This window comes from Gadus morhua, unplaced genomic scaffold (assembly GCF_902167405.1).
Source record: "Gadus morhua unplaced genomic scaffold, gadMor3.0, whole genome shotgun sequence".
In the NCBI taxonomy this organism is placed as follows: domain Eukaryota; kingdom Metazoa; phylum Chordata; class Actinopteri; order Gadiformes; family Gadidae; genus Gadus; species Gadus morhua.
This window is the reverse complement of record NW_021963966.1, coordinates 43783-113580: the sequence shown is the minus strand read 5'-3', so window position 1 is coordinate 113580 and position 69798 is coordinate 43783. Positions and strand designations below refer to the sequence as shown.

Sequence of the window (69798 nt, the reverse complement as noted above, 5' to 3'; positions counted from 1 at the left end):
CTCTCAATTAAGTCTGGCAGGATGTCCTTAAGTCTATTTGCTATGATAGAAGTTAATATTTTTTGGTCTGTGTTTAATAATGATATTGGTCTATAAGAGGATGTATCCATTTTTTCTTTCCCGTCTTTATAAATAACTGTGATCACAGATGAGTTCCATGTTGATGCCCACACACCTGATTCTAAGGCAAAGTTATAGGCGTTTAGTAATAGAGGTACCAATAATTCTCTGAACTCTTTATAAAATTCATTGGTGTACCCATCGTCTCCTGGAGCCTTCTCTGTTTTTAGTTTCTTAATTTGTTGTGATATTTCCTCTTCCGTTATTCTTATTATGAGATTAGTGTTTTGCAGTGATGAGACTTGTTTTAAATTTAGTTTCTCAAGATATAATTCAGTTCTTGTTGAGTTTGTTTTGTCCGTTTCATCTTTGTACAGTTTTTCATAGTATGTTGCAAATGTTTCTGCAATTTCATTTTTGTCTGTTATAACTTTAGATGTGTCATCCTTTAATTGAGTTATATAAGATTTACTTTTTTGATTCTTAAGTCTAAAAGCTAACATTTTGATTGATTTTGGTCCTCCATCATAGTGTTTCTGTTTCGTAAGAAGTATTGATTTCTCTACATCCTGTGTCAACAATTTGTCTAATTCACCACGTTTCTTCTTTAGCAGTTTGTTTAATTTCATATCAAGTGATTTTTTATGTTTATCTTCAAGAGCTTTTATTTGTATTTCAAGTTCTGTTTTAAGTTGTTCTCTTTGTTTTTTCTTTAAAGAGGAGTATCGTATTAGTTCACCCCTTAAAACGGCTTTTGCTCCTTCCCATAGAATTATACTGTTAATGTCTTCCGTGTCATTAAATTCCAAATATTCCTTTAAGGTTTTTTTGACTGTATCTTTTAGGTCTCCATTTTGTAGGAGCGAGTTATTCATTCTCCATAAGTATTTCCCTTTGTTTGAATTCAAGTTCACTTTTAAGGTGAGCTTTGCATGATCTGATAGTGTAATTGTGCCAATAGTGCATTTAGTGATATTTATCATATCTTTTTTAAACATGAGGAAATAGTCCAGTCTATTATATGTAGAGTGTCTATTAGAGTAGTACGTATAATCCTTTGTTCTTGGATGAAGAGTTCTCCAAACATCTATCATTCCCAACTCTTTACAAGCTCTTCTCAAAATATTTGCATTTTTCTCAGATTTATGTTTAATTCCTGCTGTTGAGTCCACGTTAGGATTTAACACAAGATTCAAGTCACCTCCAATAATAACCATGCCTTTGCCTTGGGTTACTATTAAATCAATCATTTCATTCATAAATTGAGCTTTCTCATCTGGTGGGTAATAAATATTTATAAGAGTTATTTCAACGTTTTCTATCTTGCCCAACACCAAAACAAATCGTCCTTCTTTATCCACTATGGTTTTTGTCTGCTGAAATGGTACATGGTTTTTTATAATTGTTGCTACACCTCTCCTTGATGACGTATATGAGGATGAATAAATTTGTGCATTTGCAATTCTGCCCAGTTTCTTATGTTCCTCTTGCGTTAAATGAGTTTCTTGAAGAAACAATATATCTCCTTTTTCTTTTTCCAGCTGTTGAAGGATCTTCCTCCTCTTTATATAATTATTAAGACCATTTACGTTTTGAGAAATAATATTCAGATCAGTCATATCTTTCATAGATATTGTACACGTAGTTGGGTTTTAAATTTTCACTTTTAGTTAAGTTTGGGCAGGATTGCAACATTTCCATGCAATAATTCAGTCGTGAAGAGCTGGAAAAAAACAAACAATGAAAAGGAAGAGAAAAACAAAATGCTGAGTAGATTTTACCTTGAAAAACATTTGGGGTATATATACAACCAATATATTCAAACATACAAAAACATAACAAACAAAAAAAGGAAAAAGCACCCACAGTCAAAACCATTGTGGATGTCGTGAGTCTGAGAAATAGCTCACAGTCAATGAGAGCGTTCCAGCTGCTGTTTACAATTCCTCCTCGAGTGAACGCAGCTATCGACGCTCCCTTACTCCCATCAAAAACCTCAAAAAAAAAAGATCGTATCATATCGCTTTTGTTCATGTAAGTTAGTTTAAAGTTCACGTTACCTACTACGGCACCAGTGTAATTGTCTCCACAACCCTCCGTGCTTCATCGGCGGTGTTGAAAGAGTATTCCTTCTTGTTGATGGAGAATCGGAGAGTGGCTGGGAACTGCATCCTGAATCGGATATTTTTTTCGATCAGCTGTTGGCATACTATGTTGAAACTCCTGCGTTGCTGCACAACACTTGGGGGTATATCCTGACGAATAGATATTTTAGCTCCGTCAAGTTCCAGCGATTTGGTCTTGCTGTAAGACGTAAGAATTTTCATCTTGTCGCTCGGGTTGTGGAGTTTAATGATGACAACGCGGGGTGAATCAGCTTTGGGTCGGCCGAGGCCTCTGTGTCCCAATTCCTAGGACGCATCCTTCGTAGACCGCGTCCTTCGAAGGATACGGCCTTCGTAGACCGCGAAGGACACTCCGAAGGCCGAAGAAATGGGACGGTCTAGCCAGAGCCCGTCTACGAAGAGCCTGGGCACTTCCTATACGCCCCATTGTACCGATCTTGGTTGTAGTTCCATTAGACATCCACTGGGTGTGATCGCGGGCGAGTCCAGAATGAATGGGAGTCTATGGGGCTGGACGGCTAAATATGTCTCTTTCACATGCTTGTCGTTGAAATATCGCAAATGTTATTGTAGATTCCGCAAGTTCAATATAGATTATAGTTCAAAAGTGGAATGAATGAGTACTTTTGTCCTTTCGATTTCTTAGAGTTTGGGCCGTTGTTGGCCGTACACGCTAGCATTTTGCTAATGAATGCTGATTGGTCAGGGACGGACTTGCGACTGATTACGACCAGAGACCCCTCTTGACGGCATCTGAAGCTGAAGCACGATCAGAAACATTCCGTCGAAGTAAATCTTTTGCGTACTGTATTTATATTTTCCTGCAGGCCCTTTTATTTTTTATATAGTTATGTATGGTGAAAGTACATGGGCATAATGGAATTTCTTCCATTTCTTGTGTTCAGTGTTCAATGTGTTATATACATGGTAGGTACGGTATGACCACCTTAAATAATACAGTCAATGTCCCGCTCAATATCATTTCATCTGTTAAAAAATAAATGCCTCATAAATGTGCAATGATAAACTGCTCTAACAGTGGAAACGGATTGTCCGTCTGTTCGTTTCCCAAGGACAGAAAAGGGTACGTTCTTGTTTGCTCCTGTATGAATGGTCCTAGGCTACCTGAGGCTGCACCTGGTAGGGAAAGTTGCGCTGGAGCCCGGGTAAAATCTCGAGTGTCGAGACTCAAGCACTTAACTTACCTTAACCGATTGTTCCATACAAATTGTTTGTTAACGACTGTTATTTAACAACTTCAACATCTGTTATTAGTAGTTCTTTTTTTGTAGGACTTACTTGGGCTAATGACCTTGCACAGAGCGAAAACCATCTACACCACTGGTCATTGATTGCTATGCATTCACTGATCTTTACAGATGGGTTTGTTTTAAGCCATTGAATATAATTGCTCTTCCCTGCTACACATTATAAGCTACGCATGTTTGTTAAATGAGAAATATAGTCTGGGTCACATTGAAACAGTAACAGTGGTATAACAGTAATTATACAAACATTATACCAACATTGCAACAGGCAAGTTTATTCAAACATCACAATAACAAGAACACAATAGTAAATAATAAAAAAAAAGATAAATGATTCAACAACACTGAACATACAGAACAGAGGCAGGGAAAAAGGACAGAGGAAGAAGACTTGTCCGTTGTCACAGCATCAATGTCCAACTGTAAAGATCAAGAAAGGAAGAGGCATGAGGAGGAGTACAACAGAACACTGCTCTCTAGGAAATTGTTTACTGATGTAAATTTAGTTGATGCAGTCTTAAAATTATGATTCTAATCCAGGTTTCTATTTCAGGAGAAAGAAATGGCTCATAATCGTTACTAAAAAAAAAGCTTTATCATCGGCACTAGTGAGGATTAAAAAACAACACTCTGTAAGTTACATACATATGTAAAACATTTGCGCATTTCATTTTACATTAGCTCACTAAAACTGTAACTAGTAAGCAAGAAAAAGCCTTACCTCCAACAGCTGGTATTATCGTTGCGGGAAGTGCTTCAGAAACTGCCGTAAAGCAGTACCTCTGACAGTATGACAATGTGTGACGTCATCGTATTTTTTGAACACCTTTTTAGAACAGATACGTGACCTTAAAAAATGCAATATTCAGCTGAGTTTATTATTTTAGCCCCACCTTTTGAACGCAACTTTCAAATTACTTCGCCTACGAGCGCCCCACGTGGACAGAGATTATTACTGCAACCATTCCAGAAAACCGGAACCAACCAGCGAGTGCCCATTCTCCTCATATTAGACATTCTCTGACTAGGCCACGTGTCTTGGCCCCATAACGCGGAAGCAAATCGCTCCTGTATGTTACCCTGCGCCACTGAGCAGTTTGTATAGGAATGAATGGGCGGCCATTTTCCAGTCTGTGGTCCATCCTTTATTATGGCCGTTTCTCAATTCGCGTACTTGTGCGTGCTTGTGTGCTCGTCGACTCGTGAAACGTCATCAGTCGTTGCCCGAGCACTGTTCCAATTCGAAGGCCGTGGCTGTTTCCCAATGTCAAGGAAGCATGCTCAACGGCCGCCCTTTTAAGGACGCTACGTCATAGAACGCCGACAAGCACTGTTCCAATGTTGAGGACACTCGAAAGCCGCGCCATTTTCGCGTCCTTTGTTTTTGAGAATTCCCAAGTAGGTCTATCTGCAGCCGGAGCCACTTGCCAAACACGCCCATTGCTCTGCCAGACACGCCCATTGCTCTGCCAAACACGCCCACACTGTAAAAAATGATTTTTTGCCTTTGTAAATACAATGAGGACAATTCAAGTAATTTTTACATGAATGTATCAATTCTGAGAATTACTCAAACATGTCATGTGAAATTCAGTGTAATGCTTGGAGTTTCTGTGTAATTGAGTGTCCTCACATTCAGTTAAATAAATTCAGTAAATTTAACCGTAATAACTGTTGTGAAAATTACTGCAATTTTGTGATCATGACATTAACTACAGAAATTCAAGTAAAATTTGCCAACAGAACGATGGCGTGACGTCACATTCTAGACATGCCCCAACGCTTGACTTTCTAAATTGATGACTTTGGTGCGATGTGAGATTTTGTCATTGTGGTCGCGGATTAAACTCCAGGTGCATTCAATTCTGTTACTGTTGGTCGTCGGAGCTTCCCTTTCTCAGGCTTTTGAAAGTGTGGACATTCACCACGGTTAAGGTAAGCACAAATCAATTCAATTTTCGGGCTTCGCAACTTCATTTGAACGCGTTTTGGACTAATGAAATATTACAGCATCTAGAAAAGGCTAGGCTAGGCTAGGCTACATGGCTACATGGATAATAGGATGGTATCTGGGTTTTCGTGGTATTGATGCGGCGATTTGTCATCACTGTTGCATTAAAAGTAGGACAGTAATACTAACTACGACGTGATTTTGGGTGGAATCATTATTATTTTAACAATAACGGAATCAGGTGAGCTGTTTTGCGGGTGGTTAGTTAGCTGGTGGATTTGCTAGCAAGCCAAGTGTGTGCTATCAGTTAATTACATAGAGCCGTAGCCGTTTATGAAATGGCAACCATATCGCAAGGCTAGCTAATATCTGGTGGTCAGAGTTATTATCAATTTCAAGTCAGTTCAAAGTAAACATTTACCGTTCACCTATTTAAGCTGGGGTTTACGGGAAAGACTATGCCTAGACTTTGTTTTAACATTGGGCAAAGTGTCTGAAGTGGAGCCGTCTGAAGTGAACAGTGAGCAGAGCACGGCTCTGATTGAGGATATATTAAACAACTTGGGTTTGTATAAATAGCAGGTGTTAGTCGTTAAATTGATATGGAGTTAGGGTTGAAGAAGTAGAATTATCTGAGCCATGAATACGCTGCTTTAGAAACCGATTTTATATATTTTTTTAACCGTTGTGATCATAGCAAGATGGCGCTGGCCTCGTGGCTATGTGTCTTCACAAACATCGATATTGTGATTTTAGTAGGCTAAGTCCATGCCGAGTTTGACATTTTGTGTGCTGTACATGTTTACTGAATTAAAAACATACAGCATGCAATATTAAGCTTAAAGAATAAAGAAATACCACAAGTATTCATAAAATATCTTAATATTTAATTTAACAAACACAATGCATTGATTGAACTCTGGGTGGTTATTGTGCAAATTATTAATTCATGGTACATTGTTTTAATTATTTCATAGGAAGAGCTGGAGGACATTTTTACCCCTCATCAGGCACCCTATTAAGGGTAAGTTGAGCACACAGTCATTCACAATACAGCATGATTTGTGTGTGTGTGTGTGTGTGTGTGTGTGTGTGTGTGTGTGTGTGTGTGTGTGTGTGTGTGTGTGTGTGTGTGTGTGTGTGGTTGTGTGTGTGTGTGTGTGTGTGTGTGTGTGTGTGTGTGTGTGTGTGTGTGTGTGTGTGTGTGTGTGCGTGTGTGTGCGTGCATGCATGCATGTGCACCAGAAATGTAATTTTACAAATTGTTTCTATTTATTTTTTTGCCCTAGGTGTCCCACCATGAGGTGGCTGTGTAAAAGTTGTAGCTTTGCCTCAAATAGAAGGGTTGATCTTTTCAAGCACTACAGACTCAAACATGGAAACAGTGGCCGTACTCAATCCATACCTTGCCTATATGCGAATTGTCCTTGTTCATTTAAGACGTTTAATGCTCTCAAGATCCATCTATCCCGTCATCATGTGGAATCAGTTGCACCAAACGTGGTTGTTTCGTTCAGTTGTCAGCGCTGCAATTTAGCGGCCTTCTCTTCAGAGAAACAGTATTTTGAACATTTACACAGTCATTTGAAGAGGTTTGAAGTTGTGCAGTGTGTATTCAAAGACTGTAGCTTCAGTACAAACATCTATTCAACCTTTTGTTCTCATAAGCACAGGAAACATGGTCAGCACTCACATGAAGACTTTAAACCTGAGGTTTTGAAAACGCTTTCAGATACTCCTGTCTTCCAGCATGATCCAGTGTTTTCTGAACAGGATCCAGAGGTTTTTGTTGAACCATGTGAGGATTTGTCTGAGGTTATAAAGGATAGACTTGGACTGCTGTTTCTAAAGTTGGAGAGTTGTTACAATGTGCCGAACAAGTGCATTGATGAAATTGTAGATGAGTTACAGTTCTTATCCTGCTCCTCATCTGGACCAGTTTTGAGACATGTTGTTGAGTCCACCTTCAAGAAACACAACTATGACTTTGATTCAGCTCTTTTAAGCGATTTGGTGAGCAACTTATGTGAGTCACATCCTATTAGTTCAGCTGTAGGGAAAGATGGTCCTTTTACTACATCATATAGGAGGAGGCAATATATCAAGTCACATTTTTCAGTTGTGGAACCAAAAGAGTACATTCTGAAGAAGAGGGAGAATAAAACATTCCAATATATTCCTATACTGCAGTCTTTGTCACAGGTACTTAAGAATTCTCCAGAAAAGCACCTAGTTGCTACAAGGAACTCAGACAGGGCATCAAAATATCAGTCATTTCAAGATGGGTCTCATTTTCAGAAAAATATTTTTTTCTCTTCAGATGAGGATAGATTAAGTCTTATCCTGTACATTGACGACTTTGAAGTCTGCAACCCCCTTGGAACATCCCGGAAGATACACAAAGTTACTGCTGTGTATTGGGTCTTAGGCAACATCCCAGCACATGCAAGATCGGCATTGACGAGTATATACTTAGCCATTCTCTGTAAGGCCAGTGACACCAAACAGTTTGGATTTCAGACAGTGCTAGAGCCACTATTGCGGGATCTTCAAAGCTTAGAGAAAGATGGTCTTTTCATTCCAAGTTTTGGGAAAGTGATCAAAGGCACTGTGGTGAGCGTAGTGGCTGACAATTTGGGTGCTCATGCTGTGGCAGGACTTGTTGAAAGTTTCTCAGGACCTCATGTCTGTCGATTGTGTCTGGGAGAGCGCTCTATGTTTCAGACAACAGAGGTAAGATCAGGAGTTTTTCAGCGAAGAAGGGAAGAGCAGCACACCGATGCCCTCAGCCAACAGAGTATGCGTCCTGTGGCTGAGGGCATCCCTGGGGGGAGCTCCTCTGATCCCCCCCACCCCCCAGGATAGAAGTGCCTTTACAGTATAAGGGGTTGGTTATTCAAAATAATTAAATATGTACACGCAACCCAGCGCGTTGCAAATTAGATGGGGCAATATTCTGGCTCAATAATTGCACTGTCTAATCATCTTCTTCCAGTTACTGATAGCGCCCTACTTGAACCAGATGCCCTCACCAACCTCCATGCAATTGTAACAATTCAAAAGATGCAAAAGGATGCTTTGGAGATCCAAATTTTGGAACATAAGTTATTGGTGGGTGAGGTGCAAACGGGGATACTGTTCCCTGCTCTAAAAACATACCCAATATAAATGACTTTTTTTTTTTGTGCTTTCAGGAAATAAAAAAATCCTCATAATAAGTAGATTGTCTTTATTAGAACACGGGCCGTGGTGGGACAAGTTATTTTGTTGAACAGTTTACTCAACGGGTTTTACTTCAGTGAACAATGCAGACGATTATGCTGAGCATGTGCATGTAGAGAAGAACAGCATCTGGTTAAAAGCAGCACCAGGGTCTTTTCTGCCTTGCATTCTTAAAATGAGTTTCTTGACTTGCAGCAGTTATAGGTCCGGGGTTAGTCAGCTACTCTGATCATGGGAAAGCCACAACGTTGAAGTGACTGTAGTACAGAGCGGGTGGGATGCACGGGGCGGATCATTCTGCACATGCGTTAATTGCGCTAAAAAATAAAAAAATAAACTTAAAGCATGCCCCCGGTGCGTTTGACAGTTAACATGGGGGCTGAGAAGGTGGTCTAAATAAATGATAGATTGCGCCGAACGATAGCGCTCGTGAAGAAAATTATCAGGAAAATAAAGTAGGCTATATCCAACCGGGGTCTTAATAATCGTTCCTCACGGAGATTCCTTCTGAGGATCGCAGCCTCTACGTCCACAGGCTCTCGTAGAAAAGGACATGCCATTTCTAACACTTCCTTCTGTCGGAGAGCTGCCTTCAGCCTTATAGACAACAAACTCAGAGTAGGTCTAACCACCTCCCGAGCAGGTTAGGTCCACGGCGTATGTTGCCGCAGCAACTAAAGGCGGCTGCATGCTTCAGCGTTGGTGTTACGTTGTTGCGCAAAATTTACTCAAAGCAATTCATGCTCCCTTTAAGGTTGCGCGTGTTGCGCGTGTTGCCAAGCAATTTACCGCCAGAACAGTAGGTGGAGTAAGATGTGGAGTAAAGTTTTTCGTTGAAGACGACCTCGAGAATGACGTCTTTGTCTGTGGGAGTTGTTGGTTTGTTTATGTGCCAAAGTTTGATGATCTCCTTTCGCGAGTCATCCGATATCTTCCCGACTCTCACCAAAACCGGCCCTTGTCAGGGAGCAGCTGGCAGATTATTTTTTGTCAGATGCTGGCGTGTTTCCCCACCAGTACAATGTGCTACGATTGGGTATGCGCACTGACCAATAAATATATATACATTGGTCAGCATGACTTTTGATTCATTAGTTATGTTACACAAGTTACCTAATTTGGTTTACGTCAAACTCATTAATTCATATCCATATCAAATGTTTATATAACAGCTACTGCCTTGACAGATGAATGAATTATTTAAGTGTAGGCCTATAGCCAAAGGCTTTAAGCTATAGCGCATAATGTCCACATAAATTATATGGTAGGCAGCATTATTAGAGAAAAGGGGTTTATTTATCAAATACAGAAAATAGTCCCACCATACACGCACACATTTTTCATTCACTACACAGTACTCACGCTTTCAAATTTCATTCACTCAAAGAGGCTACTGAACTTATGTTTCACACAGAACATGAACACTTATGTTTCACATAGAACACAAAACATTACGTAATTAATTCAAATAGGCTAACACTAAAACAAATAAGGCCAGTAGGCCTAATAGAACGAATATCGGGTGACAAGATCATTAAAATGGCTCACAATCCCGCATCAGCTGTTTGATGTCGCGCATCAAAATAGCACTTTGCCCCTGTGGAAGGGTTCGCATAAAGGGTTCGCATAATTATGTGCCAGATAGGGTGGAAGGTGGCGGTATGAAAACAGGAAATGTGATACTCCAGACAGGAAGTAGTAACCAGACGAGCAGACCAATCACAGCCTTGCAGGCTGCGCGGCTCACGTAAAAGCTTACGTAAAAAATGACGCAAGTCTAGAAAGATCGCCCGACGCACGCAAGACGTGAGAAGTCGCGCAAGGGGTGGGCAAGGGCGCGCAAGGGCCTCTTGCGCTTGCGCTTACGCTTACGTAACTGAGCATAAATCGGCCTTAAAGGCCTATTTAGGGTCGTTTTAGACGCAGAGACGTAAGCACGTAATTTACACAAGGGACTTGTTTTAGACAAGTTTTGATTTACGGTTCCCGTAAGGTTCCTTAAGGATTGCGCGTGTTGCAAGGGGATTCTCCGCCAGAACAGTAGGGGGAGCAACGAACGAATCTGTGGGCGTGGAAGTGGAAATCGCTGGCTTGTTTATATTTATAATCATAGCCGCGGAAACGTATTCTCAGCAGGGGGTGCTGGAAAAAAAAACTCAGTCTGGACTAGACTCGCAACTCGCTACATTGATAAAAAAGATATATAGCAGCGCAGCTCAATTACACCAGTGCATGCGCGCACAGTCGAAAATCGATCGTTGTGTTCACACCATGGTTCACATCCAGCTGCTCACAGAACAAGTTTAGCGAGCCACCGCTCCCCTCACACTTTTTCATATAACTTTTTTTCAGCACTAGGTCATATGAGCATTAAATAAATGCTGCGTCTCAAAATGCCTTGGACAGCAGCGACGATGACCCGCTTTGCCACGGGCCGAAACAGTGCGGAGCGACCACAGCCAGAGCGAACACAGCGGGGCAGAGGAGTGTCAGGAATAGTCTTTTGTGTACACATCAGTACGGCCTATTTGCACTACTGTTTAGTGGCAATGCAGTGTTTTATTCTATGCCTTTTAATTTTCGCATATTATTTCAATGAATACAATTTATTTATTTATAAAAACAAGATCTGATCTTCAAATCTTTTTTCCAAACATAGGTCGGGTTTGTGTTTATATTCGGACCAATATGGTACAGCGGGCGCTCACATGACGTTAAGCATTTCCTGGTGCATAATGTGACGCTTCAGAACCTAAAATCCCGTTTCTCCCCGTTGACACAACACATAACCGGCGTTTTCAGAAATCTCCACTTTGGCCGGAGTTTTTAGAAATAATCGTTTTCTGTGATAAGACAGGGCCTCAGACAGGGGGTGCGGCAGCACCCCTACTTCCCGCGGTACTGTTTATAATTATCATAATTCGTTCTTGTGTTTTCTTCTTCTCCTTCTTCAAAATTCTTCATTCGCTTCTGTCACAGCCTTTTAAAAATGCCGCTATTATGCTGTAAAACCGGAAATGTGAGACTCCTGAAAGGATGTGGTTAGCCGGCCAATCACAGTCTTTGCGAGCTGCGTAGGGCCGTAGTGTTTTAGTCGCATAGTCAGGAATTTGGGCCGACGAACTTAAGCACGTAAGGGGGGATATTTTACCGCGCAAGGGGGGGTTATGTATCTTACGTGCTTACGCGTTACGTCTAAAACAGAGCATATATCGGCCTTAACTCTCGGTTGCGCTGAACCTGCTACCTGAAACGGAAAACCCAGAGTTTCCACTAACTCAGAGCGAACAAACTCGGGGTTGCCTCAAAACCAGCTACCTGAAACAGGGCTCTGGTCACCCTACAAAAGGGCGAGACGTATGGCAAGCCGAATTGTCATTTATTAACTAAGTTGACTATCCGGAATTTACATTGTAGATATCAACAACTTAATTCAAGATATCTGCAATGTAGTTGTGACTAGTCGAAACGACGGTTAGAGATATCTGTAATGTAGTTTTGACTAGTCGAAACGACAGTTAGAGATATCTGTAATTCAGTTTTGACTAGGCGAAACTGAATTACAGATATCTGCAATGACTTCACGGAAAACGACATTCAAATCGTCACACATCTTAAATGATAATTGCAGATATCTGTAATTCAGTTTCGCCTAGGCAGAATGAAACTTAAAGATATCTCAAACGTCATTTGAGTGTTGGGCATTACGTTTTAGATATCCAGAAATACGTAATTTCCCCTTGCCGCCATAATCAAAGAAGAAGTGGGTTCATTTCCGAATGGAATAAGAAAGGAGCAGTCATGCGTTGGCTGTGATCGAAAAGATCACGAGAAAATGCCATGAAATTGAACATGCCCACACACAGGGGATGTGTGGAGAGAGAGAACGTTGTTCTATTGAAAGCTGTCAAAGAAATCTCGGAAGAATTGAATATTTGATATCACCGGAGACCAACAACAAACTCAAGATATCTGAAACGTCATTACAGATATCTGAAACGTCATTACAGATATCTGAAACGTCATTTCGCCTAGTCAAAACTCGAATTCAAGATATCTTTAATTCAGTTTCTCCTAGGCAGAATGAAACTTAAAGATATCTAGATATCTCTAATCAAAATTCCTTTCAAGATATCTATAACTTGATATTAGATATCTACAACGTCATTTTGACTAGTCGTAACTCCAGTTAGAGATATCTACAACTTCATTTTGACTAGTCGTAACTCCAGTTAGAGATATCTACAACTTCATTTCGCCTAGTCAAAATTTAATTTAAGATATCTGAAAAGGGACATGTAGATATCTTGAATTTAGGTGAATTAAAGATATCTTGAACTGGAATTATGACTGGTCAGAATCAAATTGTAGATATCTCAAACTGGAATTACAGATATCTACAATTCAGTTGCAGATATCCGTAATTCACAAAGTGGATACCCGCAACTGAATTGTAGATATCCGCGATGAGAAACCCAATAGACATGAATGGCGAAAATGACGTCATTTCGCCTAGGAGGAATGTCTTTGTGGATATCTGAAATGACAATTGCGGATAGGAGGAATGTAGTTGCGAATATCCGAAATGTTAGTTTTGACTAGGCGAAACTGAATTGCAGATATCTGCAATGTAAATTCCGGATAGTCAAACTCAGTTAATAAATGACAATTCGGCTTGCCATAGTATAGAGACGGGGAAAGTAGTCGGGGACAGGCAGGGTCGGGAAGCCGGGACAGGAGACAGGCGAACGAGGATCCAGAAGGACGAGGCGGGGAACGTAGTCGAGGACAGGCAGGATCGGGAAACCGGGAACAGGAGATAGGCGAATAGCTGGAGAGACTTGCATGAACCTAACAGCGAAGACAATCTGGCAACAGGTGAACAGTGTTCAGCCAACTTAAAGGCTCCACTAACCACCTGACGCAGCCCAGCTGCGAGGGTGAAGGGGGCGTGACGGACAGACCGTGACACAGTTAAATAATATATCAAAATAAATACATGTTTATCATCTCTTTCTTTGTCTTTTTCCCCCTGCATAATAGTAATCAACCGTACTGTAAATGTGATGGATGAATTAAGTTCTCAGACAATTTCACTTAGTTTTATAAAAATGTTATGGATTTTCCTTCTAATAAAGACGATTCGATCAACCGCAACAAAGCTTTTGTGACTTCCCCAAAGAGGCTCCATGCGAAGGAGACATGACCGCATTCATAACAGACAAAAGTCAAATAAATATCGATCAGCTTGATTGCTGCCATGTTTTATTCATAAGCGCACATGCGTTTACAAGCGGACACGCAGTATTAAAAAGCGGAAGCGGAAGCGCTTCCACACTACCAAGCATAAGATGTCTCATCATCTCATTTTCGTCCGCTTATCCGGGGTCGGGTCGCGGGGGGAGCAGCTCAAGCAGGGGGCCCCAGACTTCCCTTTCCCGGGCCACATTAACCAACTCTGACGGGGGGATCCCGAGGCGTTCCCAGGCCAGTGTTGAGATATAATCTCTCCACCTAGTCCTGGGTCTTCCCCGAGGCCTCCTCCCCACTGGACGTGCCTGAAACACCTCCCAAGGAAGGCGCCCAGTGGGCATCCTTACCAGATGCCCGAACCACCTCAGCTGACTCCTTTCTAAGTAAAGGAGCAGTGGCTCTAATCCGAGTTCCTCACGGATGGCTGAGCTTCTCACCCTATCCCTAAGGGAGACGCCAGCCACCCTTCTGAGAAAACTCATCTCGGCCGCTTGTACCCGCGATCTCGTCCTTTCGGTCATCACCCAGCCCTCATGACCATAGGTGAGGATAGGAACGAAGATCGACCGGTAGATCGAGAGCTTTGCCTTGCGGCTCAGCTCTCTTTTCGTTACAACGGTGCGGTAAAGCGAACGCAATACCGCCCCCGCTGCTCCGATTCTCCGGCCAATCTCACGCTCCATAGTACCCTCACTCGCGAACAAGACCCCGAGGTACTTAAACTCCTTCACTTGGGCTAAGGACTCGTTTCCTACCCGGAGTAAGCAATCCATCGGTTTCCTGCTAAGAGTCATGGCCTCAGATTTAGCGGTGCTGATCCTCATCCCAGCCGCTTCACACTCGGCCGCCAGCCGATCCAGTGAGTGCTGAAGGTCACAGGCCGATGATCCCATGAGGACCACATCATCTGCAAAAAGCAGTGACGAGATCCTCAGACCACCGAACTGCAACCCCTCCCCACCACGACTACGCCTCGATATCCTGTCCATGTATATCACAAACAGGATTGGTGACAAGGCGCAGCCCTGGCGGAGACCAGCACCCACTGAGAACGAAACTGACTGGCTGCCGAGGACACGAACACAGCTCTCGCTTTGGAAGTACAGGGATTGGATGGCCCTGAGGATAGACCCCCTTACCCCAGACTCCCGCAGCACCTCCCACAGTTTCTCCCAGGGGACCCGGTCATACGCCTTCTCCAGATCCACAAAACACATGTAGACCGGATGGGCATACTCCCAGGCCCCCTCCAGGATCCTTGCGAGAGTGAAGAGCTGGTCCGTAGTTCCACGTCCGGGGCGAAAACCGCATTGTTCCTCTTCAATCTGAGGTTCGACGATCGGCCGAACCCTCCTTTCCAGCACCTTGGAGTAGACTTTACCAGGGAGGCTGAGAAGTGTGATACCCCGGTAATTGGCACACACTCTCTGGTCCCCCTTTTTGAACAGGGGAACCACCACCCCGGTTTGCCACTCCTTTGGCACTGTACCCGACTCCCACGCGATGTTGAATAGGCGTGTCAACCATGACAGCCCCTCAACACCCAGAGCCTTTAGCATTTCTGGCTGGATCTCATCAATCCCTGGGGCTTTGCCACTGCGGAGATGTTTGACTACCTCAGTGACCTCCACCAGGGAAATTGACGACGAAACACCATCAACCTCGAGCTCTGCCTCCAACATAGAGGGCGTGTTATTCGGATTCAGGAGTTCCTCAAAGTGTTCCTTCCAACGTCCGACGACCTCCTCAGTTGAGGTCAACAGAGTCCCAACCTTACTGTACACAGCTTGGATGGTTCCCCGTTTCCCCCTCCTGAGGTGCCGGATAGTCTTCCAGAAACACTTTGGTGCCAACCGAAAGTCCTTCTCCATGGCCTCTCCGAACTTCTCCCACACCCGCTGCTTAGCCTCCGACACGGCAGCCGCTGCAGCCCTTCGGGCCTGTCGGTACCCTGCAACCGAGTCAGGAGTCCTCCAGGATATCATATCCCGGAAGGCCTCCTTCTTCAATCGGACGGCTTCCCTGACCACCGGTGTCCACCACAGTGTCCGAGGGTTACCGCCCCTTGAGGAGCCTAAGACCCTGAGGCCACAGCTAGCCGCCGCAGCTTCAGCAATGGAGGCTTTGAACACCGCCCACTCCGGCTCAATGCCCCCAACCTCCACAGGAATGCCAGAAAAACTCCGAGAGCATAAGATGTCTGTGCTACCAAGTCGTTCCAAAGCCAGGCCCCCAGGATAGGCGCTTACTTCCGCAATCCACCAGTGCTCAGAGGCCAAGCCTGGTATTGCAGCTGTTTAAGCTGGCAGTGGACGGGGGTCCGTCATTTCATGTGGCCCAGAAGTAGATATCGCCGTCCACTCCAATACAAGCGGGGAACAGGATTGTGTCTCCGCAAAAAATGTCTTGATATCAATCAAAGGCTCATAATTATATTTCTACCCTGTTCTAAAAAAATGTAAGTTTTTTCTTTTCAAAACGCCTCCTCAAGCGTTTTATTAGCAGTTTATGTTGGGTGGGCAGCTGAAAGGAGTCGTACTGAAACAAACGGCTCCTTGCTATGGACCTATTTTGAAGTGCACGGCTCCATTAACTTCCGAATTAAATTAAATTCCGAATTAACTTCCATTAACTCCATTAACTTCCAAAGTCTGAGATTTGTCCTTTTACTTAACATGAATGGCGTTGAACACGGATATATAACACACATATCATTGAAATAGCTGTAACAGGCACGGACGTATTGATTACCTGAATGATTATGGGAGACCTACGTAATTTTTTAAATATTGTTAATTGTCTAATATTAACATTTCAGTTGCGTTGGTAGGTATTTCATTTTAATTTTCTTGTTTAGCTATGTATGACAGGGTTATGGTTAGCTATGTATGACAGTTGACAATGTTGGTGTAGGCTATTACAATTCATTATTTGGGTAGGCTACTCCAACTTCGTTGCTGGTAGATATGTAAACATTTACTTTTATATAAATTATTGATTGCATTTTTCGTAAATAGTTAGTTGGAAGGAATCTGTTTCTTAAGCAATAACATTGAACTGAATTTTTTAGGCCTATTTACTATGTTACTATGGTATTATATGGAGCAATCTTACATATTTATGAAGTTTCCAGATCAATAAAGGTCTATCTCTTTTTATTTGAACTGCCTGTATGTCCTCTTGATTATAGTATTACAGTGTGTACCTTGGTTATCAGCTATCATAGAATGGTGTCCAAATGGCTGCATGTGTAAGAAATAGGATTTGAACCAAGTGTTACAATAAAAAAAGAGCTAGATATAGAGTGGGTGAGTACTCTATCAGTATACTCAATCGAGATGGCCACAATAATAACCGCTCTTAGATGGGTTGTAGATACTAATTTTTATTACAGATAATTCAATACGTGAAGATTTGGTGATAGAGGTAAAGCATCTTCTCTTAAATATTATAAGCCTTGGTTTAGTTATTCAGTTCTGTTGGATTCCAGCCCACCATGGAATATATGGCAATGAAATTGCTGATAAATTAGCTAAAAGATACTAACCTAATTAGAAGAATTTAACCTTAAGTATATATATATATATATTTTTTTATTCATTTATTTTGTTAGTTTGTTTTATTTTGTTTATTTTGTTTCGTTTTTGGGTTTTTTTCTTTGAATTTATTTTTATGATTCAAAGTATCATTTCCTACGTCCTTGTCACAAACTCCTGTGTAGTAGTCCAGTAGGTGGCGGTATATGGGGAAAAACTATGATCCCCCACTAAACTAGAAGAAGAAGAAGATCTCTGCATCCGGTACGTCACGGAATGGGTCACGTGTCTTGGCCCCATAACGCGGAAGCAAATCGCTCCTGTATGTTACCCTGCGCCACTGAGCAGTTTGCATAGGAATGAATGGGCGGCCATTTTCCAGTCTGTGGTCCATCCATGTTCCAAAGGCCGTTTCTCAATTCGCGTACTTGTGCGTGCTCGTGTGCTCGTGGACTCGTGAAACGTCATCAGTCGTTGCCCGAGCACTGTTCCAATTCGAAGCACGCATCAAGCGAGTACTGTCGTAAAACCCGGAAGTGTTCTTGATGCGTGCTCGATCTCGCCGTTTCACCAAGCATGCATCGGATTCCTAGCACGCGTACTACGGACTCGATGACTTGCAAGCACGTACTTGGCAAGTCTGTACTTCAAGCACATACTTGCGAGCACGCGAGTACGTACCTGCGATTGGAACAGCAGCGGACTCGATGACGTCACCACCTCTGCTCGTCCGTTAACTGTGCTACGGCCTCATTTAGGCATATACTACTGAACAATATAAACAAATGATATTAAACAAAATCCCAGCCTCTTTCATTTTCAAATAGTATGTAAATATTCTGAATAAATAAAAATTTAAAAGATATGCGTGTCCTGTCATGTGTATAAGCTATACACACACGACTTTATATATATTTATATATTATCTTATATTATTATTATTATATTATATAAATATATATATAAGTTAAGAGTAACTTAAGCTACAGTTGTGCGTCCTCTCCATATTGTCCGCCATCGTACTTCTGCGAGTGCGAATGCATCCTGGGATTTATAGCGATTGCAAGCACACACGAGCCACCTCCGATGCATGCTTGGTGAAACGGCGAGATCGAGCACGCATCAAGAACACTTCCGGGTTTTAAGACAGTACTCGCTTGATGCGTACTTCGAATTGGAACAGTGCTCGGGCAACGACTGATGACGTTTCACGAGTCCACGAGCACACGAGCACGCACAAGTACGCAAATTGAGAAACGGCCTTTGGGAAACAGCCACGAGCCACCTCCGATGCATGCTCGGTGAAACGGCGAGATCGAGCACACATCAAGAACACTTCCGGGTTTTATGACAGTACTCGCTTGATGCGTACTTCGAATTGGAACAGTGCTCGGGCAACGACTGATGACGTTTCACGAGTCCACGAGCACACGAGCACGCAGAAGTACGCGAATTAAGAAACGGGCTGTTTCCCAATGTGAAGGCTGCAGCCTTTCTAGGACGCGTCTTTGCTAGTCGCGTCCTATGGAGATGAGACTAGAGTGCTAGCTCGAGTGCTTCCTAGTGTTTGTAACGTTCGGACTTTGGAACGACTTGCTAGTGTGGAAGCGCTTCCGCTTCCGCTTTTTAATACTGCGTTTACGCTTGTAAACACAAGTGCGCTTATGAATAAAACATGGCAGCAGACTTTTGTCTGTTATAAATGCGGTCATGTCTCCTTCGCATGGAGCATCTTTGAGGAAGTCACAAAAGCTTTGTTGCGGTTGATCGAATCGTCTTTATTCAAAAAAAAAATCCATTCAATTTTTATAAAACTAAGTGAAATTGTCTGAGAACTTAATTCATGCATCACATTTACAGTATGGTTGATTACTATTATGCTGAGGGGAAATAAGACAAAGAAAGTGATGATAAACATGTATTTATTTGGATATATTATTTAACTGATCTGATTCATTCATATATACCTACAATCTACCAGTACTTTGAACACATAAGTATATTATATAAAATACAATTATATACGTTCATTGCAAATTACAAACATTGCAAATGATTGGTGGTGCATTTATTTGACAACATGTTTGTGCGCCACCCTAAGGTGCACAAAAGCCTCCGTTTGCTGGGCTGACCCTAAAAAAAAAGATAAAACACAAACATAAATAGGTATACATAAATAATGTAATCTTGTGAGCGAGTAAATTTACATTGTTGACAGTGGTGTTTAACACCAGCTACGTCCATGCAAAATATAGCAATGTATCATTAAGTGGCAAAAACGTTTGAAAAGTGGCACAGGTCTTTAAGCTTGAATATTTGCATTAAAATGATGAATCTATAAAAACCAATACGGCACAAAATATTTCTGAAAACTTTAATATAACTTCACTTACATTTGAACGTGTACTGCTTTCCCTCTGCCATTTTTTATATCTCGTGCAGCTTGTGAACGCAGTGGATTGTGGGTAGTTTTGGCTCGCCTAGGATGCAGTGATGCATCCTTGAAAAATCTCGGAATTCTGAGTAGGGTCTATCTGGTCCATGATCTGGTCTATCTGCAGCCGGAGCCACTTGCCAAACACGCCCATTGCTCTGCCAGACACGCCCATTGCTCTGCCAAACACGCCCCTTGCTCTGCCAAACACGCCCATTGCCAAACACGCCCATTGCTCGTTCAATGGTGGCCATTAAGGATGAGTCGTCGCGACCGATTCGTTCACAACGAAAGAATCCCGAAGGTGAACGACAAGAACTGGTTCTCCAAAACAAGAGAACTGGTTCTTTGATTCTTTTTTAACATAAAACAAAAATATGGTCACGTAAATAAAATATACAAACAAACAGAGCTTCGTCTCCCCGCGACCTTATATTGATTGAATCTACAACGTTCTCAAAGATTCAGCCAATGAGAGGTAGCAATGGTGTTGCTATGGCACCTGGGTAAACAAATGACAAGGTGGTACCGTCCGCCACACACGTTAACGAATGATCGCTGCAGGCTTCAATATCATGCAAGCACTTCATAAGTTTTATTTTTATTTTGTTCTACAACACAATTGCATGCTTTAATAAAGTATTGTTTCACCTACCATTACGAGTCTTGTTTGGTCTAATATTAATAAGCAGTGCTTAGAGCTACTTGGAAGACGTCATTTAATTCTTACTGCACCGCTTTATGTATTAAGGATATTTATGAAAGAAAAGGCACGTATGTGCTTTATATATGCTTAATATTTACACTTAACCTGGGTAATTTCGCCGGAAGATTAGAAAGTCAAAGTAGTAGGCTACATGCATGCATGTTAAAGGAGAAAGAGGGGGGGGGGGGGGGGGGGTCTTGAAGTCTATAACCCAAGCAACCATGTAAATCCTTCCACTGTCAAACATATTTTGCTCGAATTTGCGCGCTTTCTCTGTCTGACGTATCTTGGGTCATGCCATTCGATGTGGGGCCACTCATATATCCCCCTACATTTCCGAAAATAGACTTGACCTGTTTGGCAGAGCAACAGGCGTTTCTGGCAGAGCAATGGGCGTGTTTGGCAAAGCAATGGGTGTGTCTGGCAGAGCAATGCACTGAAAAAAATATGGAGCTGGGTTTACTTAAAAAAACTTTGTACACCCATTGCACACAGAAATACTAAGTAAATTTAACACAGCAAATCTTTAAGTAAAATTTACTTGCATCTCCTTATAGCTTTTATTAGCAATACCAAAGTAATGTTTACCTCTGAAGGCAAGTATTTTTTACTTAGTTATATTTTGATCTCCTTATAGCTTTAATTAGCAATACCAAAGTAATGTTTGCCTCTGAAGGCAAGTATTTTTTACTTCGTTATATTTTGATCTCCTTATAGCTTTTATTAGCAATACCAAAGTAATGTTTACCTCTGAAGGCAAGTATTTTTAACTAAGTTATATTTTGATTAAGAATTACTGGTAAAAATCTAGTACACGATTTCCACATAAAAACTCCAAGTAAATGTTAAAAATGGGCACACCTAAATCCCCCCCCCCCCCCCCAAAAAAAAAATGAAGACGCACAATATCCAGAATTTTGCTTTTTATTTTTCAAAACCACAAAACACATACACAAACAAAATGGGCATTTTCTACATGAAAATATAAAATCATAAGATATAAAAAAAGCAGAAACAAAAATAATGAGCAGAATGCAAGCGTTGGTGAGTGGAATTTAGTAAATGGACCTATAAGTACACAGTAATAAAATTCAAAGTCAAGAAAGAATGCAAATCTTTAAAAAAAAAAAAGAAGCCACCAACCTGTACAGGTCCATTTTTACATCCTGTAATTCAAGTCATGAAACAAACCTACACTAAAGAACAAGGTGCATAACTAAAAGCCTTTCATGAACAGTTATGAACAACTTCGCAATTAAGTCAATTGCATCTGCTGCATGAGCTGTAGTCACATTTCCCTTTTACTGTAACAGTTTCCTTCTCAGAGAATCCACTTTGGGGGAGAACTTTAAATCATCCAACTCCAAAAGCAACTTTTGAAACACTTCAAATGTGTATTTCAATTTTGGAGGATAACTGAGATTCAGTGAGTACACAAAGCCCATGAGCAGAATGCAAGCATTGGTGAGTGTTTTACAACCACCCAATACCTCTGTACCATCAACCACAATGATGACATCAGTTGGGGGGGCACCCTCTGCAGCACTGCCCAGCACAAGGATCTTGATCACACCGTCTTTGATGTCTTGTTCGATGACATCCTTGGAAACATCCTGCTAAACACAACACAAAGAAGTGCCATAGTGGTCAACAACTGCACAACCCACACATCCCAATACTTCAACTGCTGCCATTTTAAAAGGGGTAGGATACACACACACCTGGTAGTCCTTAATGAGCTCCTCTGTCGATTCTCCCAGGAAATGGATCAGACAACGGATGACCGCATCATGGCTATTGATCTGTTGCTGTATAAAAACAAGATAATAAGACATAAATAACTTCAATGCTCAAAAAATTAAGGGAACACCAACACAACGAAACAATGTTACGAGTCAATTATACTTCTGTGAAATCAGCCTGTCCACTTGGGAAGTTAGCCATGTCTCAAGGGGTGGAATGATGGACTTAAGTAAAAGAAAGCAAAATGCTAACAGCACATCTGACTGACTGGGAGGACGCACAAAGCTCAGAGAGATATGGCTCAGCTCGTCGCAATTCAGAGAACACCACCTTTCATGAAGGAAGTACAGTGGATTGTTCCTACCTGATTGAGTGACTCCAACACACTTTTTATTTTTGTGCCTGAAGTCCCACCCTTTGTCTTGAAAACAGTCAGGAGTTTTGGAGTGTAGAAATTAGGGCCCGACCGATATTGATTTTTGAGTGCCGATGCCGATTATTTTCAGAGAAAAATTACGATTACGATTTAATCGGCCGATTAAAAAAAAAAAAAAAAAAAAGCATATAAAACGTAGTTTTTGATACCTTAAATATATTTTAAACACTTTTGACGAATATGTGAATTGAATGCAGAACCTTTGAGTGTTTTAGAATACATTTACAGTCAAAAATGAGTGTAATGTAAAATGTAAAATAAATAACTAACTCCCAATGTGCTGCGCTCGTGAGCAGTGACTAACACGTGCGTGCTGAGCAGTATGGTCTCACCGTTAGAGTCTACAGTATAACAAATTAACATGGCCTGGGACCTAAAGAAAAACAGGCACAACATGCTCAAACAACGCGTCTTGTGTACATTGTTGAGGTGAGCGAGCAGCTGCCTGAACGAGTGTGCTTTAATGTTGTATGGTAAAATTCAATCTCCTCTTTTTTACTCCAGCTAAAGTGTTAGTTAGCAAGGCGAGTAGGAGCGCAATCTGCAGGATACTAAGCGCAATAACATTTAAAAAAGTTAAATAATAATAATCGGTTGTAATCAGCGTCTTTTTGGCCGATGCCGATTATTTTCAAAAAGGCTATAATCGGCCGATTAAATCGGCAGGCCGATAAATCGGTCGGGCCCTAGTAGAAATCCATCTTAGTCAAAAAGGTTCGGTCCAGGTTGATAGTTGTGATCCTCTTGAACTCCTCCTTCACCTAAAAAACAAACAAACAAAGACACAAAGCACACAACACAAAGGCACACACATTGAAATGAAAAAGCTTTAAAATGGCACATATTATGTGAATGTTTTTACAAGCTCATATTTCAACTTCTACTTATTATTGTATTTATGTACCAGTTGATTTCATATAATTGTGTGTATATACATTTAAAAGCTACATCAATGGATTTAAGACCCTCCAAATGATTTTACTTCAAAATATCTAATGACCTACTAACTGCCATGAAAGTTTGGCACAAGCGTTCACGTTTACCTGAGATTCGTAGAAAAGGGCAGGCCATCTCTCCATGACATCTGGGACAGCAGGCATCTGGTTGACAACCTCCAACCGCCGATATGGAAAGGTCTTCTCCATTTTCTCACTGATAATCTTGTTGTTGTTGGTCTTTTTCACTTCTGTGAGTAGAACCACCCTCTCTTCTTCCATTGTTTCTTTTGTTTCTCCATGTGGCAATGGCGGCAAATAATTTACTTCAGCCTTTTTGGGTCTTTTGAGGCCTTTGGGACGGGAAGTCATCTTTCTTGAAGAGTTCACCTCTAGCTCTGGACAGGCAATTTGGAGCCCTCTTACTTTTGCCCGATAATTGGCCATTTTATACTTGATTCTTTGTTGCCATCCATACATGCCATTGAATGAGCCTGGCTCTTTGAGGCATGGATACTTCTCAGCCAAGGCCTCAAATACGTGCATCACTTGGATTCCTGTTGGGTAAGCTGTGTATTGAAACATTATCTCAGCTAATTTCTCGAGAACGCTTCTTGTCACTTTTGGGTTGTTTAAGAGAGTTCCATTGGCGTTGTAAGCTCGGTTTCCTGCCTCCAGCAAGAGCTGAATTTCAAAGGAAAATGGTGAAATATCGAACTGTCTTGGCCATGGTCGGGAACGGTATGATGCAGGACTTTCATCAGATGATGAAGAAAGCAAAACGGTGTCCTGGGATGCTAAAGATGTGGATGACATGACGTCTGATTCTGGTAAGTTGTCATCTTCTTCTTCCACAGCGCTGAGATTTAAAATGACTGCTTCAACTTGGACAACTTTCAGGGTACCCATGTCTTGCACATCTTCCATAGACGTCAATGTGAAGAACTGACCCCCAAACTCCACATCTTGATACATCAGAGTAAAGCCATCTGGAGTGCTGAATGTGCTCTGGATGACAAGCTTGAGATCCTGTAGATTACTGGGGATACCTGATGGCAGAAGCAATTTGTGCACTGTATGATCATCTAAAAAGATCCGTAGCTTTGCTGGGGTGGACATCTGAGCAGGCAGGGAGACACAGGAAAAAGAGAAAATCCTTAAAAAAAAAAAATGCCATTGCATATTTAAAAGGGGTTGTTGATGTGGTGTTTTAAGGTAACAACTCGTCGTCCTGCAATAGTGTACATAGCCAGGGCATAGAAATCAAGTAGTTATTTCGGCTCAATTATTTGGAAGTTGCCTGTGTACTCTAGCTCATAGCTCCTGAGGTGCTCATTGTACCATCCATTTAGTAGTTTGACAACAAAGACTATGCTATCCAAAACCAAGATGATCTGAGAAACTTCAGCAAAGTCAGGCATCCTCCAGGTAAACCATAACACAGCAACATTCCTGGCGCATAGCTTGTACCTGAGATGGCCACCTTGTTTGAGACATGGACCATTGTGATGTTTGGATACTTGCGCAGCACCAAGTCTTTAATGGCCGCATTTAGTACATCTAATGACACTTGTGATGTTTTGGTAACAGACACAGATTGTTTGAATGCACTGTTCTCATGGAGACACAGTGCAACCATGAGTTGGTGTTTTTTGGCGAGGGACAACAGTATGTTCCTAAAACAGCCAGTCTGTCGGACAATTTTTTTTGAAAAGCTGTGCTTCGCTTCGAAGTGCATTGTCCACAAGGCAGACAATGGTCCAAATTCCCTTATGAGCTCAGGATAATGCTCAATGAAGTGGTGTTTGGGAATTAGTTTGTTTTGGGGGAATACATCCAGAAATCTTTGCCGGTGTTCGGCGATCTTGGTGTCCAAGTAACAGATACTTTCCTCTGTGTGAGCTGGAGACATGACTAGCTCCACTATGTCCTTCAGAACCATTAGCACCTGCCATACTGGATCACTCTCAGGTACTCTCAACCCAATCAAAAAAGCCAAAAGACGCAGCAGGCACCAATTTTCATGGGCATTCCCTCCTACTGATCTTTTTGCAGCGAAAGTAGCAGTGACCAAATGTGGGCGATTTGTTCGGTCAGTCCACTTGTAAGGGAACTGAGCAATTAAGTCATTGAATTCCACCAAGGAAAAATACTTGTTCTTGATGAACGCATTCAGTGACAATGCCAGCTCTAGGGGAACAACACCCTCAAGAAGGTCGTGTAGCACATCAGGAGGGAAACCAGACGTCACATCAAAATAACACAGCTTTTCAGATAGTGCACACCGTTTTTTCACCCCATAGCACGGACTAAGAGAAGGACTCGATAAAGCTGTTTGAACATGTAAGCAGGCCCGGTTCCAGAACAGAATGCCTTGGGGTGCATCTGAGATTACAGGGGGTGCACCAGTACTATGCTAAAACCAGCTACCCAGCTTCAGTTCAGACTTCGCTTTTTTACACACAGGCCTTTCCTACCATAAACAAGGACTTCTGCGTAGTTCTACTGACATGTTGGGACAACAAACAATTACTGTGCTTAAAAGATGGTATCATATCATGTCTTGTGATGTGGAGAACATTTCAGCTGCAACATTAGCTTATTGATATCTTAGATAGCTTTGAATATGAGATAGGTTTTTGATATGTGTGATGTGTGAGGTGTAAAAAAGAACAGAATTCTACACTAAAAAAAAAACATGTGACTGCAATTCAAAAATAACGTTTATTTTTTATAAATTGTGGCAGGATATTTGACGTAACAAATAATTGTACATTGCCACTTAAAAATAAAACTGATTTTAGCTGAACAAGGAAAGAAACCTTTCAGACTTTGAACTTTGAACAAAAAGTAATCAGTATAATACTAAAGTTAACACGATTGTAAATAAATACAATAAAAAGAAATATGGGTTCTTATGAACATAAAACATTTAATACATGTATTGGATAACCAACGGATATCCAACGGATATATAACTGTTGCTGCCGAAGAAGTTCAACGTCACTACCGTGCGCACCATAGATATAGGGTGTGTTCGAAACCGCGTACTTGCTTACTGCTTACTGCTTACTACCAACTAAATATTTGGCTTACTTCTCGAATCCTTAAATAATGATTGAGTAATCCATTTGAGTAATCGACGTTCAGAAGACCGTCCTTACTTAACCACCTCAGATGACGTGAATCAAATGACGTGTCAATAACCTACCGGCCGGGCGCCGTTAATAAATATTATAAATAAATATATAAACGTCACATTTAACGTCACAGTACATCTTCAACCTAAGGATTTGCGGTGATATGTTAAAAACAATTATTAAACAATTATTAAAAGCACTGCTGCTGCGGCTCCCCGTTTAGCGCCATTGCTTCCACTGTTCTTTTGAAAAGACGCAGTGCATTCTGGGGCAGTTGAGTACGTCTAGTAAGCTGGCGATGCTTACTCAAAATCTTTCCGGAAGTAGAAGACATTCGGATACTACTCGCTTACCTTCACATCACTTCTGGACTGTCTTGGCATCACACAACATGTCAACCTCCCAACTCATAACAAAGGTCACATTCTGGATTTAATCTGCTGCACTGACATCACTCCCACTAACCTTGATGTCATTGATTTCCCCATCTCCGACCACAAAGCTGTACTTTTTGACATTCATACCCAACTCCACAAAACCAAGGAACAACGGACCATCTCCTTCAGAAACATCAAACTTATCAACACCACAGACCTCTCCATCATGATCAGCTCCTACCCCAACCCTACCCCAGCTTCCTCCCTGACTGACCTGGTGACTCACTACAATAACTGCCTCTCCTCCTCCCTCACCACCCTGGCCCCCCTGAAAACCCGCTCAGTCTCATTCACCCACACTGCTCCCTGGTTCACTCCTCATCTGCGCCAGCTCAAAGCCACTGGTCGTCGACTGGAGCGACTCTACAATAAGACAAAACTCACTGTACACCGCCAAATGTATTCGGACCACCTCCATCACTACAAGAATGCCCTCACCACTGCCAAAACCTCATACTACTCCAACCTCATCAACACTGGTACAGGCAACAGCAGAGTCCTCTTCTCAACAGTCAACCACTTACTTCAGCCTCCTAAATCTCTCCCTCCAGATATTTCCACCACACAATGCACTGCGTTCCTTGACTTCTTCAGCTCTAAAATCAACACCATTCACCAACAACTGGCCTCATCTCGCACCCCCTCTGATGACCCACCCTGGATGATCACCTCTGGCCAACCTCTCATCAGCTCCCTCTCTGACTTCACCCTAGTAACAGAACAGACCGTCTCAGAACTCATCCGCAAAGCCAAAACCACCACCTGTCAGCTCGATCCTCTTCCCACCTCCCTTGTCAAAGCATGTCTTCCGTCCATCTCCCCCATGATCACCAACATAATTAACTCCTCCCTCACTACTGGTACTGTACCCCTCACTCTCAAGCTGGCTGCCATCACTCCCATCCTGAAAAAACCTGGTGCTGACCCATCTGACCTTAACCATTACCGGCCCATCTCCAATCTCCCTTTCATCTCCAAAACACTTGAAAGGGTGGTTGCCGCACAACTACAGTCCCACCTCGACATTAACAATCTCCACGAACCATTCCAATCTGGCTTCCGTCCAAAACACAGCACTGAAACAGCCCTAGTCAAAATCACCAACGACCTCCTCCTTGCAGCCGACTCTGGATTACTCACCATTCTCATCCTCCTCGATCTCAGCGCAGCATTCGACACCATCTCCCACCCTCTGCTCCTGGACCGCCTAGCTGGTATTGGGATCACTGGTGCTGCACTCTCCTGGTTTACATCCTACCTCACCGGCCGTCAACAATTTGTTCAACTAAGCAACCACAAGTCTGGGTGTTCCCCCACCTCCCTCATCACGTGCCTGGAAGAGATCCGGAGCTGGTTGAGCAGGAACTTCCTGAAACTCAAATCCACCCTCACTAAATCACAACACACCCCAGCTCCACTCATAATTATCGATGGATTCCCAGTACCCTTCTCCTCCAAAGTCAAGAGCCTCGGTGTCATCCTGGACAACACCCTCTCATTCGCACCCCATATTCACAACATCACCCGGACTGCATTCTTCCACCTCCGCAACATCGCCAGACTCCGCCCATCACTGACCCAATCCAGCACTGAAATCCTAGTTCACTCATTTGTCACATCACGCATAGACTACTGCAACGCCCTCCTCACCGGACTCCCCACCAAACTCATCAACAGACTGCAGATCTTATGTTGCAAAACTTATGACTTATGTTTATTTATTTTTACACAATGTCTTGTTTTTTTTTAAATAATGTATGATGACTATATGCTCTGTAAGGTGACCTTGGGTGTCTTGAAAGGCGCCTCTAAATTAAATGTATTATTATTATTATTATTACCTAAAACTCGCTTACTACGTTCTGCATACTCAATTTGACGTCATAGTTAGTAGGAGTAGTAAGCAAGTACGCGGTTTCGAACACACCCATACTATATGGGTGCGTGCATTTTACACACGACGCAGGCATGACACACGATGCCGGCCGGCGGCCAATCACAGCAGCGCTGATATAGAGCGACAACATTGAAACCTCGAGTGTGATATTGCTTTATGCAACAGTTATACTAGTAAAATGTACTGTTAATAATAATAATTGACAATAGATTGTGATTTGTTTGTTTTTTTAATCATAGAAACGAATGAAATTGCTTCCGGCAACAAAAATGTCCCCACTTAGCGGACTGTTGCCAAGCAACATATAAACAAAACACCATACATAAATGCGGAGTGATTTTGTCAGTTTGGTGAACAGTCAGAGTGATGTTGGATGCTCATATCTCAACGGTATTTAATGGAAATTGTCACAAGTTTCATTACAATTTGTTTTGTGAGCAAGTATTTTATTATTTTTATCATATTTATAAAAAGAAAAAATCTTTTTTTTTTTTCTTTTTTTTTTTTCAATTGAGGGTGCAAACATTTTTTGGGGGGGTGCAATGCATGCTTATGCACCCCCGTAGAACCGGGCCTGAGACTGGTGTGTCAGGAGAAGGACCACTGGCATCAAGTAGCCACTAGATGGAGGTATTGGACCGCGTAGCAGGACGCGGCGTGACATATTACCCGATAAGGATCAAATCCTGCACAGTGTTGTGTGGATTAGGGACAAGTCAATAAGAAGCTTTTCTCCATGGTGCCTCTTCCGAATCATTATCTGAGGTAATCTGTCCATTGCATGATTTCCATTGGACAGGAAGAGTTAATGATTTTCAGATGCTGTGTACATACGAGCCGTTTCATTGTTAATAGTCTCAATGTGGATTTTTGTGTTGCATGCTTATTGACCAATGAGTTGACTATCTATTTTCTCTGAACTGTTTCTCTCTGTTGAGGCAGAAGTGTACTTACTGAGGGCAGCTTTTCTGTTGGACGCATCACCTCAGATCATTTGACTAACAACAGCATGTGTGACTGGTTGCTCCTCATTTTTCAGGACAACAGAAGTGATTCACGAGGTGTTCCTGGATGGGAGGCAGTTGATTGCTTGGTGGAGAACCTGGTAAACCTCAACCGCACAATAACCGCTTTGTCAACAGCAGAGATAGCTGAAAGGGTGTGACTGTATTCCAGGATAAATTACATGGACAATTTTCCCTCCAAATACACTTTAGAATGAGAGCAGAGGACCCCTCCAGGGCCATGGAGAGCTTCAAGGAAACGAATTGACTCTCACCTGGTCAACAAGCAGCTAAAGCCCAGTTCAGACCAAAGATTCACCTTGCAACGCCTTGCAACTCGCAACTCCTTGCAACGCCTTGCAACGCCTTGCAACGAGACGGGCTGCGACGTTCTAAAACTGGGCAGTTCACACTGGCTGCAACGAGCTGCAACGGGCTGCGACGCTAGGTGGTTTCCATAGTAACTGTGAACGCTCTGGCACATGCTGAGAGCCGCAACAGTATTATTTGCGTAGGTTAGGTTAGATTAGTTAGGGGTCCAAGCCAACAGGTTGGATCCCTATTGTTTTTGTAAGGATTTTTCTTATTAGGGGTCCAAGCCAACAGGTTGGATCCCTATTGTTTTTGTAAGGATTTTTCTTATTAGGGGTCCAAGCCAACAGGTTGGATCCCTATTGTTTTTGTAAGGATTTTTCTTATTAGGGGTCCAAGCCAACAGGTTGGATCCCTATTGTTTTTGTAAGGATTTTTATTAGGGGTCCAAGCCAACAGGTTGGATCCCTATTGTTTTTGTAAGGATTTTTCTTATTATTATTCCCGGCTAGAAGTGGTACCACAGCCCAGACCGTAAATGGTGCATACGCGCCAATTGCATCACTAGATCCAGGTCCGTGAACACTACGCAGACGACAAAATCCAGACATGCCGGCCACTAGGTGGCGCTATACCAAGGAATACGCGTTTTGGGCTATAACTCCCACACCGAACCTCCCAGAGTCCAAAAACTTGTACACACAGATGCACTGGAGTCTGCTGCATCTTTTGGCCTAGGCCACGCCCATTTGCGTCTAGAAATATTTTTCGCAAAATCGCGAAAACCGCAAAACTGTTTTTTCCCTACTCCTCCCACATTTCTTGACCAATCGACACCAAACTTTGCACACGACATCTTCAGACGCACACGCAAAGAATGCATGAAACACTTTTTTGATGCGACCTTTGACGACGAAACGGTAGCGTTTTGAATATTGGTTTATGAGCTAAATTAGACGCGGAAAATCAAAAATCCAAAGAAATCCAAAATTAGACATCGGAACGAGTCCAAATTGTGCACACATGTTGGTGCTAACCTTAATGTCGTACGATAAAAATTTCGGAAAATTTCGCCATTAGGGGGCGCAATAAACGAGGAAATTGTATATCTTCTACAAAATTTCGCCGCGAAAACGCTACACTGACTTCTCGCTACTCCTACCACAGTCAAATCCTTTGTATCCACAGGTTCAGGGTAGCGTTTTGAACACATGCTTCGCGTTGTGCCGGCGAAACGCACATTTCTTGTCGCGTTGTGCCGGCGAAATGCACACTTCTTGGACCCCTGCATAACTGCTTGCAGTTCTAGTTATTAGGGGTCCAAGCCAACAGGTTGGATCCCTATTGTTTTTGTAGTGTTTATTATTATTCCCCCCTAGAAGTGGGTCCACAGCCCAAACCGTAAATGGTGCCGACACGCCAATTGCATGACTAGATCCAGGTCCCTGAGTTCTAAGCAGACGACCAAATCCAGATACGCCGGCCACTAGGTGGCGCTATACCAAGGGAAAACGCGTTTGGGGCTATAACTCCCACACCGAACCTCCCACAGACAAAAACTTGTACCCACATATTCACTGGAGTCTGCTGCATCTTTTGACATAGGCCACGCCCATTTGCGTCTACAATTTTTTTTCGCAAAATCGCGAAAACCGCAAAACAGTTTTTTCCCTACTCCTCCCACATTTCTTGACCAATCGACACCAAACTTTGCACACGACATCTTCAGACGCACACGCAAAGAATGCATGAAACACTTTTTTGATGCGACCTTTGACGACGAAACGGTAGCGTTTTGAATATTGGTTTATTAGCTAAATTAGACGTGGAATATCAAAAATCCAAAGAAATCCAAAATTAGACATCGGATCGAGTCCAAATTTTACACACATCTTGATGTTAACCTTAACGTCGTTCGATAAAAACTTCGGAAAAATTCGCCATTAGGGGGCGCAATAAACGAGGAAATTGTATATCGTCTACAAAATTTCGCCGCGAAAACGCTACACTGACTTCTCGCTACTCCTACCACAGTCAAATCCTTTGTATCCACAGGTTCAGGGTAGCGTTTTGAACACATGCTTCGCGTTGTGCCGGCGAAACGCACATTTCTTGTCGCGTTGTGCCGGCGAAATGCACACTTCTTGGACCCCTGCATAACTGCTTGCAGTTCTAGTTATACTTCCCGCCTTGAAAGTCGGTCCACAGCCCAAACCGTAAATGGTGCACACGCGCCAATTACATGACTAGAACCAGGTCCGGCACCGCTACTCAGATAACCAAATCCAGACATGCCGGCCTCTAGGTGGCGCTATACCAAGGAGAAACACGTTTGGGGCTATAGCTCCCACACCGAACCTCCCACAGTCAAAAACTTGTACCCACTTATTCACTGGAGTCTGCTGCATCTTTTGGCATAGGCCACGCCCATTTGCGTCATTAATTTTTTTTCGCAAAATCGCGAAAACCGCAAAACTGTATTTTCGCTATCCCTCCCACATTTCTCGACCAATCAACACCAAACTTTGCACACGGCATCTTCAGACGCACACGCAAAGAAACCCTCAGACAGTTTTTTGATCCGACTTTCGACGACGAAACGGTAGAGTTTTGAATATTTGTTTATAAGCTAAATTAGACGTGGAAAATCAAAAATCCCAAAAATACCAAAATTAGACATCGGATCAAGTCCAAATTTTTGAGACATGTCGATGCTCCACTTAATGGCGTTCGATAAAAAAATCGGAAATTTTCGCCATAAGGGGGCGCAATAAACGAGGAAATTGTATATCTTCTCATTTGCCAGAGGAATGTTCTTCAAACTCGAGGGAAACCATCAAGGGGCAATCCCTAGTCTATATAGACAATATGGCCAAGAATTATTAATGTGGGCGGGAGTTATTTGGAAAATGAAAATTGTCTTTGGAAAAATTCGCCACAAGGGGGTGCAAAAAAACGACGACATTGTCTATCTCCTATTTGGCCAATGGAATGTTCTGAAAACGCGTTTCAGGCTATAACTCCCACACCGAAGCTCCCACAGTCAAAACCTTTATATCCACATGTTGTTCACGGTAGCGTTTTGAATACTTGCTTCGCGTTGTGCCGGCGAAACGCACATTTCTTGTCGCGTTGTGCCGGCGAAATGCACACTTCTTGGACCCCTGCATAACTGCTTGCAGTTCTAGTTAGGGGTCCAAGCCAACAGGTTGGATCCCTATTGTTTTTGTAAGGATTTTTATTATTATTATTATTCCCAACTAGAAGTGGTACCACAGCCCAGACCGTAAATGGTGCCGACACGCCAATTGCATGAATAGATCCAGGTCCCTGAAGACTATGCAGACGACAAAATCCAGGCATGCCGGCCACTAGGTGGCGCTATACCAAGGAATACGCGTTTGGGGCTATAACTCCCACACCGAACCTCCCACAGTCAAAAACTTGTACGCACATATTCACTGGAGTCTGCTGCATCTTTTGGCATAGGCCACGCCCATTTGCGTCTATAATTTTTTTTCGCAAAATCGCGAAAACCGCAAAACTCTTTTTTCCCTACTCCTCCCACATTTCTTGACCAATCGACACCAAACTTTGCACACGGCATCTTCAGACGCACACGCAAAGAATGCTGGAACACTTTTTTGATCCGACCTTCGACGACGAAACGGTAGCGTTTTGAATATTGGTTTATGAGCTAAATTAGACGTGGAAAATCAAAAATCCAAAGAAATCCAAAATTAGACATCGGAACGAGTCCAAATTTTACAAACATGTTGGTGCTAACCTTAATGTCGTACGATAAAAAATTCGGAAAATGTCGCCATTAGGGGGCGCCATAAACGAGGAAATTGTATATCTTCTAATTGGCCAAAGGAATGTTCTTCAAACTATGAGGGAACCATCAAGGGGCAAACCCGAGTCTATATAAAAATTATGGTCAAGAATTATTAATGTGGGCGGGAGTTATTTGGAAAAGGAAAATTGTCTTTGCAAAATTTCGCCACAAGAGGGCGCAAAAAAACGACGAAATAATACATCTCCTAATCGCCAATGGAATGTTCTGAAAACGCGTTTTGGGCTATAAATCCCACACCGAACCTCCCACAGTCAAAACCTTTATATCCACATGTTGTTCACGGTAGCGTTTTGAATACTTGCTTCGCGTTCTGCCGGTGAAACGCACATTTCTTGTCGCGTTGTGCCGGCGAAATGCACACTTCTTGGACCCCTGCATAACTGCTTGCAGTTCTAGTTAGGGGTCCAAGCCAACAGGTTGGATCCCTATTGCTTTTGTAAGGATTTTTCTTATTATTATTCTTACCCCCCTAAAAGTGGGCCCACACCCCAAACTGTAAATGGTGCCGACACGCAAATTGCATGACTAGGTCCAGATCTGTTCGGACTAAGCAGACGACAAAATCCAGACATGCCGGCCACTAGGTGGCGCTATACCAAGGAATACGCGTTTGGGGCTATAACTCCCACACCGAACCTCCCACATTCAAAACCTTGTACACACAGATTCACTGGAGTCTGATGCATCTTTTGGCATAGGCCACGCCCATTTGCGTCCGCAATTTTTTTTCGCAAAATCGCGAAAACCGCAAAACTGTTTTTTCCCTACTCCTCCCACATTTCTTGACCAATCGACACCAAACTTTGCACACGAAATCTTCAGACGCACACGCAAAGGAATCGTGAGACAGTTTTTTGATCCGACCTTCGACGACGAAACGGTAGCGTTTTGAATATTGGTTTATGATCTAAATTAGACGTGGAAAATTAAAAATCCAAAAAAATCCAAAATTAGACATCGGATCGAGTCCAAATTTAACACACATGTTAGCGCCACCCTTAACTACGTTCGAATAAAAATTCGGAAAATTACGCCCTAAGGGGGCGCTATAAACGAGGAAATTGTATATCTTCTAATTGGCCAAAGGAATGTTCTTCAAACTCAAGGGAAACCATCAAGGGGCAAACCCGAGTCTATATAGAAAATATGGCCAAGAATTATAAATGTGGGCGGGAGTTATTTGGCAAAGGGAAATTGTCTTTGGAAAATTAAAAATTTCGCCACAGGGCGGCGCCAAAAAACAACGACATTGTCTATCTCCTATTTGGCCAATGGAATGTTCTGAAAACGCGTTTTGGGCTATAACTCCCACACCGAAGCTCCCACAGTCAAAACCTTTATATCCACATGTTGTTCACGGTAGCGATTTGAATACTTGCTTCGCGTTGTGCCGGCGAAATGCACATTTCTTGTCGCGTTGTGCCGGCGAAATGCACACTTCTTGGACCCCTGCATAACTGCTTGCAGTTCTAGTTATTATTATACTTACCCCCCTGAAACTATGCCCACACCCCAAACCGTAAATGGTGCCGACGCGCGAATTGCATGACTAGATCCAGATCTCTTCGGACTACGCAGACGACAAAATCCAGACATGCCGGCCACTAGGTGGCGCTATACCAAGGAATACGCGTTTGGGGCTATAACTCCCACACCGAACCTCCCACAGTCAAAAACTTGTACGCACATATTCACTGGAGTCTGCTGCATCTTTTGGCATAGGCCACGCCCATTTGCGTCTAGAATTTTTTTTCGCAAAATCGTGAAAACCGCAAAACAGTTTTTTCCCTACTCCTCCCACATTTCTTGACCAATCGACACCAAACTTTGCACACGGCATCTTCAGACGCACACGCAAAGAACGCTGGAACACTTTTTTGATCCAACCTTCGACGACGAAACGGTAGCGTTTTGAATATTGGTTTATGAGCTAAATTAGACGTGGAAAATCAAAAATCCAAAGAAATCCAAAATTAGACATCGGAACGAGTCCACATTTTACACACATGTTGGTGCTAACCTTAATGTCGTACGATAAAAATTTCGGAAAATGTCGCCATTAGGGGGCGCCATAAATGTTGAAATTGTATATCTTCTAATTGGCCAAAGGAATGTTCTTCAAACTATGAGGGAACCATCAAGGGGCAAACCCGAGTCTATATAAAAATTATGGTCAAGAATTATTAATGTGGGCGGGAGTTATTTGGAAAAGGAAAATTGTCTTTGCAAAATTTCGCCACAAGAGGGCGCAAAAAAACGACGAAATAATACATCTCCTAATCGCCAATGGAATGTTCTGAAAACGCGTTTTGGGCTATAACTCCCACACCGAACCTCCCACAGTCAAAACCTTTATATCCACATGTTGTTCACGGTAGTGTTTTGAATACTTGCTTCGCGTTCTGCCGGTGAAACGCACATTTCTTGTCGCGTTGTGCCGGCGAAATGCACACTTCTTGGACCCCTGCATAACTGCTTGCAGTTCTAGTTAGGGGTCCAAGCCAACAGGTTGGATCCCTATTGTTTTTGTAAGGATTTTTTAGGGGTCCAAGCCAACAGGTTGGATCCCTATTGTTTTTGTAAGGATTATTCCTATTATTAGGGGTCCAAGCCAACAGGTTGGATCCCTATTGTTTTTGTAAGGATTATTAGGGGTCCAAGCCAACAGGTTGGATCCCTATTGTTTTTGTAAGGATTATTATTATTATTATTATTATTATTAGGGGTCCAAGCCAACAGGTTGGATCCCTATTGTTTTTGTAAGGATTATTAGGGGTCCAAGCCAACAGGTTGGATCCCTATTGTTTTTGTAAGGATTATTATTCTTATACTTCCTACCAAGAAAGTGGTACTACAGCCCAAACCGTAAATGGTGACGACACGCCAATTACATGACTAGATCCAGGTACGTGAAGACTATGCAGACGACCAAATCCAGACATGCCGGCCACTAGGTGGCGCTATACCAAGGAATACGCGTTTGGGGGTATAACTCCCACACCGAACCTCCCAGAGTCCAAAAACTTGTACACACAGATGCACTGGAGTCTGCTGCATCTTTTGGCCTAGGCCACGCCCATTTGCGTCTAGAATTTTTTTTCGCTAAATCGCGAAAACCGCAAAACTGTATTTTCGCTACTCCTCCCACATTTCTTAACCAATCAACACCAAACTTTGCACACGGCATCTTCAGACGCACACGCAAAGAAACCCTCTGACAGTTTTTTGATCCGACCTTCGACGACGAAACGGTAGAGTTTTGAATATTTGTTTATTAGCTAAATTAGACGTGGAAAATTAAAAATCCAAATAGATCCAAAATTAGACATCGGATCGAGTCCAAATTCTACACACATGTTGGTGCTAACCTAAATGACGTTCGATACAAATTTCGGAAAATTTCGCCATTAGGGGGCGCAATAAACGAGGAAATTGTATATCTTCTAATTGGCCGAAGGAATGTTCTTCAAACTCAAGGGAAACCATCAAGGGGCAAACCCGAGTCTATATAGAAAATATGGCCAAGAATTATTAATATGGGCGGGAGTTATTTGGCAAAGGAAAATTGTCTTTGGAAAATTTCGCCACAGGGCGGCGCCAAAAAACGACGACATTGTCTATCTCCTATTTGGCCAATGGAATGTTCTGAAAACGCGTTTTAGGCTATAACTCCCACACCGAAGCTCCCACAGTCAAAACCTTTATATCCACATGTTGTTCACGGTAGCGTTTTGAATACTTGCTTCGCGTTGTGCCGGCGAAACGCACATTTCTTGTCGCGTTGTGCCGGCGAAATGCACACTTCTTGGACCCCTGCATAACTGCTTGCAGTTCTAGTTCCTATTATTATTCTTACCCCCCTAAAAGTGGGCCCACACCCCAAACCGTAAATGGTGCCGACACGCAAATTGCATGACTAGGTCCAGATCTGTTCGGACTAAGCAGACGACAAAATCCAGACATGCCGGCCACTAGGTGGCGCTATACCAAGGAATACGCGTTTGGGGCTATAACTCCCACACCGAACCTCCCACATTCAAAACCTTGTACACACAGATTCACTGGAGTCTGATGCATCTTTTGGCATAGGCCACGCCCATTTGCGTCCGCAATTTTTTTTCGCAAAATCGCGAAAACCGCAAAACTGTTTTTTCCCTACTCCTCCCACATTTCTTGACCAATCGACACCAAACTTTGCACACGAAATCTTCAGACGCACACGCAAAGGAATCGTGAGACAGTTTTTTGATCCGACCTTCGACGACGAAACGGTAGCGTTTTGAATATTGGTTTATGATCTAAATTAGACGTGGAAAATTAAAAATCCAAAAAAATCCAAAATTAGACATCGGATCGAGTCCAAATTTAACACACATGTTAGCGCCACCCTTAACTACGCGTTTGAAAACGCGTTTTAGGCTATAACTCCCACACCGAAGCTCCCACAGTCAAAACCTTTACATCCACATGTTGTTCACGGTAGCGTTTTGAACACTTGCTTCGCGTTGTGCCGGCGAAACGCACATTTCTTGTCGCGTTGTGCCGGCGAAATGCACACTTCTTGGACCCCTGCATAACTGCTTGCAGTTCTAGTTATTATTAGGGGTCCAAGCCAACAGGTTGGATCCCTATTGTTTTTGTAAGGATTTTTATTATTATTATACTACCTCCCCTTGAAAGTGGAACCACAGCCCAAACCGTAAATGGTGCCGACATGCCAATTGCATGACTAGATCCAGGTCCGGCACCGCTACTCAGATAACAAAATCCAGACACGCCGGCCACTAGGTGGCGCTATACCAAGGAATACGCGTTTGCGGCTATAACTCCCACACCGAACCTCCCAGAGTCCAAAAATTTGTACACACAGATGCACTGGAGTCTGGCGCATCTTTTGGCCTAGGCCACGCCCATTTGCGTCTATAATTTTTTTTCGCAAAATCGCGAAAACCGCAAAACTGTTTTTTCGCTACTCCTCCCACATATCTTCACCAATTGACACCAAACTTTGCACACGACATCTTTAGACGCACACAACAATTTAAATAATAACACGTTTTTGATCCGACCTTCGACGACGAAACGGTAGCGTTTTGAATATTGGTTTATTAGCTAAATTAGACGTGGAATATCAAAAATCCAATGAAATCCAAAATTAGACATCGGATCGAGTCCAAATTTTACACACATGTTGGTGTTAACCTTAACGTCGTTCGATAAAAAATTCGGAAAAATTCGCCATTAGGGGGCGCAATAAACGAGGAAATTGTATATCGTCTACAAAATTTCGCCGCGAAAACGCTACACTGACTTCTCGCTACTCCTACCACAGTCAAATCCTTTGTATCCACAGGTTCAGGGTAGCGTTTTGAACACATGCTTCGCGTTGTGCCGGCGAAACGCACATTTCTTGTCGCGTTGTGCCGGCGAAATGCACACTTCTTGGACCCCTGCATAACTGCTTGCAGTTCTAGTTATACTTACCTCCCTGAAACTGTGCCCACAGCCCAAACCGTAAATGGTGCCGACACGCCAATTGCATGATTAGATCCAGATCCGTGGGGACTACGCAGACGACAAAATCCAGACATGCCGGCCACTAGGTGGCGCTATACCAAGGAATACGCGTTTGGGGCTATAACTCCCACACCGAACCTCCCACAGTCAAAAACTTGTACGCACATATTCACTGGAGTCTGCTGCATCTTTTGGCATAGGCCACGCCCATTTGCGTCTAGAATTTTTTTTCGCAAAATCGCGAAAACCGCAAAACAGTTTTTTCCCTACTCCTCCCACATTTCTTGACCAATCGACACCAAACTTTGCACACGGCATCTTCAGACGCACACGCAAAGAATGCTAGAACACTTTTTTGATCCGACCTTCGACGACGAAACGGTAGCGTTTTGAATATTGGTTTATGAGCTAAATTTGACGTGGAAAATCAAAAATCCAAAGAAATCCAAAATTAGACATCGGAACGAGTCCAAATTTTACACACATGTTGGTGCTAACCTTAATGTCGTACGATAAAAATTTCGGAAAATGTCGCCATTAGGGGGCGCCATAAACGAGGAAATTGTATATCTTCTAATTGGCCAAAGGAATGTTCTTCAAACTATGAGGGAACCATCACGGGGCAAACCCGAGTCTATATAAAAATTATGGTCAAGAATTATTAATGTGGGCGGGAGTTATTTGGAAAAGGAAAATTGTCTTTGCAAAATTTCGCCACAAGAGGGCGCAAAAAAACGACGAAATAATACATCTCCTAATCGCCAATGGAATGTTCTGAAAACGCGTTTTGGGCTAAAACTCCCACACCGAACCTCCCACAGTCAAAACCTTTGTATCCACAGATTCACTGGAGTCAGCTGCATCTTTTGGCATACGCCGTTTCTCAGTTTCGAACACATGCTTCGCGTTGTGCCGGCGAAATGCACACTTCTTGGACCCCTGCATAACTGCTTGCAGTTCTAGTTGAGGTTCTAGTTGTATTTAACATGTTGTAGTTAGGGGTCCAAGCCAACAGGTTGGATCCCTATTGTTTTTGTAAGGATTTTTTTTATTATTATTATTATTATTATTCCCCCCTAGAAGTGGGCCCACAGCCCAAACCGTAAATGGTGACGACACGCCAATTGCATGACTAGATCCAGGTCCCTGAGTTCTATGCAGACGACAAAATCCAGACACGCCGGCCACTAGGTGGCGCTATACCAAGGAAAGACGCGTTTGGGGCTATAACTCCCACACCGAACCTCCCGCAGTCAAAAACTTGTACGCACATATTCACTGGAGTCTGCTGCATCTTTTGGCATAGGCCACGCCCATTTGCGTCTAGAATTTTTTTTCGCAAAATCGCGAAAACCGCAAAACTGTTTTTTCCCTACTCCTCCCACATTTCTAGACCAATCGACACCAATCTTTGCACACGACATCTTCAGACACACACGCAAAGAATGCACGAAAGACTTTCTTGATCCGACCTTCGACGACGAAACGGTAGCGTTTTGAATATTGGTTTATTAGCTAAATTAGACGTGGAATAGCAAAAATCCAAAGAAATCCAAAATGAGACATCGGATCGAGTCCACATTTTACACACATGTTGGTGCTAACCATACTGTCGTTCGATAAAAATTTCGGAAAATTTCGCCATTAGGGGGCGCAATAAACGAGGAAATTGTATATCTTCTAATTGGCCAGAGGAATGTTCTTCAAACCCGAGGGAAACCATCAAGGGGCAATCCCGAGTCTATATAGAAAATATGGCCAAGAAATATTAATGTGGGCGGGAGTTATTTGGCAAAGGAAAATTGTCTTTGGAAAACTTCGCCACAGGGCGGCGCCAAAAAACCACCACATTGTCTATCTCCTATTTGGCCAATGTTCTGAAAACGCGTTTTAGGCTATAACTCCCACACCGAAGCTCCCACAGTCAAAACCTTTATATCCACAGGTTCAGGGTAGCGTTTTGAACACATGCTTCGCGTTGTGCCGGCGAAACGCACATTTCTTGTCGCGTTGTGCCGGCGAAATGCACACTTCTTGGACCCCTGCATAACTGCTTGCAGTTCTAGTTAGGGGTCCAAGCCAACAGGTTGGATCCCTATTGTTTTTGTAAGGATTATTATTATTATTATTATTCCAGCACTAAAAGTGTGCCCACACCCCAAACCGTAAATGGTGCGGACACGCGAATTGCATGACTAGATCCAGGTCCGTGAACACTACGCAGACGACAAAATCCAGACACGCCGGCCACTAGGTGGCGCTATACCAAGGAATACGCGTTTGGGGCTATAACTCCCACACCGAACCTCCCACAGTCAAAAACTTGTACGCACATATTCACTGGAGTCTGCTGCATCTTTTGGCATAGGCCACGCCCATTTGCGTCTAGAATTTTTTTTCGCAAAATCCCGAAAACCGCAAAACTGTTTTTTCCCTTCTCCTCCCACATTTCTCGACCAATCAACACCAAACTTTGCACACGACATCTTCAGACGCACACGAAAAGAAAAACTCAAACACTTTTTGATCCGACCTTCGATTACGAAACGGTAGCATTTTGAATATTTGTTTATTAGCTACGTTTTACGTTGAAAATCAAAAATCCAGAAAAATACCAAAATTAGACATCGGATCAAGTCCAAATTTTACACACATGTCGGTGCTACCCTTAATGGCGTTCAATAAAAATATCGGAATATATTGCCATTAGGGGGCGCAATAAACGACGAAATTGTATATCTTCTAATTGGCCCGAGGAATGTTCTTCAAACTCAATGGAAACCATCAAGGGGCAAACCCGAGTCTATATAAAAAATATGGCCAAGAATTATTAATGTGGGCGGGAGTTATTTGGCAAAGGAAAATATTCTTTGGAAAATTTCGCCACAGGGCGGCGCCAAAAAACGACGACATTGTGTATCTCCTATTTGGCCAATGTTCTGAAAACGCGTTTTAGGATATAACTCCCACACCGAAGCTCCCACAGTCAAAACCTTTATATCCACATGTTGTTCACGGTAGCGTTTTGAATACTTGCTTCGCGTTGTGCCGGCGAAACGCACATTTCTTGTCGCGTTGTGCCGGCGAAATGCCCACTTCTTGGACCCCTGCATAACTGCTTGCAGTTCTAGTTATTATTATTATTAGGGGTCCAAGCCAACAGGTTGGATCCCTATTGTTTTTGTAAGGATTTTTATTATTATACTTCCCGCGCTAAAAGTGGGCCCACAGCCCAAACCGTAAATGGTGCCGACACGCCAATTGCATGACTAGATCCAGGTCCGGCACCGCTACTCAGATAACAAAATCCAGACACGCCGGCCACTAGGTGGCGCTATACCAAGGAAAGACGCGTTTGGGGCTATAACTCCCACACCGAACCTCCCACATTCAAAACCTTGTACACACATATTCACTGGAGTCTGCTGCATCTTTTGGCATAGGCCACGCCCATTTGCGTCTAGAATTTTTTTTCGCAAAATCGCGAAAACCGCAAAACTGTTTTTTCGCTACTCCTCCCACATTTCTCGACCAATCAACACCAAACTTTGCACACGACATCTTCAGACGCACACGCAAAGAATGCACGAAACACTCTTTTGATGCGACCTTTGACGACGAAACGGTAGCGTTTTGAATATTGGTATATTAGCTAAATTAGACGTGGAATATCAAAAATCCAAAGAAATCCAAAATTAGACATCGGATCGAGTCCAAATTGTACACACATGTTGGTGCTAACCTTACTGTCGTTCGATAAAAATGTCGGAAAATTTCGCCATTAGGGGGCGCAATAAACGAGGAAATTGTATATCTTCTAATTGGCTGAAGGAATGTTCTTCAAACTCAAGGGAAACCATCAAGGGGCAAACCCGAGTCTATATAGAAAATATGGCCAAGAATTATTAATGTGGGCGGGAGTTATTTGGCAAAGGAAAATTGTCTTTGGAAGATTTCGCCACAGGGCGGCGCCAGAAAACTACGACATTGTCTATCTCCTATTTGGCTAATGTTCTGAAAACGCGTTTTAGGCTATAACTCCCACACCGAAGCTCCCACAGTCAAAACCTTTATATCCACATGTTGTTCACGGTAGCGTTTTGAATACTTGCTTCGCGTTGTGCCGGCGAAACGCACATTTCTTGTCGCGTTGTGCCGGCGAAATGCACACTTCTTGGACCCCTGCATAACTGCTTGCAGTTCTAGTTATACTTCCCCCCGTACTTGTGGGACTACAGCCCAAACCGTAAATGGTGCACACGCGCCAATTACATGACTAGAACCAGGTCCGGCACCGCTACTCAGATAACCAAATCCAGACACGCCGGCCACTAGGTGGCGCTATACCAAGGACAGACGCGTTTGAGGCTATAACTCCCACACCGAACCTCCCACATTCAAAACCTTGTACACACAGATTCACTGGAGTCTGCTGCATCTTTTGGCATAGGCCACGCCCATTTGCGTCTAGAATTTTTTTTCGCAAAATCGCAAAAACCGCAAAACAGTTTTTTCCCTACTCTTCCCACATTTCTTGACCAATCGACACCAAACTTTGCACACGATATCTTCAGACGCACACGCAAAGAATGCACCAAACACTTTTTTGATGCAACCTTTGACGACGAAACGGTAGCGTTTTGAATATTGGTTTATTAGCTAAATTAGACGTGGAATATCAAAAATCCAAAGAAATCCAAAATTAGACATCGGATCGAGTCCACATTTTACAAACATGTTGGTGCTAACCTTAATGTCGTTCGATAAAAATTTCGGAAAAATTCGCCATTAGGGGGCGCAATAAACGAGGAAATTGTATATCTTCTACAAAATTTCACCGTGAAAACGCTACCCTGACTTCTCGCTACTCCTACCACAATCAAATCCTTTGTATCCACAGGTTCAGGGTAGCGTTTTGAACACATGCTTCGCTTTGTGCCGGCGAAACGCACATTTCTTGTCGCGTTGTGCCGGCGAAATGCACACTTCTTGGACCCCTGCATAACTGCTTGCAGTTCTAGTTAGGGGTCCAAGCCAACAGGTTGGATCCCTATTGTTTTTGTAAGGATTTTTAGGGGTCCAAGCCAACAGGTTGGATCCCTATTGTTTTTGTAAGGATTTTTCTTATTATTCCAGCAGCTAAAAGTGGTACTACAGCCCAAACCGTAAATGGTGCACGCACGCCAATTACATGACTAGATCCAGGTCCGTGAGGTGACGGCAGACGACAAAAACCAGACACGCCGGCCACTAGGTGGCGCTATACCAAGGAATACGCGTTTGGGGCTATAACTCCCACACCGAAACTCCCACATTAAAAAACTTGTACACACAGATGCACTGGAGTCTGCTGCATCTTTTGGCCTAGGCCACGCCCATTTGCGTCTAGAATTTTTTTTCGCAAAATCGCGAAAACCGTAAAACTGTTTTTTCGCTACTCCTCCCACATTTCTCGCCCGATCAACACCAAACTTTGCACACAACATCGTCAGACGCACACGCAAAGAATGCATGAAACACTTTTTTGATCCGTCCTTCGACGACGAAACGGTAGCGTTTTGAATATTGGTTTATTAGCTAAATTAGACGTGGAATATCAAAAATCCAAAGAAATCCAAAATTAGACATCGGATCGAGTCCACATTTTACACACATGTTGGTGCTAACCTTAATGTCGTTCGATAAAAATTTCGGAAAATTTCGCCATTAGGGGGCGCAATAAACGAGGAAATTGTATATCTTCTACAAAATTTCGCCGCGAAAACGCTACACTGACTTCTCGCTACTCCTACCACAGTCAAATCCTTTGTATCCACAGGTTCAGGGTAGCGTTTTGAACACATGCTTCGCTTTGTGCCGGCGAAACGCACATTTCTTGTCGCGTTGTGCCGGCGAAATGCACACTTCTTGGACCCCTGCATAACTGCTTGCAGTTCTAGTTATTATTATTATTATTCCCAACTAGAAGTGGTACCACAGCCCAGACCGTAAATGGTGCCGACACGCCAATTGCATGAATAGATCCAGGTCCCTGAAGACTATGCAGACGACAAAATCCAGGCATGCCGGCCACTAGGTGGCGCTATACCAAGGACAGACGCGTTTGGGGCTATAACTCCCACACCGAATCTCCCACATTCAAAAACTTGTACGCACAGATTCACTGGAGTCTGCTGCATCTTTTGGCATAGGCCACGCCCATTTGCGTCCAGAATTTTTTTTCGCAAAATCGCGAAAACCGCAAAAATGCTTTTTCCCTACTCCTCCCACATTTCTTGACCAATCGACACCAAACTTTGCACACGACATCTTCAGACGCACGCGCAAAGAATGCAGGAAACACTTTTTTGATGCGACCTTTGACGACGAAACGGTAGCGTTTTGAATATTTGTTTATTAGCTAAATTAGACGTGGAATATCAAAAATCCAAAGAAATCCAAAATTAGACATCGGATCGAGTCCAAATTTTACACACATGTTGGTGTTAATCTTAATGTCGTTCGATAAAAATTTCGGAAAAATTCGCCATTAGGGGGCTCAATAAACGAGGAAATTGTATATCTTCTACAAAATTTCGCCGCGAAAACGCTACACTGACTTCTCGCTACTCCTACCACAGTCAAATCCTTTGTATCCACAGGTTCAGGGTAGCGTTTCGAACACATGCTTCACGTTGTGCCGGCAAAACGCACATTTCTTGTCGCGTTGTGCCGGCGAAATGCACACTTCTTGGACCCCTGCATAACTGCTTGCAGTTCTAGTTAGGGGTCCAAGCCAACAGGTTGGATCCCTATTGTTTTTGTAAGGATTTTTATTATTATACTTCCCGCGCTAAAAGTGGGCCCACAGCCCAAACCGTAAATGGTGCCGACACGCCAATTGCATGACTAAATCCAGGTCCGGCACCGCTACTCAGATAACAAAATCCAGACACGCCGGCCACTAGGTGGCGCTATACCAAGGAAAGACGCGTTTGGGGCTATAACTCCCACACCGAACCTCCCACATTCAAAACCTTGTACGCACATATTCACTGGAGTCTGCTGCATCTTTTGGCTTAGGCCACGCCCATTTGCGTCTTGAATTTTTTTTCGCAAAATCGCGAAAACCGCAAAACTGTTTTTTTCGCTACTCCTCCCACATTTCTCGACCAATCAACACCAAACTTTGCACACGACATCTTCAGACGCACACGCAAAGAATGCACGAAACACTTTTTTGATGCGACCTTTGACGACGAAACTGTAGCGTTTTGAATATTTGTTTAAAAGCTAAATTAGACGTGGATTATCAAAAATCCAAAAAAATCCAAAATTAGACATCGGATCGAGTCCACATTTTACACACATGTTGGTGCTAACCTTAATGTCGTTCGATAAAAATTTCGGAAAATTTCGCCATTAGGGGGCGCAATAAACGAGGAAATTGTATATCGTCTACAAAATTTCGCCGCGAAAACGCTACACTGACTTCTCGCTACTCCTACCACAGTCAAATCCTTTGTATCCACAGGTTCAGGGTAGCGTTTTGAACACATGCTTCGCTTTGTGCCGGCGAAACGCACATTTCTTGTCGCGTTGTGCCGGCGAAATGCACACTTCTTGGACCCCTGCATAACTGCTTGCAGTTCTAGTTATTATTCCTGCGCTAAAAGTGGTACCACAGCCCAAACCGTAAATGGTGCCGACACGCCAATTGCATGACTAGATCCAGGTCCGGCACCGCTACTCAGATAACCAAATCCAGACACGCCGGCCACTAGGTGGCGCTATACCAAGGACAGACGCGTTTGGGGCTATAACTCCCACACCGAACCTCCCAGAGTCCAAAAACTTGTACACACAGATGCACTGGAGTCTGATGCATCTTTTGGCCTAGGCCACGCCCATTTGCGTCTGGGAATATTTTTCGCTAAATCGCGAAAACCGCAAAACTGTATTTTCGCTACTCCTCCCACATTTCTTGACCAATCGACACCAAACTTTGCACACGACATCTTCAGACGCACGCGCAAAGAATGCATGAAACACTTTTTTTATGCGACCTTCGACGACGAAACAATAGCGTTTTGAATATTGGTTTATTAGCTAAATTAGACGTGGAAAATCCAAAATCCAAAAAAATCCAAAATTACACATCGGATCGACTCCAAGTTTTACACACATGTTGGTGCTAACCTTAATGTCGTACGATAAAAATTTCGGAAAATTTCGCCATTAGGGGGCGCAATAAACGAGGAAATTGTATATCTTCTACAAAATTTTGCCTCGAAAACGCTACACTGACTTCTCGCTACTCCTACCACAGTCAAATCCTTTGTATCAACAGGTTCAGGGTAGCGTTTTGAACACATGCTTCGCGTTGTGCCGGCGAAACGCACATTTCTTGTCGCGTTGTGCCGGCGAAATGCACACTTCTTGGACCCCTGCATAACTGCTTGCAGTTCTAGTTAGGGGTCCAAGCCAACAGGTTGGATCCCTATTGTTTTTGTAAGGATTTTTTTTATTAGGGGTCCAAGCCAACAGGTTGGATCCCTATTGTTTTTGTAGTGTTTATTATTATTCCCCCCTAGAAGTGGGTCCACAGCCCAAACCGTAAATGGTGCCGACACGCCAATTGCATGACTAGATCCAGGTCCCTGAGTTCTAAGGAGACGACAAAATCCAGACACGCCGGCCACTAGGTGGCGCTATACCAAGGAATACGCGTTTGGGGCTATAACTCCCACACCGAACCTCCCACATTCAAAAACTTGTACCCACATATTCACTGGAGTCTGCTGCATCTTTTGACATAGGCCACGCCCATTTGCGTCTGCAATTTTTTTTCGCAAAATCGCGAAAACCGCAAAACAGTTTTTTCCCTACTCCTCCCACATTTCTTGACCAATCGACACCAAACTTTGCACACGACATCTTCAGACGCACGAGCAAAGAATGCATGAAACACTTTTTTGATGCGACCTTTGACGACGAAACGGTAGCGTTTTGAATATTGGTTTATTAGCTAAATTAGACGTGGAATATCAAAAATCCAAAGAAATCCAAAATTAGACATCAGATCGAGTCCAAATTTGACACACATGTTGGTGTTAACCTTAATGTCGTTCGATAAAAAATTTGGAAAATTTCGCCATTAGGGGGCGCAATAAACGAGGAAATTGTATATCATCTACAAAATTTCGCCGCGAAAACGCTACACTGACTTCTCGCTACTCCTACCACAGTCAAATCCTTTGTATCCACAGGTTCAGGGTAGCGTTTTGAACACATGCTTCACGTTGTGCCGGCAAAACGCACATTTCTTGTCGCGTTGTGCCGGCGAAATGCACACTTCTTGTTTTTATACTACCTCCCCTTAGAAGTGGTACCACAGCCCAAACCGTAAATGGTGACGACACGCCAATTGCATGACTAGATTCAGGTCCGGCACCGCTACTCAGATAACCAAATCCAGACACGCCGGTCACTAGGTGGCGCTATACCAAGGAATACGCGTTTGGGGCTATAACTCCCACACCGAACCTCCCACAGTTCAAAAACTTGTACACACAGATGCACTGGAGTCTGCTGCATCTTTTGGCCTAGGCCACGCCCATTTGCGTCTATAATTTTTTTTCGCAAAATCGCGAAAACCGCAAAACAGTTTTTTCCCTACTTCTCCCACATTTCTTGACCAATCGACACCAAACTTTGCACACGACATCTTCAGACGCACACGCAAAAAATGCATGAGACACTTTTTTGATGCGACCTTTGACGACGAAACGGTAGCGTTTTGAATATTGGTTTATTAGCTAAATTAGACGTGGAATATCAAAAATCCAAAGAAATCCAAAATTAGACATCGGATCGAGTCCAAATTTTACACACATGTTGGTGTTAACCTTAACGTCGTTCGATAAAAAAATCGGAAAAATTCGCCATTAGGGGGCGCAATAAACGAGGAAATTGTATATCGTCTACAAAATTTCGCCGCGAAAACGCTACACTGACTTCTCGCTACTCCTACCACAGTCAAATCCTTTGTATCCACAGGTTCAGGGTAGCGTTTTGAACACATGCTTCGCGTTGTGCCGGCGAAACGCACATTTCTTGTCGCGTTGTGCCAGCGAAATGCACACTTCTTGGACCCCTGCATAACTGCTTGCAGTTCTAGTTAGGGGTCCAAGCCAACAGGTTGGATCCCTATTGTTTTTGTAAGGATTTTTATTATTTTTAGGGGTCCAAGCCAACAGGTTGGATCCCTATTGTTTTTGTAAGGATTCTTTTTATTATTCCCCCCGTGAAAGTGGGACTGCAGCCCAAACCGTAAATGGTGCACACGCGCCAATTGCATGACTAGATCCAGAATCGGCACCGCTACTCAGATAACAAAATCCAGACACGCCGGCCCCTAGGTGGCGCTATTCCAAGGAATACGCGTTTGGGGCTATAACTCCCACACCGAACCTCCCACATTCAAAACCTTGTACACACAGATTCACTGGAGTCTGCTGCATCTTTTGGCATAGGCCACGCCCATTTGCGTCTAGAATTTTTTTTCGCAAAATCGCGAAAACCGCAAAACTGTTTTTTCGCTACTCCTCCCACATTTCTCGACCAATCAACACCAAACTTTGCACACGGCATCTTCAGACGCACACGCAAAGAAACCCTCAGACAGTTTTTTGATCCGACTTTCGACGACGAAACGGTAGCGTTTTGAATATTGGTTTATTAGCTAAATTTGACGTGGAAAATCAAAAATCCAAAAAAAAACAAAATTAGACATCGGATCGAGTCCACATTTTACACACATGTCGGGGCTAGCCTTAATGTCGTTCGATAAAAAATTCGGAAGATTTCGCCATTAGGGGGCGCAATAAACGAGGAAATTGTATATCTTCCACAAAATTTCGCCGCGAAAACGCTACACTGACTTCTCGCTACTCCTACCACAGTCAAATCCTTTGTATCCACAGGTTCAGGGTAGCGTTTTGAACACATGCTTCGCATTGTGCCGGCGAAATGCACATTTCTTGTCGCGTTGTGCCGGCGAAATGCACACTTCTTGGACCCCTGCATATTTGCTTGCAGTTCTAGTTAGGGGTCCAAGCCAACAGGTTGGATCCCTATTGTTTTTGTAAGGATTTTTCTTATTATTATTATTATTATACTTCCCGCCTTGAAAGTCGGTCCACAGCCCAAACCGTAAATGGTGCACACGCGCCAATTACATGACTAGAACCAGGTCCGGCACCGCTACTCAGATAACCAAATCCAGACATGCTGGCCTCTAGGTGGCGCTATACCAAGGAGAAACACGTTTGGGACTATAGCTCCCACACCGAACCTCCCACAGTCAAAACCTTGTACCCACTTATTCACTGGAGTCTGCTGCATCTTTTGGCATAGGCCACGCCCATTTGCGTCATTAATTTTCTTTCGCAAAATCGCGAAAACCGCAAAACTGTATTTTCGCTATCCCTCCCACATTTCTCGACCAATCAACACCAAACTTTGCACACGGCATCTTCAGACGCACACGCAAAGAAACCCTCAGACAGTTTTTTGATCCGACTTTCGACGACGAAACGGTAGAGTTTTGAATATTTGTTTATTAGCTAAATTTGACGTGGAAAATCAAAAATTCAAAAAATACCAAAATTAGACATCGGATCAAGCCCACATTTAAGTCACATGTCGGTGCTAGCCTTAATGTCGTTCGATAAAAAATTCGGAAAATTTCGCCATTAGGGGGCGCAATAAACGAGGAAATTGTATATCTTATACAAAATTTCGCCGCGAAAACGCTACACTGACTTCTCGCTACTCCTACCACAGTCAAATCCTTTGTATCCACAGGTTCAGGGTAGCGTTTTGAACACATGCTTCGCGTTGTGCCGGCGAAATGCACATTTCTTGTCGCGTTGTGCCGGCGAAATGCACACTTCTTGGACCCCTGCATAACTGCTTGCAGTTCTAGTTATTATACTTCCCGCGCTAAAAGTGGGCCCACAGCCCAAACCGTAAATGGTGCCGACACGCCAATTGCATGACTAGATCCAGGTCCGGCACCGCTACTCAGATAACAAAATCCAGACACGCCGGCCACTAGGTGGCGCTATACCAAGGAAAGACGCGTTTGGGGCTATAACTCCCACACCGAACCTCCCACATTCAAAACCTTGTACGCACATATTCACTGGAGTCTGCTGCATCTTTTGGCATAGGCCACGCCCATTTGCGTCTAGAATTTTTTTTCGCAAAATCGCGAAAACCGCAAAACTGTTTTTTCCCTACTTCTCCCACATTTCTTGACCAATCGACACCAAACTTTGCACACGACATCTTCAGACGCACATGCAAAGAATGCATGAAACACTTTTTTGATGCGACCTTTGACGACGAAACGGTATCGTTTTGAATATTGGTTTATTAGCTAAATTAGACGTGAAATATCAAAAATCCAAAGAAATCCAAAATTAGACATCGGATCGAGTCCAAATTTTACACACATGTTGGTGTTAACGTTAATGTCGTTCGATAAAAAAATCGGAAAATTTCGCCATTAGGGGGCGCAATAAACGAGGAAATTGTATATCTTCTACAAAATTTCGCCGCGAAAACGCTACACTGACTTCTCGCTACTCCTACCACAGTCAAATCCTTTGTATCCACAGGTTCAGGGTAGCGTTTTGAACACATGCTTCGCTTTGTGCCGGCGAAACGCACATTTCTTGTCGCGTTGTGCCGGCGAAATGCACACTTCTTGGACCCCTGCATAACTGCTTGCAGTTCTAGTTAGGGGTCCAAGCCAACAGGTTGGATCCCTATTGTTTTTGTAAGGATTATTATTATTAGGGGTCCAAGCCAACAGGTTGGATCCCTATTGTTTTTGTAAGGATTATTAGGGGTCCAAGCCAACAGGTTGGATCCCTATTGTTTTTGTAAGGATTTTTATTATTATACTTCCCGCGCTAAAAGTGGGTCCACAGCCCAAACCGTAAATGGTGCCGACACGCCAATTGCATGACTAGATCCAGGTCCGGCACCGCTACTCAGATAACAAAATCCAGACACGCCGGCCACTAGGTGGCGCTATACCAAGGAAAGACGCGTTTGGGGCTATAACTCCCACACCGAACCGCCCACATTCAAAACCTTGTACACACATATTCACTGGAGGCTGCTGCATCTTTTGGCATAGGCCACGCCCATTTGCGTGTTGAATTTTTTTTCGCAAAATCGCGAAAACCGCAAAACTATTTTTTCCCTACTCCTCCCACATTTCTTGACCAATCGACACCAAACTTTGCCCACGACATCTTCAGACGCACACGCAAAGAATGCTTGAAACACTTTTTTGATCCGACCTTCGATGACGAAACGGTAGCGTTTTGAATATTGGTTTATTAGCTAAATTAGACGTGGAATATCAAAAATCCAAAGAAATCCAAAATTAGACATCGGAACGAGTCCACATTTTACACACATATTGGTGCTAACCTTACTGTCGTTCGATAAAAATTTCGCCATTAGGGGGCGCAATAAACGAGGAAAATGTATATCTTCTACAAAATTTTGCCGCGAAAACGCTACACTGACGTCTCTTTACTCCTACCACAGTCAAATCCTTTGTATCCACAGGTTCAGGGTAGCGTTTTGAACACGTGCTTCGCGTTGTGCCGGCGAAACGCACATTTCTTGGCGCGTTGTGCCGGCGAAATGCACACTTCTTGGACCCCTGCATAACTGCTTGCAGTTCTAGTTATTCTTCCCCCCTTGAAAGTGATACTACAGCCCAAACCGTAAATGGTGCACACGCGCCAATTGCATGACTTGATCCAGAATCGGCACCGCTACTCAGATAACAAAATCCAGACACGCCGGCCCCTAGGTGGCGCTATACCAAAGAATACGCGTTTGGGGCTATAACTCCCACACCGAACCTCCCACAGTCAAAAACTTGTACCCACATATTCACTGGAGTCTGCTGCATCTTTTGGCATAGGCCACGCCCATTTGCGTCTATAATTTTTTTTCGCAAAATCGCGAAAACCGCAAAACTGTTTTTTCGCTACTCCTCCCACATTTCCCGACCAATTGACACAAAACTTTGCACACGACATCTTCAGACGCACACGCAAAGAATGCACGAAACACTTTTTTGATGCGACCTTTGACGACGAAACGGTATCGTTTTGAATATTGGTTTATTAGCTAAATTAGACGTGAAATATCAAAAATCCAAAGAAATCCAAAATTAGACATCGGATCGAGTCCAAATTTTACACACATGTTGGTGTTAACGTTAATGTCGTTCGATAAAAAAATCGGAAAATTTCGCCATTAGGGGGCGCAATAAACGAGGAAATTGTATATCTTCTACAAAATTTCGCCGCGAAAACGCTACACTGACTTCTCGCTACTCCTACCACAGTCAAATCCTTTGTATCCACAGGTTCAGGGTAGCGTTTTGAACACATGCTTCGCTTTGTGCCGGCGAAACGCACATTTCTTGTCGCGTTGTGCCGGCGAAATGCACACTTCTTGGACCCCTGCATAACTGCTTGCAGTTCTAGTTAGGGGTCCAAGCCAACAGGTTGGATCCCTATTGTTTTTGTAAGGATTATTATTATTAGGGGTCCAAGCCAACAGGTTGGATCCCTATTGTTTTTGTAAGGATTATTATTCTTCCCCCCTTGAAAGTGATACTACAGCCCAAACCGTAAATGGTGCACACGCGCCAATTGCATGACTTGATCCAGAATCGGCACCGCTACTCAGATAACAAAATCCAGACACGCCGGCCCCTAGGTGGCGCTATACCAAAGAATACGCGTTTGGGGCTATAACTCCCACACCGAACCTCCCACAGTCAAAAACTTGTACCCACATATTCACTGGAGTCTGCTGCATCTTTTGGCATAGGCCACGCCCATTTGCGTCTATAATTTTTTTTCGCAAAATCGCGAAAACCGCAAAACTGTTTTTTCGCTACTCCTCCCACATTTCCCGACCAATTGACACAAAACTTTGCACACGACATCTTCAGACGCACACGCAAAGAATGCACGAAACACTTTTTTGATGCGACCTTTGACGACGAAACGGTAGCATTTTGAATATTGGTTTATGAGCTAAATTAGACGTGGAAAATCAATAATCCAAAGAAATCCAAAATTAGACATCGGAACGAGTCCAAATTGTACACACATGTTGGTGCTAACCTTAACGGCGTTCGATAAAAAATTCGGAAAATTACGCCCTCAGGGGGCGCAATAAACGAGGAAATTGTATATCTTCTAATTGGCCAAAGGAATGTTCTTCAAACTCAAGGGAAACCATCAAGGGGCAAACCCGAGCCTATATAGAAAATATGGCCAAGAATTATTAATGTGGGCGGGAGTTATTTGGCAAAGGATAATTCTCTTTGGAAAATTTCGCCACAGGGCGGCGCCAAAAAACGACGACATTGTCTATCTCCTATTTGGCCAATGGAATGTTCTGAAAACGCGTAATGTTGTTCACGGTAACGTTTTGAACACATGCTTCGCGTTGTGCCGGCGAAATGCACATTTCTTGTCGCGTTGTGCCGGCGAAATGCACACTTCTTGGACCCCTGCATAACTGCTTGCAGTTCTAGTTATTATTATTAGGGGTCCAAGCCAACAGGATTGGATCCCTATTGTTTTTGTAAGGATTTTTAGGGGTCCAAGCCAACAGGTTGGATCCCTATTGTTTTTGTAAGGATTTTTCTTATTATTCCAGCAGCTAAAAGTGGTACTACAGCCCAAACCGTAAATGGTGCACACACGCCAATTACATGACTAGATCCAGGTCCGTGAGGTGACGGCAGACGACAAAAACCAGACACGCCGGCCACTAGGTGGCGCTATACCAAGGAATACGCGTTTGGGGCTATAACTCCCACACCGAAACTCCCACATTCAAAAACTTGTACACACAGATGCACTGGAGTCTGCTGCATCTTTTGGCCTAGGCCACGCCCATTTGCGTCTAGAATTTTTTTTCGCAAAATCGCGAAAACCGTAAAACTGTTTTTTCGCTACTCCTCCCACATTTCTCGCCCGATCAACACCAAACTTTGCACACAACATCGTCAGACGCACACGCAAAGAATGCATGAAACACTTTTTTGATCCGTCCTTCGACGACGAAACGGTAGCGTTTTGAATATTGGTTTATTAGCTAAATTAGACGTGGAATATCAAAAATCCAAAGAAATCCAAAATTAGACATCGGAACGAGTCCACATTTTACACACATGTTGGTGCTAACCTTAATGTCGTTCGATAAAAATTTCAGAAAATTTCGCCATTAGGGGGCACAATAAACGAGGAAATTGTATATCTTCTACAAAATTTCGCCGCGAAAACGCTACACTGACTTCTCGCTACTCCTACCACAGTCAAATCCTTTGTATCCACAGGTTCAGGGTAGCGTTTTGAACACATGCTTCGCTTTGTGCCGGCGAAACGCACATTTCTTGTCGCGTTGTGCCGGCGAAATGCACACTTCTTGGACCCCTGCATAACTGCTTGCAGTTCTAGTTTTATTATTATTATTATACTTCCCGCGCTAAAAGTGGGCCCACAGCCCAAACCGTAAATGGTGCCGACACGCCAATTGCATGACTAGATCCAGGTCCGGCACCGCTACTCAGATAATTAAATCCAGACACGCCGGCCACTAGGTGGCGCTATACCAAGGAAAGACGCGTTTGGGGCTATAACTCCCACACCGAACCTCCCACATTCAAAACCTTGTACACACATGTTCACTGGAGTCTGCTGCATCTTTTGGCATAGGCCACGCCCATTTGCGTCTAGAATTTTTTTTCGCAAAATCGCGAAAACCGCAAAACTGTTTTTTCCCTACTCCTCCCACATTTCTTGACCAATCGACACCAAACTTTGCACACGACATCTTCAGACGCACACGCAAAGAATGCATGAAACACTTTTTTGATCCGTCCTTCGATAACGAAACGGTAGCGTTTTGAATATTGGTTTATGAGCTAAATTAGACGTGGAATATCAAAAATCCAAAGAAATCCAAAATTAGACATCGGATCGAGTCCACATTTTACAAACATGTTGGTGCTAACCTTAATGTCGTTCGATAAAAATTTCGGAAAATTTCGCCATTAGGGGGCGCAATAAACGAGGAAATTGTATATCTTCTACAAAATTTCGCCGCGAAAACGCTAGACTGACTTCTCGCTACTCCTACCAAAGTCAAATCCTTTGTATCCACAGGTTCAGGGTAGCGTTTTGAACACATGCTTCGTGTTGTGCCGGCGAAACGCACATTTCTTGTCGCGTTGTGCCGGCGAAATGCACACTTCTTGGACCCCTGCATAACTGCTTGCAGTTCTAGTTAGGGGTCCAAGCCAACAGGTTGGATCCCTATTGTTTTTGTAAGGATTTTTATTATTATTATTATTATTATTATACTTCCTACCAAGAAAGTGCTACTACAGCCCAAACCGTAAATGGTGCACACACGCCAATTACATGACTAGATCTAGGTACGTGAAGACTATGCCGACGACAAAATCCAGACACGCCGGCCACTAGGTGGCGCTATACCAAGGAAAGACGCGTTTGGGGCTATAACTCCCACACCAAACCTCCCACAGTCAAAAACTTGTACGCACATATTCACTGGAGTCTGCTGCATCTTTTGGCATAGGCCACGCCCATTTGCGTCTAGAATTTTTTTTCGCAAAATCGCGAAAACCGCAAAACTGTTTTTTCCCTACTCCTCCCACATTTCTTGACCAATCGACACCAAACTTTGCACACGACATCTTCAGACACACACGCAAAGAATGCACGAAAGACTTTTTTGATCCGACCTTCGACGACGAAACGGTAGCGTTTTGAATATTGGTTTATTAGCTAAATTAGACGTGGAATAGCAAAAATCCAAAGAGATCCAAAATGAGACATCGGATCGAGTCCACATTTTACACACATGTTGGTGCTAACCTTAATGTCGTTCGATAAAAATTTCGGAAAATTTCGCCATTAGGGGGCGCAATAAACGAGGAAATTGTATATCTTCTAATTGGCCAAAGGAATGTTCTTCAAACTCAAGGGAAACCATCAAGGGGCAAACCCGAGTCTATATAGAAAATATGGCCAAGAATTATTAATGTGGGCGGGAGTTATTTGGCAAAGGAAAATTGTCCTTGGAAAATTTCGCCACAGGGCGGCGCCAAAAAACGACGACATTGTCTATCTCCTAGTTGGCCAATGTTCTGAAAACGCGTTTTAGGCTATAACTCCCACACCGAAGCTCCCAGAGTCAAAACCTTTATATCCACAGGTTCAGGGTAGCGTTTTGAACACATGCTTCGCGTTGTGCCGGCGAAACGCACATTTCTTGTCGCGTTGTGCCGGCGAAATGCACACTTCTTGGACCCCTGCATAACTGCTTGCAGTTCTAGTTAGGGGTCCAAGCCAACAGGTTGGATCCCTATTGTTTTTGTAAGGATTTTTATACTTCCCGCGGTGAAAGTGATACTACAGCCCAAACCGTAAATGGTGCACACGCGCCAATTGCATGACTAGATCCAGAATCGGCACCGCTACTCAGATAACCAAATCCAGACACGCCGGTCCCTAGGTGGCGCTATACCAAGGAATACGCGTTTGGGGCTATAACTCCCACACCGAACCTCCCACATTCAAAACCTTGTACACACATATTCACTGGAGTCTGCTGCATCTTTTGGCATAGGCCACGCCCATTTGCGTCTCGAATTTTTTTTCGCAAAATCGCGAAAACCGCAAAACAGTTTTTTCGCTACTCCTCCCACATTTCTCGCCCGATCAACACCAAACTTTGCACAAGACATCTTCAGACGCACACGCAAAGAATGCCTGAAACACTTTTTTGATGCGACCTTTGACGACGAAACGGTAGCGTTTTGAACATTGGTTTATGAGCTAAATTAGACGTGGAAAATCAAAAATCCAAAGAAATCCAAAATTAGACATCGGAACGAGTCCAAATTTTACACGCATGTTGGTGCTAACCTTAATGTCGTACGATAAAAAAATCGGAAAAATTCGCCATTAGGGGGCGCAATAAACGAGGAAATTGTATATCTTCTACAAAATTTCGCCGCGAAACGCTACACTGACTTCTCGCTACTCCTACCACAGTCAAATCCTTTGTATCCACATGTTCAGGGTAGCGTTCTGAACACATGCTTCGCGTCGTGCCGGCGAAACGCACATTTCTTGTCGCGTTGTGCCGGCGAAATGCACACTTCTTGGACCCCTGCATAACTGCTTGCAGTTCTAGTTATTATACTTCCCGCGCTAAAAGTGGGCCCACAGCCCAAACCGTAAATGGTGCCGACACGCCAATTGCATGACTAGATCCAGGTCCGGCACCGCTACTCAGATAACAAAATCCAGACACGCCGGCCACTAGGTGGCGCTATACCAAGGAAAGACGCGTTTGGGGCTATAACTCCCACACCGAACCTCCCACATTCAAAACCTTGTACACACATGTTCACTGGAGTCTGCTGCATCTTTTGGCATAGGCCACGCCCATTTGCGTCTAGAATTTTTTTTCGCAAAATCGCGAAAACCGCAAAACTGTTTTTTCCCTACTCCTCCCACATTTCTTGACCAATCGACACCAAACTTTGCACACGACATCTTCACACGCACACGCAAAGAATGCATGAAAACACTTTTTTGATCCGTCCTTCGATAACGAAACGGTAGCGTTTTGAATATTGGTATATTAGCTAAATTAGACGTGGAATATCAAAAATCCAAAGAAATCCAAAATTAGCCATCGGATCGAGTCCACATTTTACACACATGTTGGTGCTAACCTTAATGTCGTTCGATACAAATTTCGGAAAATTTCGCCATTAGGGGGTGCAATAAATGAGGAAATTGTATATCTTCTACAAAATTTCGCCACGAAAACGCCACACTGACTTCTCGCTACTCCTACCACAGTCAATTCCTTTGTATCCACATGTTCAGGGTAGCGTTTTGAACACATGCTTCGCGTCGTGCCGGCGAAACGCACATTTCTTGTCGCGTTGTGCCGGCGAAATGCACACTTCTTGGACCCCTGCATAACTGCTTGCAGTTCTAGTTAGGGGTCCAAGCCAACAGGTTGGATCCCTATTGTTTTTGTAAGGATTTTTATTATACTTCCCGCGGTGAAAGTGGAACCACAGCCCAAACCGTAAATGGTGCACACGCGCCAATTGCATGACTAGATCCAGAATCGGCACCGCTACTCAGATAACAAAATCCAGACACGCCGGCCACTAGGTGGCGCTATACCAAGGAATACGCGTTTGCGGCTATAACTCCCACACCGAACCTCCCAGAGTCCAAAAACTTGTACACACAGATGCACTGGAGTCTGCTGCATCTTTTGGCCTAGGCCACGCCCATTTGCGTCTAGGAATATTTTTCGCTAAATCGCGAAAACCGCAAAACTGTTTTTTCGCTACTCCTCCCACATTTCTTGACCAATTGACACCAAACTTTGCACACGACATCTTCAGACGCACACGCAAAGAATGCACGGAACACTTTTTTGATGCGACCTTTGACGACGAAACGGTACCGTTTTGAATATTGGTTTATTAGCTAAATTAGACGTGGAATATCAAAAATCCAAAGAAATCCAAAATTAGACATCGGATCGAGTCCAAATTTTACACACATGTTGGTGCTAACATTTATGTCGTCCGATAAAAAAATCGGAAAATTTCGCCATTAGGGGGCGCAATAAACAAGGAAATTGTATATCTTCTACAAAATTTCACCGCGAATACGCTACACTGACTTCTCGCTACTCCTACCACAGTCAAATCCTTTGTATCCACAGGTTCAGGGTAGCGTTTTGAACACGTGCTTCGCGTTGTGCCGGCGAAACGCACATTTCTTGTCGCGTTGTGCCGGCGAAATGCACACTTCTTGGACCCCTGCATAACTGCTTGCAGTTCTAGTTAGGGGTCCAAGCCAACAGGTTGGATCCCTATTGTTTTTGTAAGGATTTTTATTATTATACTTCCCGCGCTAAAAGTGGGCCCACAGCCCAAACCGTAAATGGTGCCGACACGCCAATTGCATGACTAAATCCAGGTCCGGCACCGCTACTCAGATAACAAAATCCAGACACGCCGGCCACTAGGTGGCGCTATACCAAGGAAAGACGCGTTTGGGGCTATAACTCCCACACCGAACCTCCCACATTCAAAACCTTGTACGCACATATTCACTGGAGTCTGCTGCATCTTTTGGCTTAGGCCACGCCCATTTGCGTCTTGAATTTTTTTTCGCAAAATCGCGAAAACCGCAAAACTGTTTTTTCGCTACTCCTCCCACATTTCTCGACCAATCAACACCAAACTTTGCACACGACATCTTCAGACGCACACGCAAAGAATGCACGAAACACTTTTTTGATGCGACCTTTGACGACGAAACTGTAGCGTTTTGAATATTTGTTTAAAAGCTAAATTAGACGTGGATTATCAAAAATCCAAAAAAATCCAAAATTAGACATCGGATCGAGTCCACATTTTACACACATGTTGGTGCTAACCTTAATGTCGTTCGATAAAAATTTCGGAAAATTTCGCCATTAGGGGGCGCAATAAACGAGGAAATTGTATATCGTCTACAAAATTTCGCCGCGAAAACGCTACACTGACTTCTCGCTACTCCTACCACAGTCAAATCCTTTGTATCCACAGGTTCAGGGTAGCGTTTTGAACACATGCTTCGCTTTGTGCCGGCGAAACGCACATTTCTTGTCGCGTTGTGCCGGCGAAATGCACACTTCTTGGACCCCTGCATAACTGCTTGCAGTTCTAGTTATTATTCCTGCGCTAAAAGTGGTACCACAGCCCAAACCGTAAATGGTGCCGACACGCCAATTGCATGACTAGATCCAGGTCCGGCACCGCTACTCAGATAACCAAATCCAGACACGCCGGCCACTAGGTGGCGCTATACCAAGGACAGACGCGTTTGGGGCTATAACTCCCACACCGAACCTCCCAGAGTCCAAAAACTTGTACACACAGATGCACTGGAGTCTGATGCATCTTTTGGCCTAGGCCACGCCCATTTGCGTCTGGGAATATTTTTCGCTAAATCGCGAAAACCGCAAAACTGTATTTTCGCTACTCCTCCCACATTTCTTGACCAATCGACACCAAACTTTGCACACGACATCTTCAGACGCACGCGCAAAGAATGCATGAAACACTTTTTTTATGCGACCTTCGACGACGAAACAATAGCGTTTTGAATATTGGTTTATTAGCTAAATTAGACGTGGAAAATCCAAAATCCAAAAAAATCCAAAATTACACATCGGATCGACTCCAAGTTTTACACACATGTTGGTGCTAACCTTAATGTCGTACGATAAAAATTTCGGAAAATTTCGCCATTAGGGGGCGCAATAAACGAGGAAATTGTATATCTTCTACAAAATTTTGCCTCGAAAACGCTACACTGACTTCTCGCTACTCCTACCACAGTCAAATCCTTTGTATCAACAGGTTCAGGGTAGCGTTTTGAACACATGCTTCGCGTTGTGCCGGCGAAACGCACATTTCTTGTCGCGTTGTGCCGGCGAAATGCACACTTCTTGGACCCCTGCATAACTGCTTGCAGTTCTAGTTATTATTATTCCAGCAATAAAAGTGCTACTACAGCCCAAACCGTAAATAATGCACACACGCCAATTACATGACTAGATCCAGGTCCGGCACCGCTACTCAGATAACAAAATCCAGACACGCCGGCCACTAGGTGGCGCTATACCAAGGAAAGACGCGTTTGGGGCTATAACTCCCACACCGAACCTCCCACATTCAAAACCTTGTACGCACATATTCACTGGAGTCTGCTGCATCTTTTGGCATAGGCCACGCCCATTTGCGTCTAGAATTTTTTTTCGCAAAATCGCGAAAACCGCAAAACTGTTTTTTCCCTACTTCTCCCACATTTCTTGACCAATCGACACCAAACTTTGCACACGACATCTTCAGACGCACATGCAAAGAATGCATGAAACACTTTTTTGATGCGACCTTTGACGACGAAACGGTATCGTTTTGAATATTGGTTTATTAGCTAAATTAGACGTGAAATATCAAAAATCCAAAGAAATCCAAAATTAGACATCGGATCGAGTCCAAATTTTACACACATGTTGGTGTTAACGTTAATGTCGTTCGATAAAAAAATCGGAAAATTTCGCCATTAGGGGGCGCAATAAACGAGGAAATTGTATATCTTCTACAAAATTTCGCCGCGAAAACGCTACACTGACTTCTCGCTACTCCTACCACAGTCAAATCCTTTGTATCCACAGGTTCAGGGTAGCGTTTTGAACACATGCTTCGCTTTGTGCCGGCGAAACGCACATTTCTTGTCGCGTTGTGCCGGCGAAATGCACACTTCTTGGACCCCTGCATAACTGCTTGCAGTTCTAGTTAGGGGTCCAAGCCAACAGGTTGGATCCCTATTGTTTTTGTAAGGATTATTATTATTATTATTATTATTATTATTCCAGCAATAAAAGTGCTACTACAGCCCAAACCGTAAATAATGCACACACGCCAATTACATGACTAGATCCAGGTACGTGAAGACTATGCAGACGACAAAATCCAGACATGCCGGCCACTAGGTGGCGCTATACCAAGGAATACGCGTTTGGGGCTATAACTCCCACACCGAACCTTCCACAGTCAAAAACTTGTACCCACATATTCACTGGAGTCTGCTGCATCTTTTGACATAGGCCACGCCCATTTGCGTCGATAATTTTTTTTCGCAAAATCGCGAAAACCGCAAAACTTTTTTTTCCCTACTCCTCCCACGTTTCTTGACCAATCGACACCAAACTTTGCACACGACATCGTCAGACGAACACGAAAAGAAAAACTCAAACACTTTTTTGATCCGACCTTCGACTACGAAACGGTAGCGTTTTGAATATTTGTTTATTAGCTACGTTTGACGTCGATACGCAACAATTCAGAAAATACCAAAAATAGACATCGGATCAAGTCCAAATTTTAGACACATGTCGGTGCTACCCTTAATGGCGTTCAATAAAGAATTCGGAATATTTCGCCATTAGGGGGCGCAATAAACGAGGAAATTGTATATCTTCTCATTTGCCAGAGGAATGTTCTTCAAACTCAAGGGAAACCATCAAGGGGCAATCCCTAGTCTATATAGAAAATATGGCCAAGAATTATTCATGTGGGCGGGAGTTATTTGGAAAAGGAAATTTGTCTTTGGAAAAATTCGCCACAAGGGGGTGCAAAAAAACGACGACATTGTCTATCTCCTATTTGGCCAATGGAATGTTCTGAAAACGCGTTTCAGGCTATAACTCCCACACCGAAGCTCCCACAGTCAAAACCTTTATATCCACATGTTGTTCACAGTAGCGTTTTGAATACTTGCTTCGCGTTGTGCCGGCGAAACGCACATTTCTTGTCGCGTTGTGCCGGCGAAATGCACACTTCTTGGACCCCTGCATAACTGCTTGCAGTTCTAGTTAGGGGTCCAAGCCAACAGGTTGGATCCCTATTGTTTTTGTAAGGATTATTATTCTTCCCCCCTTGAAAGTGATACTACAGCCCAAACCGTAAATGGTGCACACGCGCCAATTGCATGACTTGATCCAGAATCGGCACCGCTACTCAGATAACAAAATCCAGACACGCCGGCCCCTAGGTGGCGCTATACCAAAGAATACGCGTTTGGGGCTATAACTCCCACACCGAACCTCCCACAGTCAAAAACTTGTACCCACATATTCACTGGAGTCTGCTGCATCTTTTGGCATAGGCCACGCCCATTTGCGTCTATAATTTTTTTTCGCAAAATCGCGAAAACCGCAAAACAGTTTTTTCCCTACTCCTCCCACATTTCTTGACCAATCGACACCAAACTTTGCACACGACATCTTCAGACGCACACGCAAAGAATGCACGAAACACTTTTTTGATGCGACCTTTGACGTCGAAACGGTATCGTTTTGAATATTGGTTTATTAGCTAAATTAGACGTGGAATATCAAAAATCCAAAGAAATCCAAAATTAGACATCGGATCGAGTCCAAGTTTTACACGCATGTTGGCGTTAACCTTAATGTCGTTCGATAAAAAATTCGGAAAATTTCGACATTAGGGGGCGCAATAAACGAGGAAATTGTATATCTTCTACAAAATTTCGCCGCGAAAACGCTACACTGACTTCTCGCTACTCCTACCACAGTCAAATCCTTTGTATCCACAGGTTCAGGGTAGCGTTTTGAACACATGCTTCGCGTTGTGCCGGCGAAACGCACATTTCTTGTCGCGTTGTGCCGGCGAAATGCACACTTCTTGGACCCCTGCATAACTGCTTGCAGTTCTAGTTAGGGGTCCAAGCCAACAGGTTGGATCCCTATTGTTTTTGTAAGGATTTTTATTATTAGGGGTCCAAGCCAACAGGTTGGATCCCTATTGTTTTTGTAGTGTTTATTAGGGGTCCAAGCCAACAGGATTGGATCCCTATTGTTTTTGTAAGGATTCTTTTTATTATTATTCCCCCCTAGAAGTGGGTCCACAGCCAAAACCGTAAATGGTGCCGACACGCCAATTGCATGACTAGATCCAGGTCCCTGAGTTCTAAGCAGACGACCAAATCCAGACACGCCGGCCACTAGGTGGCGCTATACCAGGGAATACGCGTTTGAGGCTATAACTCCCACACCGAACCTCCCACATTCAAAACCTTGTACACACAGATTCACTGGAGTCTGCTGCATCTTTTGGCATAGGCCACGCCCATTTGCGTCTATAATTTTTTTTCGCAAAATCGCAAAAACCGCAAAACAGTTTTTTCCCTACTCTTCCCACATTTCTTGACCAATCGACACCAAACTTTGCACACGATATCTTCAGACGCACACGCAAAGAATGCACGAAACACTTTTTTGATGCGACCTTTGACGACGAAACGGTAGCGTTTTGAATATTGGTTTATTAGCTAAATTAGACGTGGAATATCAAAAATCCAAAGAAATCCAAAATTAGACATCGGATCGAGTCCACATTTTACAAACATGTTGGTGCTAACCTTAATGTCGTTCGATAAAAATTTCGGAAAAATTCGCCATTAGGGGGCGCAATAAACGAGGAAATTGTATATCTTCTACAAAATTTCACCGTGAAAACGCTACACTGACTTCTCGCTACTCCTACCACAATCAAATCCTTTGTATCCACAGGTTCAGGGTAGCGTTTTGAACACATGCTTCGCTTTGTGCCGGCGAAACGCACATTTCTTGTCGCGTTGTGCCGGCGAAATGCACACTTCTTGGACCCCTGCATAACTGCTTGCAGTTCTAGTTATTATTTATTATTATTCCCCCCTAGAAGTGGGCCCACAGCCCAAACCGTAAATGGTGACGACACGCCAATTGCATGACTAGATCCAGGTCCCTGAGTTCTAGGCAGACGACAAAATCCAGACACGCCGGCCACTAGGTGGCGCTATACCAAGGGAAAACGCGTTTGGGGCTATAACTCCCACACCGAACCTCCCACAGTCAAAAACTTGTACGCACATATTCACTGGAGTCTGCTGCATCTTTTGGCCTAGGCCACGCCCATTTGCGTCCATAATTTTTTTTCGCAAAATCGCGAAAACCGCAAAACTGTTTTTTCGCTACTCCTCCCACATATCTTGACCAATTGACACCAAACTTTGCACACGACATCTTCAGACGCACACAACAATTTAAATAATAACACGTTTTTGATCAGACCTTCGACGACGAAACGGTAGCGTTTTGAATATTTGTTTATTAGCTAAATTAGACGTGGAAAATTAAAAATCCAAAAAAATCCAAAATTAGACATCGGATCGAGTCCAAATTCTACACACATGTTGGTGCTAACCTTAATGACGTTCGATAAAAATTTCGGAATATTTCGCCATTAGGGGGCGCAATAAACGAGGAAATTGTATATCTTCTACAAAATTTCGCCGCGAAAACGCTACACTGACTTCTCGCTACTCCTACCACAGTCAAATCCTTTGTATCCACAGTTTCAGGGTAGCGTTTTGAACACATGCTTCGCTTTGTGCCGGCAAAACGCACATTTCTTGTCGCGTTGTGCCGGCGAAATGCACACTTCTTGGACCCCTGCATAACTGCTTGCAGTTCTAGTTATTAGGGGTCCAAGCCAACAGGTTGTTAGGGGTCCAAGCCAACAGGTTGGATCCCTATTGTTTTTGTAAGGATTATTCCTATTATTATTCTTACCTCCCTCAAAGTGTGACCACAGCCCAAACCGTAAATGGTGCCGACACGCGAATTGCATGACTAGATCCAGATCTCTTCGGACTACGCAGACGACAAAATCCAGACACGCCGGTCACTAGGTGGCGCTATAACAAGGGAAAACGCGTTTGGGGCTATAACTCCCACACCGAACCTACCACAGTCAAAAACTTGTTCCCACATATTCACTGGAGTCTGCTGCATCTTTTGGCATAGGCCACGCCCATTTGCGTCTAGAGTTTTTTTTCGCAAAATCGCGAAAACCGTAAAACAGTTTTTTCGCTACTCCTCCCACATTTCTCGCCCGATCAACACCAAACTTTGCACACGACATCTTCAGACGCACACGCAAAGAATGCATGAAACACTTTTTTGATGCGACCTTTGACGACGAAACGGTAGCGTTTTGAATATTGGTTTATGAGCTAAATTAGACGTGGAATAGCAAAAATCCAAAGAAATCCAAAATTAGACATCGGATCGAGTCCAAATTTTACACACATGTTGGTGCTAACCTTATTGTCGTTCGATAAAAATTTCGTAAAATTACGCCCTAAGGGGGCGCAATAAACTAGGAAATTGTATATCTTCTAATCGGCCAAAGGAATGTTCTTCAAACTCAAGGGAAACCATCAAAGGGCAAACCCGAGTCTATATAGAAAATATAGCCAAGAATTATTAATGTGGGCGGGAGTTATTTGGCAAAGGAAAATTGTCTTTGGAAAATTTCGCCACAGGGCGGCGCCAAAAAACGACGACATTGTCTATCTCCTATTTGGCCAATGGAATGTTCTGAAAACGCGTTTTAGGCTATAACTCCCACACCGAAGCTCCCACATTCAAAACCTTTATATACACATGTTGTTCACGGTAGCGTTTTGAATACTTGCTTCACGTTGTGCCGGCAAAATGCACATTTCTTGTTGCGTTGTGCCGGCGAAATGCACACTTCTTGGACCCCTGCATAACTGCTTGCAGTTCTAGTTATTATTATTCCCCCCTAGAAGTGGGCCCACAGCCCAAACCGTAAATGGTGCCGACACGCCAATTGCATGACTAGATCCAGGTCCCTGAGTTCTAGGCAGACGACAAAATCCAGACACGCCGAACACTAGGTGGCGCTATACCAAGGAATACGCGTTTGGGGCTATAACTCCCACACCGAACCTCCCACAGTCAAAAACTTGTACGCACATATTCACTGGAGTCTGCTGCATCTTTTGGCATAGGCCACGCCCATTTGCGTCTACAATTTTTTTTCGCAAAATCGCGAAAACCCCAGAACAGTTTTTTCCCTACTCCTCCCACTCCATACCAAGGAAAGATGCGTTTGGGGCTATAACTCCCACACCGAACCTCCCACAGTCAAAAACTTGTACCCACATATTCACTGGAGTCTGCTGCATCTTTTGGCATAGGCCACGCCCATTTGCGTCTATAATTTTTTTTCGCAAAATCGCGAAAACCGCAAAACTCTTTTTTCCCTACTTCTCCCACATTTCTTGACCAATCGACACCAAACTTTGCACACGGCATCTTCAGACGCACACGCAAAGAATGCTGGAACACTTTTTTGATCCGACCTTCGACGACGAAACGGTAGCGTTTTGAATATTGGTTTATGAGCTAAATTAGACGTGGAAAATCAAAAATCCAAAGAAATCCAAAATTAGACATCGGAACGAGTCCAAATTTTACACACATGTTGGTGCTAACCTTAAGGTCGTACGATAAAAAATTCGGAAAATGTCGCCATTAGGGGGCGCCATAAACGAGGAAATTGTATATCTTCTAATTGGCCAAAGGAATGTTCTTCAAACTATGAGGGAACCATCAAGGGGCAAACCCGAGTCTATATAAAAATTATGGTCAAGAATTATTAATGTGGGCGGGAGTTATTTGGAAAAGGAAAATTGTCTTTGCAAAATTTCGCCACAAGAGGGCGCAAAAAAACGACGAAATAATACATCTCCTAATCGCCAATGGAATGTTCTGAAAACGCGTTTTGGGCTATAACTCCCACACCGAACCTCCCACAGTCAAAACCTTTATATCCACATGTTGTTCACGGTAGCGTTTTGAATACTTGCTTCGCGTTCTGCCGGTGAAACGCACATTTCTTGTCGCGTTGTGCCGGCGAAATGCACACTTCTTGGACCCCTGCATAACTGCTTGCAGTTCTAGTTAGGGGTCCAAGCCAACAGGTTGGATCCCTATTGTTTTTGTAAGGATTTTTATACTTCCCGCGGTGAAAGTGATACTACAGCCCAAACCGTAAATGGTGCACACGCGCCAATTGCATGACTTGATCCAGAATCGGCACCGCTACTCAGATAACAAAATCCAGACACGCCGGCCCCTAGGTGGCGCTATACCAAAGAATACGCGTTTGGGGCTATAACTCCCACACCGAACCTCCCACATTCAAAACCTGGTACACACAGATTCACTGGAGTCTGCTGCATCTTTTGGCATAGGCCACGCCCATTTGCGTCTAGAATTTTTTTTCGCAAAATCGCGAAAACCGCAAAACTGTTTTTTCCCTACTCCTCCCACATTTCTTGACCAATCGACACCAAACTTTGCA

At 43.4% G+C, this 69798-nt stretch overlaps 1 protein-coding gene and 1 long non-coding RNA gene across 3 annotated transcripts; both read right to left on the bottom strand.

Moving 5' to 3' along the window:
• Positions 1-21540: 21540 nt before the first annotated feature.
• LOC115538276 (uncharacterized) lies at positions 21541-22842 on the bottom strand. The gene is made up of 3 exons (XR_003975188.1): positions 22664-22842; positions 22278-22364; positions 21541-22169 (listed from the first exon to the last, which is right to left on the bottom strand). It is a non-coding gene; the product is annotated as an uncharacterized LOC115538276 (long non-coding RNA).
• A 509-nt stretch (positions 22843-23351) lies between these two features.
• Positions 23352-28431, bottom strand: LOC115538275 (uncharacterized). 2 transcript variants are annotated; one of them, XM_030349969.1, is made up of 3 exons: positions 28388-28431; positions 23779-24789; positions 23352-23496 (listed from the first exon to the last, which is right to left on the bottom strand). In XM_030349969.1, the coding sequence occupies exons 1-3, from the start codon at positions 28427-28429 to the stop codon at positions 23422-23424; spliced, it is 1128 nt and encodes a 375-aa protein (XP_030205829.1). In that variant the 5' UTR covers positions 28430-28431; the 3' UTR covers positions 23352-23421. The 2 variants fall into 2 exon arrangements, with proteins under 2 accessions (XP_030205829.1, XP_030205828.1); XM_030349968.1 differs by lacking the exon at positions 28388-28431 and having other exon boundaries at positions 23779-26090.
• Positions 28432-69798: the final 41367 nt, after the last annotated feature.

Coding starts and splice junctions, on each gene's coding strand:
- LOC115538275 (XM_030349968.1), bottom strand. CDS start 24,852: ATGCAATGGCATTTTTTTTTTTTAAGGATTTTCTCTTTTTCCTGTGTC. Junction 23,497..23,778: donor CCCTTTTCTACGAATCTCAG/GTAAACGTGAAC, acceptor TTTGTTTTTTAG/GTGAAGGAGGAGTTCAAGAG.